Genomic DNA, 70751 nt, shown 5'->3' on the forward strand with positions numbered 1-70751 from the left:
TCCAGTCATTAACCATCCCTGTGCAGAGAAGTGATCTTACACAAGCTGTTAATGCAGACACACAGTTTTCTTTGCATTTTCTCTATTATAATTATCAAGCCCATTTGCGTTTTCTGTTCCAAAATCTGATAAAGAAGAGACAAAGTTTGGCCATGGAATCATTTCTACACATCCATTGTTAATGTATAGATGGTGTTGGTTTAGGGAAAATGGGTTGCATTTTTATCCACCTGCTCAGCTCTACAGCTTCTCCCAGTGGTGCTGAACTTCCACAATGAACACATCAGAGAGTTTTAGTGTGTCCTGGTGTCTCCAGCTAGGTCATGGCTAAACACTCGTGCCTGCTGGATGTCACTGTGCTGACAATAGCAAATGGTGCTCCCAATGAAAGGGAGAGAGCCACAGACACAGGAGAGAGCTTGGCTGCTGCTTCTGAAGGAAAGAGTAAGAGCAGAATGAAGACCTATATTGAGGCAGTAAAGACCAGGGCACACATGGAAGGCCAGAGAAGTTGGTGAGGGGCTGGGAAGCTCCTGGTGGGCTGGACAGAGGAGCACTGTCCTTTAGGGACATTGTCCCCTTCTCCCAGCTACAGCTACAATCCCTATTTCTCCAGTTCTGCTGGCTGCAAGAGCAGGTCTGGTAGATGCAAAAGAGATGAAACTGAGATGATTTTGACATTTTTTCCCACTTGGTTTGACAAGATCCTTTTTGGCCTATGCTTGGAGGGAGTTCTGTGCACAGCCACTGGTGCTCACAGCAATGAAGGGGATACATAAACCTTGTGCCTCGAGCTGATGAGGACAAAATTAACTCTATCAACTGGCAGCCGTGCATGTTCTGCCAGCAAGCTACACAAAAATATATTTTTAATTAGCTTCTTCACTTATAAAGGCCATTTAAATGACATACGACTTTCAAAACAAGATATTCTATGGGGTCCTTATATCTCTCCCCACTCCTATGTTTGCTTTTCCTGCTTTAGCATTTGACATTAATGTCTGTCATTGAACATCTCAACCTTTGTATCTTTCTCATGGGAGACACAGATCAGAGTGTTCAAGCTTTGCAGTTTGACGTTGCTGACATTTTTGTTCACCGCAAATGTTTCTGATGATCCTAATGACATTTCAGCAAGTTTTGGAGAAAAAAAAATCATTAAGAACAGAATAAAAAGAAAAATCCCTTGTGGATCTGAAGTGCTCTCTGAACGAGTTCTGCGAAGTTTAAATTCAGATATGGGATCCAACCTTTCCATTTGTACTAGAAGTGAGATTATTTGCAGTTAGTGTTTAAGAGAAACCCAGTGTTGAAATCTTTAGACAAAAGGTTTCAGGTTTGCTCTGCGGAGGGATGACTTGATCAAAAATACATTCTGTATGTTTCCAGTTTAGTGAGGCACACTCGTTTCCAAGACCAAAACTGCTGTCTTTTTATTTTTACAGTCTTTGTTTGAACTGAGATCCACATTCATTGTTACTGAGCTTTAATAATCTAAGGGTCACTTGAAGGGCTTTTGTTTGAGAGACCTTTCAAGCCAAGCCAAGGCAGCAGTTTAGAGAACGTTTCTTGTTTGTAGACAAAAATATATTAAAACAACCAAGGGAGCTATTACTCTTCCACATAATTATTTTTAATGTCTCATTGGACATGTATGAAATGCCTTTCAGTTCCTGTGGGAGAATTACTTTTTTGCCTTTTGCAGCGTAGCTTTTGTTAAATTTCTGCGCTGCTTTTCCATTGAGCAATGTTCACCCCAGAAGACTTTATAAACACGAATGGTATCTCCAGGAATATGCTTCCAACATAATCCACAGAAGTACTCAGAGATTTGTCAGCGGTCGTGGGCCTGATACCTTGCATACCTTGTGCCATCTATTTTGTTTCTGGCCACAGTCAGGAGAGAACATGACCCCAGTTCACAGGGGGAGAAGTCAGAGAACAGCCAAAAGTCCTGCAGGAGGTGAGGCAGAGCCATGTGCTGCAGCAGCCCACGGTGAGGGCAGGAGGGCTGAGACTCTTCACCCCCTTTTTTCCTGGTAAATATATGCCAGGGAATTGCCACCTTGTGTCTTTGGATAAAAAATGATTGGTAAATGTTCTGTGCTGTGTAGCTCCTTTCAGCTACCTGGGAAAAATGGGAATGATGTGCATCCTTCTTTTTTATGACAGGAATGCGTTCACTGGGAGGAGAACAAGCACAGAAGCTGAGGAAAGAAGGAAGGAGCAGCTTTATGGAAAGACAGAAACCATCCTGCAAAAATGCAATTCTGGTAAAAATATATGGACTTGTCTTGGAAAGTGCACATTTTGTGCCATTTTTGCTCCACAGAGGTCCAAGCTTAGCAGGTAGATGTCTCCTCCAGTTGGGTATTCATGATCCTTTAAATCTGCCAGTTGCCCTTTTCATTTTGAAAGATGCCCAGAGGTTTCTTGCTCAGATGTTGGGAGCTCCCACAGATCACATTGTAGCTGTCTTATTTGTTATTGTCTTATTTATGGTGAAACTTTCAGTGATCCCAAATGGACCTTACACAAACACACCCCACTATCCATGTCTCATCATAAAGCTCATAAATGGGTTTCTAGATAATTGTACTTGCTAACTGGATGTAAACCCAATTCCAAATATATAGTGCTCCCAGATTTCAAAGAGGTAAATTACTGTATTTGTCTTCAGATGACTAAACTTGAAGTCTTTCAAACTAAGCTTATAAAATTGTAAGTTATGTAGATGAAGTATGATTTGAAAAATGCTCTGGTTTGTGGAAGGACCTTGCCTTGTTTATGGATAAAATCCACATTCTAGCAGTTTCTAGGAGGAGGAGACTGTGGAAGCTGATCTTTGAGCAGGATATGATGATGGAGCAAATTATTGTAACTCTGTAACACAGAGATGTTCTAACAGTCTGAAGCTGGAGTTGCTCAACAGTAGGTGATTTAATTGAGCAAAAAGTTGCCTTTACGTGAACTGCAGTATGCATCTTGGAACAATAATTATGTTGTAGCTCAAAATATATTGTAAAACTGTAAGGGTAATATGCACTTACCGGTATCTGCCTGATGTCACAGTGGCAGAACACTTCTAAAATATTTTGTACATAAAAATCACTGCAGATATGTACCTAACAACATATTCCTTGAGACAAGGACCATAAAGCAAACTTGGGCTTATGTTTTAATATATCATTACTTGAGGGCTTCCTGTGAAGTTGATCTTTCAGTGTCATCCAAAGTTCTCTGTCCCGATTTGACAATTTTATGGCTTTGAACTCTCAGTTGTTCAAGGTGATTTAATCATTGGTTTGCATGTCTCTACATTTAGAGACTGCCAAATATAATTGTTTTTAGAATATCTGTTCAATTTGGAGTGTTTGTACTCAGCAGAGGTGCTGTTAGAAGCACAACAGGAAAAATGGCGAGGACTAAATACGTGCAGCCTGAATAAGGGGTAAGAAAAGCTTGGAAGGAAGAATATGGTGGTCTATATGTAACTGAAACATGGAAGCATGAGAGAGAGACAGAAGAATTATGTGGAGTTTGGCAGGAGGATGTAATGAGTAATAGATGGAATGATGAAAGGGAAATAAAATCAGCTGGATGAAGAAAAGCTTCCTGACCGCGAGATCTTGTTTGATTACTGAGGTTTCCCAGGAGACTTCTGTGATTTGGGAAAAGTTGTACAAGACTGTTCAGAGCCTCTCAATGCACAGCTCTTAGTCACCTAATAATGTGGCATCAAGGAGTGGACAGTCATTCCCTCTTTTAAGTGTGTTTGAGGTTCCTTGGATTCCTTGGATTTGCTGGGGAGCCCAGAGCATCTCTCGAGTGCTGGCTGGCCCCTGGCTTCTCTTTAGGCTTGCTAAACAATATTACAGATCTTGAAGAAAATCTGCCTCCTCTAAACTTGTGTATGTGAGTCTACCTCCTCTGAGGATGTGGGGTTGATCCTGATTATTCAATGCAGGAGACTGCAAGGTTGGATAGAGCTGTCCAAAGTGGCAGGATCTCTGAAGATGCATTAGGTGGCAATTGCAAATGCCTTTGTGTATCCTCAGAACTCTGAGCCCAACCCTTTACAATATCTGGATTGATATTACTGATACACTGTGTTGGAGTGGAGCATGTTGCAAGTGTTAAATACTCTGAAATCTATATTTGGCCAACTGATTCAAGAACTTTCATTCCATGATAAAGCAGATGTAGGTATTACGGGGTGTTCATATTACCCAATCACAGAATTATTTTGTTATAGATGTGGTGTCTGGCTAAAGCTGATTCCAGTAGTTCCTCTGAGAGAAGTTTATCGGATGAAAAATTAAGTGTGTTTTTAGCTGATATCCAACCAATTTGCTGAACTTATTTTGACTTCTGCCCAGAGGTTCTGAGAGTAAGTTTATAACTGAGACTCCATTTGGGTTTGAGCATTTAGGAAAGAAGCATTCAAAAACCCAGAGGCAGTGAAGACTACATGGCTTCTATAAAATGTGGAGCTCAGATCATGAAGTCAGAAAAATGGGTTGACAGGCTGCTTTCCTGGTGGGTCTCCTCTGCTTGGCCTTTCAGTACATTCCTTGTTTTCAATAGGATCCATTTCCTCAAAAGCACATGGAAACTGCAAAGGCTTCTGCTGCTTAGGGTGAAACTGAGATAAACTGGGATCAGCAGTGTTCAAGATCTCTGTCAGTGACATGGACAGTGGGATGGAGAGCACCCTCAGCAAGTTTGCCAACACCAGGCTCTGAGTGCAGCCTCTGGAGGGCAGGGATGCCATCCACAGGGACACTGACAGCCTGGACAGGCTCAGGAGAACCTCATGGAGGTCAGCAGGGCCAAGAGCCAGGTCCTGAGCTGGGCTGGGGCAGTGCCCAGCACAAACACAGCCTGGGCTGAGAATGGATTGGGAACAGCCCTGAGGAGAAGGGCTTGGGGTCGTTGGTTGTCAGGAAGCTCAACAGGAGCCAGCAAGGTGCACTCACAGCCCAGAAAGCCAAATGTGCCCTGGGCTGCATCCAGAGCACCGTGGGCAGCAGGGCAAGGGAGGGGATACTGCCCCTCTGCTCTGCTCAGATCCCAGATCCTCAGATCTGACTCTGGGGACCCCAACAAAAAAAACTGCTGGATTGAGTGCAGAGGAGGCCACAAAGATGCTCAGAGGGATGGAGCACCTCTCCTGTAAAGACAGGAAAAAAAAACCAACTGAGAATTGGGGTCATTCAGCTTGGAGAAGAGAAGGCTCTGGGGGAACCTTCCAGCAGCTTTCCAGTGCCTAAAGGGGCTGCAAGGGGGCTGGAGAGGGGCTTTTCACAAGGGCATGGAGAAGCAGGACATGAGGGAATGGCCTCACACTGACAGAGGGCAGGGTTAGATTGGTAATTAGAAAGAAATTGTTCCCTGTGAAGGTGCTGAGGCCCTGGCACTGTTGCCCAGAGAAGCTGTGGCTGCCCCATTCCAGGAAGAGTTCAAGGCCAGGGGCTTGGAGCAACCTCATGGACTGGAAGATGTCGTTGCCCATGCCTGGAGATTTGGAATGAGATGATCTTTGTGGCCATTTCCAACCCAAAGCACTCTATGATTATAAATATTGCTAAGAACTCAGTTTTGAAACTGCGTCCCATCCAACGTCTGCTTTGCTCCTGAGAACTTTCACAGTTTTGAACTGTGGAAGCCCTGAGTTTTGAAACAAATCACACAGAAATGTGAGATTTTTCATGCAAGTTCATCCACAAACAAATTTTTAAAAAAACCAAATTTTGTGAAGATAGTCCTTCTTTGAAATATCTGCTTATTTGAATTTATTATTTATTATCTCATGGGTGCATGATTAACTCCGTATCAGTAGGTACATAACTTGTACATTCTGAGATCTATCTAATGTCTACCAAAGGAAAAAAAGTAAATCATTTAGATCTGGAACAGTGATCACAATGGAAGTTTCATTTGCAAAGGATTTATGGGGACTTGAAGTGAGTATTATGTTTTGAATAAATGCACCATTGACCAGTATCAGATTTCCATAGGCTTTATCTTGTTTTTCCTAAGCAACTGCTCATAAACTTTTTTAATATCTTGACTAGCATGATGGTGCTACTTGCAAATCTGTTCATAGAGCTATTAATCTATGATACTGCAATCTAGAGAAAGGAATCACACTTACTTGCTCATTCCTTTCACTATTTCATTTAAAAAACATAAATAACAAGTTGACAGGGTTCCTTTGTGCTTCTTTCTTTCTGACTAATATGTGATAAATACATCAGGAAAGGTTTGTCAAGACATCACAAAGTAGGTCTTAGTTCCAATCTGAACTTTATTGAACTCTGCTTTCATGTAATAGGAAGAAAAACAAGCGGTAGATTTGATCAGTCTGCGCCCATGACTCAACAGCTATGGCAAACCTTCGGCGCTTTTAATTCCTGTGTCATAGCAGCACTCAGATGAATTTAGTGCAATCAAACAGACATAAAATCTGAAGGGAAAGGAATGTCCTGCGTCTCATGAAGAAGAAATGTGACTTCTAAGGCAAGTTCAGCATGTGGGTTCCCTCCCTCGTCTCCTTTCTTCCCCCACCTCACCCCGCAGCTTCCTCTCCAGCTTTCCCTGCTCAGCATGAGCTTTGTGGGACAGTGGCAGTGGGGGCAGCAGGAGCTGCAGCTGGACAGTGATGGTCACAAATCTGAAAGCAGTGACAGCTGCAGCCCATCTGAATCTGATACTGTGGCTTCTGTCCCTGCTTGCAGCAGATCTCTCTGGGGTTGATGTCCTGAAACCATGGACTTTTCAGATGGCCTTTCACACTCACGTCCACACCAGATGTCCCACACCCACACAAGGGAGAGTTTGCCTGCAAAGCTTTGGGTTTGACCAAAAGCCACACTGAGTGGGAAACCTCAGACCTAAGAACTGGGACACCTCTGGTTTCAGCTGGGGCTACATTTTTGCTGCCTGTTGCTTCCAGCCATCCAGATGGGTAAAATGAGCTTCTCTACCTCACGTGTACTGCTGCAATCCACACGTATCGCTACCTGCAGTCCAGAGAGAGGAGACGCACACGCCTTCGTGTAGCTGTGGTTACGAAGGACTGGGTTTGCTCGGTTTCTAAGGAAGCCAAAGGGCTGTGCTGGGAGGCTGGGGGCAGTGGAATGTCTGCCCAGGCTGTGAAGGAGCCGTGGGTGTTGGCTGTGCTGTGCTGCTGGGGCTGGGAGGAGGGACTCGGTGAGTTGCAACAGCTCTCCAGCCCTGCCACCCCCTCACGGGTCACATCACTGACACATCACACAAAGCTGCGCTGCAAAATGCAACCATCTGCTTTTCTTTGCTTACCCTAGGCCTCCAAGCACCCACAAATACTGCTGGAGTCCCCCATGGTTCTGGCAAAACTGCTGTTACCTCTTCCATTTCTCTAGGGTGTGCAGAAGGTATTGAACAGAACCCGGGAGCTTTTGGTTCTCTTCTGCTTTAGGCATCAGGCACATTGTCCCCACTGCTTGTCTTCTACACTCACCAAACATCCTCAGGCAGAGGAAATGCTTGGCCTTCCCCATTGTGTGGTACAAATCCTGGTGGGCTGACATCCTCAGGCACTGATTTCAGTGAGAACACTTGCCTTACAGCACTTTTAGTCAGGGGCTTGCATGGACAAATTCCTCTGAGTTGTGTACAACGAATAAAACCCAGTGAAAAAGGGTTTAGACCCTCAGCTAAGACAGACCAGCTGCTGGAGCCCTCTTGTTTCCCACTGAGGACAACTGGTGAAGAGGATATTTTTGCACAGGGCTGCCAAAGGGTTTTGCAGGAACAAAGGGAGATTTGGACTTTGCTTTGCATTGTTAAAGTGTGTTTGTTAAAGAGTTAAGTTGATAGATAAAAGCTATGGATGGTTGGTTCATAGCCAGTCTGTGGAGAAACTGGTAAAGGACAATTCATCTTCTGTCCCTGTCCTGTAATACCCCACAGTTAGTGAGACCTGAGGCTGTGGGTGCTTTTCCTTCCCCTGAGGTACCGAGGGTACTGCAGCATTTGTCCACTGCAGCTGGAGCCTTTCTAATTCTTTTGAATGTATAAAAATTTGGTTTACATTTCCAGTATGTACCCATATCCAAAGATGGTGTCCTAGGTGGCTCAAAGAATTCTTTGAATTGCTGTCCATGCCAGGTATTGTTACTGATGTGTTTACACATTATTACATTTAGAGTTCAGTGTGCCTTTACAGTGGGATCTGCATGCTGTGACCTGGGAGTAATTAATACCTTAAGTCTCAGTTACCAGACACCCATTTATAATGCACTAAATTTTAGCATATTTTTATTTTTCTCCTGCCGAAATAATAATTTTATTACTTTCAAGGCCATTACCGGCAATGCCAAGAACTGAGCATATTACCTAAGAGCTTTTTCCCCCAAAATTTCTTTTGCATGTAAGTACAAAATACCTATAAAAATTCTATGTAATACTTTTAGCCGCTCCATAAGTATACCCCATTGTATATCTAAGACTCTAAAAACGTCACATACTCCAGATCTGAAAGATGTTACTGATACCCAGCCTTCCATGAACTCCTATTCACCAGAACCCCGCCGAGGGCGGGATACACGGGGATGCTTTATGGCCCTATACAGCTGGGTGATTTATACCGAGCCTCGTCCTAGCAGCACGCTAATAAATTTCCTGGAGCCCGAGTGGTACCTCTGCGCTGCAGCGGGCACCGCCCGGGCCGGGTGCGGGTGCGGGGCGGCCTCGGGGCCCCGCAGGTGCGGGAGGCGGAGCGGGGCCGCCCCCGGGTTGAACGCGGGGTCAGGGCCGCCGTCCCTTCGGGGCTGGGCCGGGCCGGGCCCATCAATTTCCCGTGCTCGGTGCCTGCGTCCCGGCGCGGCACTAATGCGGAACAAATTGAGACATATCCTCTCCGTAATTAGTTCCAGGGTTTCCAAGATTTACGGTACAATAATGGCCCAAGCCCCGCCGGCCTGGCCCGGCCCGCTGCATGGCGGGCTCGGCTCTGGGGAGGGGGAAGAGCCGGGGCCAAGGGAGATGTTCCGGACCCCGCGGGGGCTTCTTCATCATCCCCGCACCGGCTCGGAGGGGTCCCCGGCAGCTGCGGGGAGAACCACGCATCTTTTCTCCTCTGTGCATAAGACAAACCTCTTTTGCCCTCAGGGGATACACAACATGTCCTCGAAAGCGTTCCAGTGCCCACGGCAGCCCGCACAGGGAAGGATGGTCCTGCCTTTCCGGCGGCAATGAGGGATTGGGCCCGCTGTGATGAGTTTCTGCCCCCTGCGCTCCTGGAGATGCTTCGCAGCTTTGTTTCTGCTTCTCTTAGCACTTAAATAATCAAACTCTGATCAGCTCCCTGAGTGAAAGGAGACAGATCCCCCTGCGTGCTGGGAGCGGCGTGAGCAGGAGGGGAAGGGCTGGGGATTTATCTCCGTTTCAGTCAGTCTCGCCCACCTCCGAACCGCGGGGGGATCGTTTAGGAGTTTAGTAAGAGTGACCGATCCCTGAATTTGTCAGCAGCATGGCAGAGAGAAATCGTCGGCTGGGGAGGTGCGGCGGCGATGCTCAGGTTGAAGCAGGTTCCCCACCCCGTTTTTCTCGGGATCGAGTGGGACTATCACTAGAATAGCTGGAGGAGTCCAGCTATTGTTTAGCCTTGCAGAATATGCCTTCAGCACAATCGAAGACTGAGCGTTATCAGGAATTACCAATGGAAGCGGGCAATGAAGCCTGGCAGAGTTCTGGATCGGGCTGTGTTTGGAGGGGACAGGGCAAAATGTTCCGGGCCGCCTGGCTCTGGAAGCCGACAAAGGAGATGCCGGCCCTGAACTGCCATCTCCTCGGCCACTGCTTTCAACTGGGCTCTTGGGCGAGACAGGGTGATTTACGCCGGAGTGTGATCGGAATCGGGGTCGGGATCTCGGAAAGAGGCGGGCAAATGCCTCCTGCAAAGAGGGAGCAGCTTCTCTCGGCATGCCGTGCGCCCCCGAGGGGAGCTGCTGCCAGCGCTCCCGGCCTGTGCAGCGGGACGGGAGATTTCCCTCTCTCCCTGGTGCTGGCTAGACGGGAACAGCTGAGGAAAGTGCCGCTGGCCGTTTCCCAAAAGTTCTCAGCCCATCCCGAGACAGAAGGGTCCGGGCTTTCCTCCCCGTGCTCGGGCTCCGCCGCTGAGGATTTCCCGGGACGCCTCCGGGCGCTGGTGTCGGGCGCGCTCCGTGCCCCGCACGGCTGAGGCGGCCCGGAGGGAGCAGGTGCCGGGGCTTGGCCCAACACAGGGCTGAGCTGAGCTGAGCTGAGCTGAGCTGAGCTGAGCTGAGCTGAGCTGAGCTGAGCTGGCAGCTCCGGAGTCCCCCCCCAGCCTGGCCAGGAGTCGCGGGGAGGAAGGATGCGCTAATGGCCAAGGTCTCGTTTCGCTGCTGGAAAGTGAGAGAGGAGAAGGTTTGGAAGGATTTCGGCAGTTCTTCCTTCCAGGTGGAGTAATGCAGAGCTAAGCGATCAAGAAAACATTTTTTTCCTTTTCAAGATGATTTATCAAGCTAGCTTATTTCAGGGAAAGAGAAAACCCCCATGCTAGCTCGAGAAACAGCCCACTACGGGAAAATCACTTTCTGTTTGCTCCTAGAGAGCTCTAGTTTTCATAGGAAATTAAACACCGGGCTCAGGCTGGCCAAAGGCTTCCATTCCTGTATGTACGGTGTCCATCGCAGAGCCGGAGATCATAGAACCAATCATGAAATCGTTTAGGTTGTGAAAGCCCTTTAAGGCACCGAGCTCAACCAACCTCTTGTGTCGGTCCGTCATAGAAACGAGCAAAGCCAGCATCAGCCGCTGTCCCGATCCCGCAGCTCCCCGCAGCTCTGGGGCAGGGGGTGCCCGCGGTGTGCGGGAGCCGCGCTGCGGCCGGAGCAGGAGGCAGAGCGGGAGGCAGAGCAGAGAGGTCAGCGCGGTTCCCCCGCACGGGCACGGGCTGCCTGCACAAGTGCCCTCCGGGGGTGCTCCAGTTTGCCGTGGATTTTGAAGCGGCGCGTCCTGTAAACTTAGGGGATATTTAATATCGGCAAAAATAATGAACAAATCTTTCGCACTTAAGTTACACGTGGATTTTTGTAATAAATAGATGTATGCGCCAAAAGAGATTTTAAAAGGGAATTATCTGAAATAGCTCGTGGAAAAAAAATAATTTCACTAATAACAAAACCCTACCGTTATGACTAATTAGTTTAAAGAGAAAATGAAATTATACTTGGCTACTCCAATAACGACCTATTTTAATTTCTTTTGTTGTCGCATTTACCCTTTGAATCTTAAAACATTTCTTCGAGGTTGGCGATGCTTGACCTTTGATGCCGCGAGGGAAAGGAAATCCCGAGTGTACCTTGTCACCGGGAAGACACGGGCTCGCAGTGTCCTGCGGCAGGTGAACCTTCACGGCGCCTCTGTCGCTGCTGTCGCTGCCAGGGAGGGTGAGGGTGCGGGCGGTGGCCCCGGCGGTGTTTGCGGTGCCACGGTTCCAACAGCGGCCGGTGACAACGCGCAAGGGACAGGGCGGCGAGGCCGGCGCGACCCCGCGTACCCCTCGAGTACCCTGAGCCGGCAGCTGCCCCCCGCCCGCTCGTAGAAGCATCACCTCCCACCCCCTGGTGATCATTCGCTCGTAGTTGTGCAGGAGAGCGGCAGGATCTCCTTTGGAGAGAGCGTGTCCTGCCCGCAGCAGGTACCGCCAAGTCCCGCGGGGCTGTGCCCGGCCCGGAGCTTCCTGGCCGGGCACTCGGTCCAGGTGGGCTCCGGCACCGCCAGGATCACGGCACCCCTCGCTGCCGGGGCCCACCCGGACCCTGCCGTGTCTCCTGGGAGGAAGAACGGTCCGGGGATAAATTGTGAGGTGCCCTCGGGGGCCCTCCGGCCGCCGGCCCCGGGATGGACGCTAAGGACCCGCTGTCCAGGAGGCTGGAGAGGAAAGAGAGACTCCCGGCCTTCCCGGGAGCAGTGCCAGGTGAATCTCTCCGAAGCAGGTTACTCACAGCGCTGCCGTCCTCCCCCGCCCGCCCAGCTGCTTCCTTCCCCTCACGCACAGGCAGGCTGGAAGGACAGGGCTCACACCGGCCCCGGGCTCCTCGCAAGGGGCACCCACCCCTCCTCTTGCCCCCGGAGCCCTGGGCAGCCCGGCCCGGCCAGCCCTGGCTGCGCCTCCGGGGACAGAGAGCGCCCGGGGTGCCCCGGGGAGGCAGCTCGCTCCCCGCAGGAGCTCAGGGAGATTCAGGTTCCTCCCGTAGAGGGAGAGGCACCTGGAAAGACACTTTCCCCTCTCAGGAAGGGGGTCCGCCCGCCCCGGGTCGTGTCACTTCCCCTGGTTCCTGCAAGGGCGGAGGCTTCTCGGCGCGATCCCCAGGGCCTGCGACCTCGCCGCCCTCGGGAATCCCCACGGACATGCACGGAGTTGGCGGGGGAAGTCGGCCAGCACGTACTTACTGGCCACCTGTATCCCTCTAAGAGTCCTGCAAGTCTCTCCTAAAGCGGAGGAACGTTACGGCGAGATTTAGTGGCGCTTGCACCAGAAGAAGGGTGGGAGTGATGTGTAGGGGAGATATATTCTCCCACAGTCACCTCTCCCCCTCCATCCCCGGCTCTCCTGTGTCTCCCCTCCCCCCCGCGCGTCTGGTCCGGCTGGGTTCAGCAGAGCGGGCTGTGGGCAGCCCCTCGGCGGAGGTTGTGTGAATGGAGGATCGGCGTGGCTGACTCCTCCTCCCCTGCAAGCGCCTCTATTTGAGCTTTGCAAAGTTGAGGGTGAGCAGGCATCCGAGGTGAGGCGTGCGCGGCGGCCGTGCCCCCCTAGCTCGGACAGGCGGACGTTCGTACAGACAGACACACGCACACTCGCGGACACACAGACACGCACACGGCACCCTGCCCTGCGCTGCGAGCGGGTGCAAGCCCGGAGGCGATCCTGGAGAACAACCTTTCCCTGTCGCTGCTGCCGGCTCCCGCAGGGCTGGACCCGGGGAGCTGCGTCGCGGAGCAAACCTCCCCCAAAGGGCTGAGCTCGCCGGCCTGGTGCCTGCAGCCGGAGCCGGCCTCCGGCTTGCCGGGCAGGGGCCAGGTGTCCTGGAACAAGTGCGGCCCGGGGGGAGACTGGCTGCCCGGCGGCAGGCAGAAGGTCTGCGAGCAGATGGGCTCCGACGTCCGAGACCTGAACGCGCTGCTGCCCTCCGTGCCCTCCCTGCCGGGCAACAGCAACTGCACCATGCCCGTGAGCAGCGCGGCGCAGTGGGCGCCCGTCCTGGACTTTCCCCCGGGGGCCTCCTACGGCTCGCTGGGGCCGCACTCCTTCATCAAGCAGGAGCCGAGCTGGAACGGATCGGACCCGCACGAGGAGCAATACCTGAGCGCCTTCACCGTCCACTTCTCCGGCCAGTTCACGGGCACGGCCGGGGCTTGCCGCTACGGGCCCTTCGGCGCCCCGCCGCCCAGCCAGCCGCCCTCGGGCCAGGCTCGGATGTTCCCCAACGGGCCCTACCTGCCCAACTGCTTGGAGAGCCAGCAAGCCATCCGCAACCAGGGTAAGGGCCGCGCTGCCGGGCTCCCCGGGCTCGGGGGGCGGCCCCCGGAGGCGCCCGCTCAGCCCCGCAGGGCCGAGCCTGATGTAAACACCAAGCCCAGTGTTTTCTCCGCGGCAGCCGAGCCGGGTTAGGCGAGCCAGCCCTCCCGTGCCTCCCTTCCCTCCCTGTGCGGCAGCCACGTCGCTCCCGGGAGCTTTAGGAGCCACGAGTTGCTCGGCCCCCACCCCTCCCGTGGGGCAGCGGATGCAGCGGGAGGCTCTGTCAGGCGGGCTGGAGCCCCCCGGCCCCCTCCCCGGCTTGGAGCAGCCTCTCGCCTTCGCAAAGGTTTGTTCGGGCCGGAGACGGCACAAGTCCTGGAATGGAGCTGGGGCCCGTGGCCCGAGACAATTCCCCCTTCGTATCTCGGGGGTGGTGGCGGGGGTGAACCTCCAAACTTCTTCCTGAATCCGAAAAGCGCTGTCCGCACACTAGTGTTTTCAAGCCCCTTATCGAATAAACCTCGGGAGGGCTGAAATCCCCGGGCTGGAATGCACAAGCAGGGGAGATTCGTCGTTTCTTGTCTGTATCTCCGTGGCCAGGACCGGCTCCCTGCGGTCCTCGGTGTTCGCACCGCCCTGAGAAGCTGCCGAGGGTTGAACGGCCGGGCAATGGGTCACCAGCGTGTGGCATCGGGGGCAGCATCTAATCCTTTTTCTTCCAGTGCCTGCAGTATAAACATCTGCTGGTGCAAACCCGAGGAAGAAAGGAGAAGGGGCCAGAGTGCGGAGAACTCGTATGAGATCTTTCGGGTCTCGTTCCCCTTCCTTCAGCTGGCCCGGGAGCGGTGATGTGCCACGGTTTGCCCCGCATGGGAATTGGACCGAGGGGAGTCGGGCAGCCAAGGCACCGCGGTTCGGGGGACCGGGATCGGCAGGGTGTGCGTGGTCCTGCCGGAGAGGGATGAGTCGGGCCTGGGTCTCTCTGCTTTCAGCATGGGGCTCCCCGCGGGGGAATGGCGTACCCACAGAGGGGCTGGCACCGACCGTCCCGGGAGGGCGATTCGGGCCGCAGGGCGAGCGGCAGAGCAGAGGCCGAGGCCGGCGGATGCGCTCGGTGCTGGCCGCTGAGAGGTGGCCCGAGGCCCGGGCGATGTTTGCAGCGAGGGGCAGGGGCTGCTCAGCACGGGCCCCCCCGGGCAGTGCCGGGTCGCCCTTCCGGTGCCACCGCGCTGCTGCCTTCGACCCCCGGCCCCTGCCCCAGGGCTTCTCCAGGCAGCGGGCTCCGAAGGAGGAATCCGCAGAGCGGGGCTTCTGGGCCGTGCTGCCGATCCCGGCTGGGAAAACGAGCAGCATCCCTGGAGCTGGGGAGAGCTCGGCCGCGCCAAGGCCCCGGAACCGCTGCGTGCCCCGCGGGGTCCCGGCTCCAGCTGCGGGACGGGAGGGGAGCGGCCCAGAGCCCGCCGGGACAGGGACTCTGACGGGACCTTTCGAAAGACATCTGAAAGGATTTTAGACATCGGTGGGGATTTATGATCGCTGGGCAGAAATAGCGGCGAGAAAGCGGAGAGAAGGGCGATGGAGATAAATTCGAGTTAGCGAGGGACAAAATAGCTGCGACCCAGCGCCATCCTCACGTTCGGCTTTACCCACCCCGAGGAGAAACGGAGCCTTTAACACACGGAGCCCACGCTGGCTCGGCCTGCGGAGCCCCCAGCACCGCACAGACCCCGCACACACCCGCACCTGTGCGGGCCGAGAGCCGGGACCAGCGCTCTGAGCCCTCCGCATAGCCCCGAGCATCCAAGCCCGGCAGGAGCCTGGGGACGGAGCCGTGGCGAGGAGCAGGGGCCGTGTCCCGGTTCCCTCCCTTGCTCCGCCAGGCCGGGCTGCACAGAGGGGCCGCGGAGTCCCTTCGGCTCGGGGCTGCCTTCTGCACATGCAGCCCTGGGGTTTATCCACAGCTGCTTTTGGTGACTGGCAGAGAGAGAGCTCCTTTGGAAAGAGAAATTCGGCAAAGGGTGTTCGCTTTTTTATTTTTTAATTTTTTTTTTTTTGGTGGATGGATAAAATGTTCTTGCTTTGGCTCTCCTCAAGGTTGAAGTCCTTTTTTGCTTTTTTTTTAGACGGTTCCTCCGACCGTGGGAAAGACGCTACCTTGGCTCTGCGATGACATTTCTGCCAAGTCTGGGATGGGGTGGGGGGGTAGGAAACTAAGGCTTTGAAATCTCTGCCCAATTTTCCTCTTTTCGTTTGCCTCTTTCATCCAGCTGGGCTCCTCCAACAACTGGATGCCTCCAGCGGGCCCCGTTCTCCAGCAGATGTACAACTTTCAATTATTTTCAGCACATTTTAATCAGGCCTAGTTCTGATAACGCCCTAATTAAAGAGACCTCACTATCGGCAACTCGGTTCAGAACTCAACTTTCTTATCACATTCCTGAAGCTTTGGGTCAGGCAACACCGGAAAATGCGGCCAAAACCTCGTCCTGCTCCGAGCTGAGTTTTGAAGGTCACCGAAACTCTGCGTCGGGCCAAAAGTAACGTAGAAAGTGTCAGTGTTTTCTGAAAGTTAAAAAAGAGACAGAGGAAAACGGGGAAAAGGGAGTTGAAGGTTGAGCCTCTACCCTGAGGGCTGAGGGAGGAGATAAGGAGTGAGAAACAGCTGTGGGATGGGAGCGCTGAGGTACCGGCCTGTCAGCGCTGCCCGCATCGCCGCTAAAGGAGCTCTGCTCGTAGGGTCAGGGGGATGCGAGGGACATTTGGCCAGGATCAAGTCAGTCCCACTCTTATCCCAGCCCCGCAGTTTCAGGGCCGACTTAAAATCACCGCGAAGGTGAAGGTTTTAAAGTGTTCTAGAATATTTTCATTCCTCCAGTGGCTCCCTCCGTTTCTCCCGCTCAGCAGCTCAGGTTAATGAAGTACTGTAATGTCTCTGGACCCAGCCTGTCAGCAGAGAGAATAAAAAGGAGAAGCAACATTCGAATCCCTTTGCTGCCTCTCCATTTTATTCTCTCTGAAACCCGCTGTGATTGCGGATGGTTGGTGAAGCAGAGACCTGCCCGAGCAGCCGGCACCGAAAGGGAACTGAGACAGGGGTTGAAAACAGCCCCGAGTGCTCCCTCTCGACTGACAAAATCCCTCTCCAGCCACACACCCCATCCAGTCGGGTCCGTGAGGGATGCCCGTGCTGGAATAAACGGATTTAGGGAGACGAGCGTGAGGGAGAAAGCGCTCGTAGTCCCTTTGGTTTCTTTCCCCCGCCCGCGACGGACTTTTTGTTTTGTTTTCTTGGGGTTTTTGTTTTGGTTGGGGTTTTTTTTGTTTTGATTTTGTTTTGTTTTTTTTTTAAGAGTGACTCTCGGAGGAGCTTGGTTCTCGGGGTAAATGCTGATGAGCCGAGAAGCCTCTGAGATAATATTACTTTGTAATTACTTTTTTAGCTGAAGTTGTTTAGCCAGCTCCAAGTCATTAATGAAAGTTGGTGTCCAAGCACCTGATTTACGATTCTGTGCCGGCCCGGGGTCAGCAGAGGTGGTCTCTTTCCATCTGAATCTGCTCGGTGTAGGAAACAAAATAGGCTGTTTATTATTTTGGAGAGCAATTTTCGCTGAAAGGAGGAGTTTTATTTTTGCACGTAACATTCCGCCTCTTTATTGCAGACTCTTCAGAAAGCCGCTCTTAATAAAATAAAAAAAGCGCAAGATTAAAGGGTGACTTCTAAATTGGAAGCGCCAGATGAATACACCGAGCAGATGGAAATCTTCCTCTTTTAATACGAGCAACAATTAATGAAAACATCCTTTTTATTACCGAAGCCGATCTGTTCTCTTTAAACACGAACGAGACTTCCGACTTTCCGCTCCTCGGAAAGCGCAGCTCCGCGGGCTGGGCGAGGCTCACAGAGGATGTGCGAGCGCCGAGGGCCGGTGGCAGAGGGCACCGAGGGGCTCGGGGAGCCTGGCCCTGTCCTTGCCCTTGTCCTCAGCCCCGAGGGGGGATCGGCCGCGAAGCCTTTGGGCTCCTCTCGCTCAACCCCGCTAACCCCGCTGTGCTCTCTCCGCCAGGTTACAGCACCGTGGCCTTTGACGGGACCCCCAGCTACGGCCACACGCCGTCCCACCCCGCCGCTCAGTTCACCAACCACTCCTTCAAACACGAGGATCCCATCAGCCAGCAGCCCTCCCTAGGTAATTTCTACCTCCGTGGGGGCTCTGTCGGGCACCGCAGGACCGGCACAGAGCCGGAGCTGCCCGGTGCTGGAGGACGGGGCCCTGGAGCCCCCTGCTCAGAGCAGGACTGAGATAACTCCGTGCTGCTCTCTCCGCAGGGGACCAGCAGTACTCGGTGCCTCCCCCGGTGTACGGCTGTCACACACCGACCGACAGCTGCACAGGCAGCCAGGCGCTGCTCCTTCGGACGCCCTACAACAGGTACCTCTGCCGGCTGGGAGCTTTGCCTGCCCTCCTTGTGCTCGGGTTGTGCCTCTCTCTCCCCCGCATGCCGTTCAAACGGCTTCTCCTTTATGCGAGGAAAGTGATTTTTTTTTCCCCTTCTCCAAAAAAAAAACCCAAAAAAACCCAAAAACAAACAAAAAAAGAAAAACAAAACCAAAAACAAACAAAAAAAAACCCACCCAAAAAACCGAATCCCCAAAAAGGAGATTCACACCTAAAAGCCAAACCGTACTGAGGCAAAACTACCTCGCCCCCAAACACACAAGCAAAAAGCCAACAAAAACAAAGAAACCAACAACAACAAATACAAAAACAAACAAACAAACAAACAACCCAAAAAACCAAAAACCAAACAAACAAAACGACATCGTAAACGAAAAAAAGATGCCGCGCCTTCCGCCGCGGGTCCCGCTGTGCTTCGGAGGTTTCTGGGGCCGGCTCGCCCTCCCGAGCCGGGGTTGGAGGGGGTGGCCGAGCCTCTGGGCTCTGGCAGAGCATCCCGGAGGGGCCGGGGAGAGCCGAGCTCCGGCAGCAGGTGTGGCCGGCTCTGGGAAATGGGAGCCGGGCTGCCCGCACTCTTTGAGCCTGTCCCGCCGCTGCAATGAATTTGGGGTTCGCCCTTAACCCCAGCGAGGGGAAGCGCTTGGGGCAGCCCGGCTGAGCCCCAGGCTGCAGGACCCCGCTCCTCCTCTCCGGTCCCGGCTCTAGGAGTCCCCGCAGCCCCGGAGCTCTTCCCGAGGCCGGGAAGGTGTGGGAGTGTTGGCTGGTGAGCCGCAGCCATGGGCAGAGCATGGCACAGGCAATTAAAACTCAGCTCCGTCCCAGGGCTTCGTCTTGCAGGCCAAGAGCCGCTCCGATGGCTCCCAGGAGTGATGGGAACGGGCCTGCAGGGAGGTTATTTATTGAAATCGGGGCAATAAACCTATCGGATTTCCTTGCTGGGATAAAGGTGCGTCTGGAGCTTTGCTGCAAGCAGGGAAATCTCTTTGCCAACAGACGGGCCCGTGGCAAGAGCGGCTTCCCGTTTTGGTTTTTTTTTTTTTTCACAGTCTGACATGGGGGCTGGGCGTTGGAGTTTTACAACGTGTTTAGTGAGTTAAAGAAGTTCCCCAAAATTTATTCCTCAACTTTTTGTGAACTTGGAGCCAGTCCCGTATCTTGGAGTTGCTAAGTAACTCTCGCACACAAAACAATGTGCCTCTGCGAAGGAAGCCGCGAGCGGCTCCTCTTGTAGGCAGGTTATATCATCTCAGATTAATAGACACTGGACGTGAGACAACAATATTCTGTCACTTCCAGAAGCCACTTCTCTAATGAACGTGAGTTGACGTCAAGGGAAGGAGGGAATGAGGTAATGAAGGAAGGAAAGAAGCCTATCCAGCGAGATTAGCTCGCAGAATAATTGGCGGGGCGAACTCCTGCTAAAGTGGCAGAGACCGCTCGTCGCGCAGGGAAATCTATAAATATGGCTTGGAGGAGGTTTGGGGAGGGCAGCTCCGAGCGGCCGCCGGCAGCCGCCGCCTTCCCCAGTCCCCTCCCGGGCCCCGGGGCTCGCCCTCGCCCCGCTCCTGGAAGCGGCAGCACCTGGAGGTGTGACTCCGATAGGAGAGCGCTGATAGTGCCGAGAGCTCTTGCTGGGCCTCACCGAGGCAGCCTGGGCCAGGGGTGAGCACAGATGTCGCCTCCCTAACGCTGTCACCTCCCGCCCAGTGCTTGGGGACCCGCACCCGGGGCGAGCGGGCAGCGCTGCGCCACGGGGGCCGATTTCCTCCCGACCTCAGCCTCGATCCTGCCCTGCTCCCTGGGAGGTTTACGGCTTACTCCTCTAAGATAAGGATTTAATCCTTTAAGGCTCACAGGAGCCAATAGTGATGTGTGGGGGTGTAAGCGAGGCAGAGCTTGTTCCACGGCGAGGGCAGCCCCAGCTGTACAAAGCCTTGCTCCCGCAGCGGGGCCCGCACAGGTGGCTGAGCTCGGTGCGACCTCTCCTTGTCCCCTCCCGAGCACGTTCCAAACCTACTGGAAAGTGTGGTCAGGAAAGCGGATGAGTCGTTGCGGCACAGAAACGGGAGGGACTCATTTGCCACATCGCCAAAGCCCTGAAAACGACCGCCCTGTCCTTATCCATGTTTATCTTGATTTGGAAAAATCGTGGGGTATTTTTCGTGGTTTTTTGGTTTTTTTTTTCCCCAAGACCGTATTTATTCCGCACCTCCTTCTCGAAGAGTTCTTCTGCGTCTCGCAGTTCAGGTCAAGTTCGACAGGTCTCCTTTGTCAAGTGATTGCTCGGTCACCGCACCCCAGTGCCGGGGCTGCCGACCATGCCCAAGCCCGCTGCGCACACGGCGCTCAGAGAGCGCTCAGGGAAGGATGCTCAGCCCCGGAATATGGGGTTTGTCGTTCCTCGCACTGGCTGGGGACAGCAGGCGCTCCCGTTCGCCTTTAGCAGTGAGAGGGAGGATGTGGCGGGCGAGGTCGGGAACGGGAGGTGGTGTTTCTGTGTCCCCGGTGGGATGCGGCCGCCGGTGTTGGTGTTTCTCTGGACCGCCTCCTCTCTGCGTGTCCCGGGACGCCCGAGGAGGGCTCGTTTGTGGTCCCTCTCCCACTCACCCCAGCCGAGGCTCCGTCACCCCCGTCCCGGATTCACCGCACCCGAGAGGTGATGCTTCGGATTTGGAGCGAGAGGGCAGAGGGAGAGGATGCAGAGGGAGTCACCTCCACCTGATGCTCTCGCTTCCCCCTCATCTCCATCTCTCCAGCTGGGTGCGGGGGACCCTTGCGGCTCCCTTGGGAAAATCTGGGCCGGGTCGCGAGTGGGAGTGGGCAGGAGAATCCAGCCCGTCTGCAGTGCGAAGGCACCCGGGGCTCAAGAGCCTCGCCTTCTCTCCCGTACCTCGGCAAAATCGAGAAGAAAGAAATGGTTGAAAGATTCTTAGGCTGGACACAAAGCTATCTCTGTAATTTCTCTCCCCGGCCACTACTCGCTCCCTGTTTATGGCCCTGCCAAGGAGCCTCGCGGCTGTGCTGGGTAGCTGGGCACGGATGGCAAACCCGCTCAGATCGCCAGCGAGAGTTTGTAGGACCATTAAAAATGGTGATGTGAACTTTTCTACCTAGCGCTGTTTAGTGTAGTAAACATGCTCGATGTTGAAAATTTACTGTGAGTCACACTTGCAAAGACTTTAAAAGTGGAGGAGTCTCGGTTCAGATTATAGCTCTTTCTGTGCAGAGGTCAAGAACTCGGTAATACTGCAGTGCAGGCCAAAACAAACTCTATATGATCTACTACTGGTTTCCTTTTAAGTTCCCTTTTTGCTCAGCGTTGACTTCCTTTTATTCCACTCCAACTTACATTAATCCCTGTTGTAGAAATGTTTTCCCCCCCTTCCTCTCGTTTCTCTTTAAAAGCATCTTTGTAATGAAAATAAGTTATTTTTAGTGTCTTCTTTGTGGCCGCTCGAAGGGCCAAGGATTCAGATTGGAATCAGAGCAGGCATATCCCTGGAGACCTCGCTTTCCTCCTCCTCATTCAAACCCCATCCAAAGCCGAGATTTTGAGAGGAGCTGTTGGTTCCATGAGATCATCTCACGGTACCGTCAATAATAAACCATGGCGAGGCGTAAATGGCGTTAGGGACGTCCTGTTCTCTGTCACCTGTCAGATGTGAGATGTTTAATCCGAGCCACCGCCCGGTGGCCCCCGGGCAACTGGCCACCGGAGGGCTCTTTCTTATCACCGGGTTTAAGGGGCGCAAAGCCCGGCGGTGCCCACCTGCCTCCCTCCTAGGGCGGGTTTAGCCAAAGCTCCGGCAATTCCGTTTTTTTCGACATGAGAACCTCGCACCTCCGTGGCTCAGCACAGAAATTTCTCCGCTTGGCCGCTGCCGGCCGCAGAGATGGCGCAGACCCACCTGCAGCCCGTGGGACGGGGCGTGCAGAGAGTCCGAACGCGGCCCGGCTCGGCTCCGGTGCCGGGCGGGGGCCTGGGCTGGTGTGGAGTCCGGGCCGGGCTGGTGTGGGATCCGGACCGGGCTGATATGGGGTCTGGGCTGGTGTGAGGTCCGGACCGGGCTGATGTGGGGTCCGGCTTGGGCTGGTGTGGGATCCGGGCCGGGCTGATATGGGGTCTGGGCTGGTGTGAGGTCCGGGCCAGGCTGATGTGGGGTCTGGGCCGGGCTGATGTGAGGTCCGGGCCGGGCTGATATGGGGTCTGGGCTGGTGTGAGGTCCGGGCCAGGCTGATGTGGGGTCTGGGCTGGTGTGAGGTCCGGGCCAGGCTGATATGGGGTCCGGGCTGATGTGGGGTCCAGCCTGGGCTGATGTGGGGTCCGGGCCGGGTACCTGCTCCCCCCGCGCTCATTCCCAGGCTCCAGGCCCCCGCAGTAGGAGGACAAGGAGGGGCTCGGGTCTCTCCTGGGGCGCTGCGCTCGGGAGACGCCAAACGGGGCAGAGCGGGGTTTAGCTCAAACAGCGGAATTCTGCTCCCATCCCTCTCCCAGTGCTTTCCACGACGCCCAGCCTGCCCCAAAGCCGCTCGGGGCTCCTTTCGGAGGCTGAAGCCAGCTCGGGTTCCTCCGGGGAGCCGCGGCCGGAGCTGCAGAGCCGGGATCGGGTGCGGCCGGAGAGCGGGGAGCGCTTTTGGCCGGGAGGGAGCCCCGGGAGCTGCGGCGGCTCCGGGGAGCGGGCACCGCTCTGCTCTCGGGAGCCTTGTCTTGGACACTGTCACCCAAGGGCGGCACGGAATACGGTGGCTGAGAGCTGTGACAAGATGAATAAGTGTATTGCTTTATGAAAAAGCAAAGGAGGGGAAAAAGTGGATATTGTGGGGGAGGTTCTTATAAATGAACTGTCAAGCGAAAGAAAGTTAAAGGGAAATCTCCTGCTGTAAATGCATCGGGCGGGCACTTCTAATAAAAATCAGGGTCCTGGAGGAATTAATTACAGCAGCATTACAGGAAGAATTCGTGGAATTGCAAAACGTAGTTGGCACAGACCAGCACGGACTGCTATTGCAAATGGGGAAACTGCAGGAGAGTTTAACAATTCCTGAGCTGATATGCAGGACATTGTAGTAGCATAATAGCACTTCAGACACACTAATGAATAATAGTGTCCAGTGATACTGACAAATGATATTACGCATACTTCGAGATTGAAGTCACTTAATTTGTTTTTATATGCGAAAGCTTCCCACTGGATTCTGGATTTTTTTAGGTCACTTCTACCTGCCACGATGTGAAAAAAAAAAAAAAAGAAAAAAAAAAGAAAAAAAATAGTTTTCTAATAACAAAATTATATAAATTCACCTCGCAAATCCAGCGAATTTAGGTGCAATTAATCAGCGGGGAGACTCGCGTTTATTGTGAGCGGCGGTTCCCCGGCATCAATCACAGCGCTCGGCTGCGGGGCCGGGGGCTCGCACCGCGCTCCCCCCGCGCCCTCCGGGAGAGCCCGGCCCGGGGAACCTGCGGCTCCTCCCCGGCCCCGTGGGGACCTGTCCTGTCGGGAGAGCTCTCCCGGGGCTCCCGCTGCTCCTGCCCACGTTTGCCGCTCCGAGAGGAGCCGGGGAAGCCTGGCCGAGCTGCCTGCGGTGTGTAGCGGGGGGGAAAGAGCCTACTCCAGCGGTGAGCTCCGTTTATCGCTCAGCCACTCCATTTTTCTACTGCTTGTCAAGCCCCTCTATGTAGCAACATCAATCACGAGTCACGATAGCTGTTTCACTCCATTACCCACGTGGTCTCTCACACTCCTGGTTAAAACAGTCAACAGATTTGACTTTTTAAAACAAATAATCCTTTGCGTTACCCCTCCGGGCTGCTTATATTCGTTTCGTTCATTTCAATGTGTCAATATCGGATATTATTTTTCGGGAAGGAAAAAGTTGTATGTTTCTATTTTCAGCTCTTTACCAATCGTCAGGCTTGCAGATTCAAAGTGTATTTTCGAGCTACAGATTTCCTTTTCTTTAGTTTCATTTTATTTTTGAAAATGCCTAATGTATCGATAAAAGGGATTATATAAAATAAATTCACTTCCTGCTGTTATATATTTAAAAGAAATAACAAAGAAATTGTTGATGTTTTGATTGTTATTTGATAGCTGCAATTTTAGCTCTAATTCTACATCCTTTCACGACAGTGACAATTTATACCAGATGACCTCACAGCTTGAATGCATGACATGGAATCAAATGAACTTGGGATCCACACTGAAAGGGTAAGGAGCTTTGTTCTCTTCTAACCTGTCGCCCTAGCGAAGCTGCATTACTGAGCTAACCTTATCTTGGATTTTATCATTTGAATCCCGTCACGGATTTCGTGCAAAAAAAAATCCTGTCCGGTGCTGAGAGCGGCTTATCACCTGGCTGTAGTTTGTAGTGTTTTTGATGATCCTCACTGCTGAGCTGGGGCTGCTGGCCGGCCGTGCCCAGGAGCCCAGGGCTGTGTCGGGGCTCCGGGCAGGTCAGGGCAGGGCTGTGCCCGCTCCCGGTGCCCGAGCCCCTTCCGGACGGAGCAGCCGCGGCAGCTTCGCACTCTCCTCCTTGAGCTGTCGCCCTTTCCTACCATCCCTCTTCCCTTTCCCTGCCTTTCGCCAGGCCCTGCGTCCTGTGTCCCGGCCCGGCCGCCTCCCGGTTTCCTTCCTCCCGGCCATTGTCGCCCTCCCACCTGCCGGGAAGAGGCTCCGGCCCGCCTCCCCCGCGGGTTTCCTGCGCCTGCCGGGCCAGGAAGGCTCCGAGGCGCCGCGGGGCCCCGCCGGGGTGGCGGCCGCTGCAGGGCGGGCAGCGCTCCCCTGCCGCTGGCTCCATCTCCACACGCACCGTGCCCCGTGTCTCCATCTCCACACGCACCGTGCCCCGTGTCTCCATCGCTCCTGCCGGGGCCCTGCATCCCCCAGAGCAGCCGGGAGAGGAGCGGGACCGCATCCTCACCTCGGTCCATGAGAGGCAGAGCCGCCTTTTGATCTTAGCCACAGATCGCCTGATCCGCTCCGAGCAGATAATTCACTGCTCTGAGGAGATAATTGGCTCTGAAAACTCCCCCACCGACGGCAGGTATTGCCAGCTTTGAGATGTTCTCAGTGTCCAAGCGTGTGCAGTCTCAAGGGAACAGCAGGGGAGGCTGATAAAAGCCTGCACACATCTGAGCTTTCACTCTAGTTGTCCATAGATGTTAAAATCTTGCTCAAGATGGACTTTGTGTACGCTGCTGTACTGCGATAAAGGAGAAAAATATTATGGGTCTCCTTGTAGCTTGTAAACCAATGGTGTTTGAAGGTTAGAGGGAGTGGTGTAGAAAACTATTGGTATTGAAGTGAACAAGGGAATTGACCTAAAGAAATCCATCAAGGAGGTTTCTTCTGGTTAGAGAAGATCCCAAAATCCTACGGTTGTGTACAGTTCACTGTCTTTGCTGCTGATCCCCTCTTTTTAAAGGCTATTTCCTACTTTTCTTTCTTAAGTCTTTTTGATTTCCTCTTGAAACTGGACCCTTTAAAGATCAGTCATTGCAATATTAGACACTGTTTTGTCTCTTCTGAAGAAAATATCCTGCGAAATGGAGAAACACATCAACCTTGACCGAGGTCCAAGTTATTAAAGCAAGGAAGAGGTTATTCTTTGGGGAGCTCAGTGAAAAAAAAAAGTCACAATAGAAATATTAAAGGAGTACTGAACAAAATAAATGGCTTCTTACTTGTCCAGGAGTCAGACTGTTAGCAGTGTAAAGTATGTGACCTAGGATGCATGAAAAGGGGGAAAGAATCAAGATGAATGATCTATGGTAAAACAAAGCTGAAAGTTTTGGTATAGGCCAAGATTGTAGAATCTGTGGAAAATCAGTGCTAGACATAGCCTCATCACTGGTAATATGAGCCAAAATAGTTATCTGTCTTTTCTGGCTGAGAGTTACAATACACAGTACCTCCAATCTCAGTTGCCATGAACATAAGGTATTCTTCCCAAGATTTACATCTTTAAAATATATGAACTGTTCATAAGTGATTCCCAGGCGTTTAGTGTTTCAGATGCTTTTCTCAATCTCGTAGTTGTAATTTAAGAATTTTGGAGTCAATCTTCCTGTTGAAATATGGAGCTTCTAGATTCTGTCCAATGATGACAGTCCCTGTTTAGCTCCTTGCCTTCAGCTCTCCCCAGCATTTCTTCCTGGCTTCAGGGAGACTTTTGCACATTTTAAGAAGGAGGAAAACGTTGCCAGTAAGTTCTGCAAATAGTTAGAGAACTCTACAGTTATATAAAACTTATGGGTCACACACTTCATACTTGACAGCAGACCAGGTCAGTAGCTTGCTTTTCTGGGTTCATGTTCAGCACGAGTTTAACACACTGAAATGAGGCTTTTGCAGTGCAATTTAGGTAGAATTAGCTGGCAGTTTCTGTGCTGAAGCTGTCTAGTAGTTTATCTGAGAGCATTCTGATTCTAGCTCTTTACAGTCTTGCCAGTATTTGAGTGGTCAGCTCCAGAATCTCCTCAATTCAGATTAAAAGTTTGAAGTTGGGCAAAGAATGCTGCCAGGTGACCAAAGCTGTGTCCTTTCCAGTCATTGTGAAAATCATTCCCGTTGAGTTGCAAGCTTGTGTGAACTTGTGTGGCAGCAGCAGCAGCAAGAGCCTGGCACCTAAACTCTTGAATGATTTCATCTCCTTCAGCCTGTGGCTTTAAGGCCATGGAAGACTGTTTTTCCTGAAATCTTTTTCCTTCATGGGTATTTTGATATTGGATATTGGAACTGAGAGCAAGAAGTTTCTACATGCCAGTGGAGTTTGGTCTTTCAGTAGGTGTAAGCATTGGGAATCTGTTGCAGGCATGGCCCAGGAGAAAGGTGGGCAGTAAAAGGTATGGAACAGAGATCCTTAACCATTGTTAAATAGTGGGGAGAGACATCTGAAGTGAACTGAGATGTTGTCTTCTGCTGCAGTACAGCGCTGTCATGGACTGGCAGGGCAAGGGGAGAGTGGTGTTAGCAGGAAGCAGAGGGAAAAACTGCACCCATGAGTTCCAGAGGTTTCTATTCGCTGGCAAACCCAAAGGATGTCTGATGGCCCAAGATGACTTTCCCTCTGCCAAGAGCTGTCCCTCGAGAAGAAGACAACCCACTACTGCTACCAGACAGTCCAAATGACTTGAATTTGCATTTTAGACCTTCCCTTGGGTTCTGAATTCCAAATTGACTGATTGATTGAGCTCAAGTTTTTCTTACAACTCACGTGAGGAAAGAGGAGTGCTGTGTGAGCTTGTGGGTGTTAATTGTGTTGCTTGTTTGTCCAGGCATCCCCCTGTCACCTTCTGAACTTTGGGTGGACAGGAGGGAGGGCTGGCTTGTCTGTGAGCTGTCTCACAAACTGGCAGCTTCTAGAATCTGAAAGGAAAACTTCATTGTTAAGTGAACCTCACTGTGGGACTGGATTTTATCTCCTCAGACTCTTTGTTGATGATTTGTTCCTCGTTTGTGGTATTTGGTTTGGAGCTGCTGGGATCACATTTATTCTGTTGCAGGAAAGTCTGTGGGTCCCAGACATCTCAAAATTCATGTTCCACATTGGTGGACACCTTTGCCATCAGATTCTGTCCTTCTTATTTTTGTGTTGCTTTTTCACCTTTCCAATATGAAAAACACCACTTCCTTCCACAGCGGTTCTAGAGGAACATCTCAGGGCTATAAAACCCTCCTTTATATTTTGATGAGTTAAGTGTAAAAGTGATGTGGAAATAACTGATACCAAGCAGGAAATGGTACAGCATGGCAGACAAAAAGTGTAGCTGCATTCCCAACAGCAAGACTCAATGTAATTGTCTCTTCAGCTGCTTGAGTAAAATGCTTTGATCCATTTTTCTAACAGTCATCTGAAATCGGGCATAGAACCAGGCAGCATTGTGGTTTTCCCCTTTTGGTTTTGCTTGGATGATAAACACCCAGCATGTTCCATGGAAATTGGTATTTATTGCTGTTTTCTCAGGCTCACTGTAAGGAATATTAGGTATGATCTCTGTAGAACACTATTAAAACCACATCTAAAACAAGGCAGTGAAAACCTTTCTTGTTTAGGAGTGGTTTGTAGAGGTTTTTCTGTTTGGCTTTGGTGGTATTATTAGTAAAATTTGTAAAATTAGTAAAATCTGCAATCAAGATGAGCTGGAAATGGGCAATAACCTCCAGCCTCTAATATGGAATTTATCCTTTCCCACCAATAGCTGACAGTCTTGTTCTGAAGGGAAGGGTTTGGTGAAATCCTGATTCCACTCAGGTCCATGGTAAAAAATCCCAAACCAAAGAAAGACTATTTAAGCCACAAACACAAAAGCCTCCTGAAAATTTAGGGCCTTCCTTTCATTAGCCAGCTGATTCTCCCATTGAGGATGGCAGAAGGGCTCAAATCTGTGAAACTACATTTTTTAATATTCCTTTGCCTCGGAAAGGGCAGATAAAAATGCTGCTTCATACTCCACCCTCTGTAAGAGTATTAGACAAAAACCAGGCAGAAACAGGATCTTCTATATAACTAATCAGGATCTTTTTCTGTCTCCATACATATTTTTCCCAGGGTGCTAGGATGGTAAATATTTTAGCAGAAGGAATTAACTCTACTTCTCTTCCTTTATGTTCTGTTATCTACGGGACTAGCCCACACCCTCACTTTGCCTCATTTTTGGCTCTGTTTCTAAACCCTAAAATTCCTGTTCCTGCAGTGAAACACAATTAAATTGAAGCTTAATGTGGTGCCTGTTTTATGTAATCTTGCTTTCTGGCTTTTTTTATTCTTCCAAGTCTGAATCTCATGAATCAATGTGTATTCACGTTTCATCTGAAAATTTCTAGCTCTCCTCAGCGTGCCCTAAAGCTTCCCTTTTTTGGTTTATGAAATAATAATAAAAAGCTTAACTCCTCAGATTAAGTTGTAGCTGCTTTATACATTAGACAGGCAATTTCAGTTTTACAAAGTAAAAATGGTGTGAGAGAGAAATTGCAGCTTGATTGTTTTTTTAAAATATTCAGATTAGAATGTCATCTTTTATGAGGTTTTTTTTTTTATAACCACTTAGATTGATACAACTCTAAAGCTGTTCTGTTTTTCATCACACATTCTCATCTGTAAACCCTTCATTTTTATTAATCTCTGTACAATCTGTACAACTCCGAGATTAATCATTTTAAAAGAGCTACTCTGCGAGTGTTAAGGATTTGCTGGGCTAATGGTAAATGCAAGTGCTTCTAAATACTCCACAGCACAGAGCTCTTCCTTTGTAAGTATCAGCCTTTGTTTCCCAGTTATCTAGAATTACATTTTATGGCTGTGTTTCCAGGTCTGGCTGTCTAGATCCAGAGAACAAAATACACTGAGTCCTTTTTTCACCAACTAACCCAAACTCTAAATATTTATAGTCCCTTTCTGCCTTTGAGCAGTTCTGATTGAAGGTAAAGGGAGTTGTATATTTACAAATAATGGCAGAGCTGGGCTGTGAGGCCAAATCCTTCGGTCCTTGCACAAACAAAAATTTGTGTTGGATCCTGGCAGGGCAGTTTGGCTGCATCTGGTCTTGCTTTTGTGTTCTTTTAGGACCTGTGGAGGGATCAGTCTAGTGTGTCTCCTAAGTGTGGCTCTGGGTCTTACTGAGGATTTTTTCTGGTTTTTTTTTATTCTTTGGTTAATTCAGCTGAGCTTGTAAGGCATTGTCTCTTTGCCTACTTAAACACAGAGTTCCTGACTAGAAAAAATTAGAATTAAGGACTGTCTTACCCTCTGGAGATTTCCATTTAATTAATGTACTGCAGGTATAAATTCACCAGTTACTTGTATTCCTTGTGTTCGTGGCATTGCATCCTCTCATCATCTCTTGCATGCAATAAAGCAGGTGTTTGGGTTTAATAATGGATTTAGATTTGTATCTGTTCTTCTATCCCTGCTTTTTATTGTAGTATATAAACTCCAGCCATATGAAACAAGCCAACTGTGCCAACTGTGATATGCACTTTGTGGCATAAATCTTGAGTAAAGCATGGAGTAAAGAGGCTGGGAGAGCAGGAGCTGTGTTTCCCCAGGAGGTTACTATGGATGCAGAGGGAAGGCTGAACTTGAAGAGAGCAGCAGTGTAAGGACAGCTTGTGAAAACTCCTAATTCAGTGTTCCAGTTTCCCACTGACTGGAAAGAGTATTCACCTGTTAATTTCTATCCCCCCAAAGGTCAGATTATTCCACAGTGCTCCATAATGAATAAATAGTGTTTTAACCAAGAAATCTCTCACGATGCATTTTGCTGTCATCGGCCATATGGGCCTGCTGAGTACCAGCCAATGCTGATGGAAATGTGCCCAATGCAAAATGGCAAATAGGGCTCCTGGTCATTAAAGCATCTCTCCTAGGGAGCTGGGTAAGGACTTAGTATATTATGGGTCAAGGGGCTCAGAAAACAGGTTTTAATCTTCATGGCTTTGCAGTTGTATGTGCAGTTTTAGTCAAGTATAACTAGAAATAAGGGGAGGAAATATGTAAAAGGCTGGCTGTTGGGGAAGGCTTCCCAACTGTGCAATAAAAACTGAGATGGAGATCATCTGGAGGACACCTCTCACTCATAGAGCCATTCCTTAGGGCACAGACAGGGTCTTTGTTCTGCCCCTTATTCCTGGGAGGAATTATTTCAGGACTGACTGGTCTTTACCAAAAAGGTTATCACTGAAAGATGAAAACCATGAGAATTTGGAGGGAAAGTGGGGACTGTGTTTTATGGTATAAGATTTTACTACATATTCCTGCTTCTCCTTCTAAAGTTTCTGTCCTGGGAATTCTTATCAGCCTTTGTGTCTGTTGTTTATTGTAGTGTTTAAGGTTGTCAGGACAGGCGTGAAGGGGAGGTTACACTCAGGGTGACCAGTGCTGAAGCTCACATTTACCCTTGATTTACTGCTGTGCTACAGGTCAGCAACAGCTTCTGCTGCAGAACCTCCTCCTTATCAATGGTGCTTCTCATTCCATTCCTGCTTCAAAATGCACTGTGTAATTTGTGATCAACGTGGGTATCACCATGGGTTGGGGGATTTCAGTATCCCTCTCTCCAGCTTTGTCTGGTTTTTTGTTCTTTTGTTGTTCTATTTTTATTTATTTATTTTTTTTTACATGTACAGACTTGCTGCCTTTAAACAAAGAGGAAAATTTGATGCTGGTGGGGAATCCATGCAGATCAAATAATGATAGCAAATAGTAATTTGTTACTTGAATTAGGCTGCAAAAGGCCACCTGTGGGCTCTGGGCAGAGAGGAGACCCTATTTATTTGGTCATGGTGCATATCTATAGCACAGTTTAATCCATTTAAATCATCTAATGGAATCTTCTTTATCTAGTATTACAGCTATTACTACAGAACAGAGATCCTTGCTTGACACCCCTCCACAACTGATTTCATCCTGATCACCTTAAAACTGAATGAAAATTGAAATAAGCAGAGCATACCTTCCCAAAAGATGTAGCCTTTGATTTGAACAGGCAGGTAGAGCCAGGATTTGACATCAGCAGTGCAGAGCTGACCTCAGAGGACACCTCTGGCAGGCAGCAGCAGGGGTGAACAGTGAGGAGTGCAGCCACCTCTGCAGGGAGAGCTGCTCTGACATCGCTCCCCTTTAGCCATGTCCCACATTCCAGCTCCACTGCCAGTTCTGCAAATCACTTAAGAGGTTTAAAACTTCCTTGTAATTCTACTCTGCACATGAACTTTGAGGGAAGGGAAAGGAAGGACCAGTGAAATGAGAGTCTGGACCTCAGGGACCCCTTCAAATTGCTATTGCAAGCATTTGGCAAAGGCTGGGATAACATCCTACATATCCATCTTTGTCCCTAGCTGTGTGCCCTGGGGTTTTGTTCTGGGCTTTCTAATTTCTGGTGTTGTGTAAAACATGTACACTTACCACTGCCAATGTACACTTCTGCAAGTGATAATGTAATGTACTCATTCAAAAATTAAACTTAAGATCTATTTGCAGGATTTTGTGCAGCCATGTTCCAACATTCAAGACAGGAGAACTTAAAATTTTGATTTAATTAGACAAAACATATGGCTGTGGCAACCCCAAACCACACCAAATTTACAAATTCTTAAAATTATTGCAAAAGCTTACACCTAGAAGGGGTAGGCTGTTTTTTTTTAAATTTTATTTTTATAAAGGGTTAATTTGTAGTGCATCCTGCAATCTGATAGGTGGGATAAATAGTTTAGACACTGATTTGTAATCTCTGTTTATGAGTACATGACTGCTATTCTTATAAATGTCATCACTTGCTTGGTAGTATCAGGTAATATCTGAGTCATGAGGTGCTGACAAAAATCCACTGCACTTAATGTGAAACTTGAGGCATTTTGCTCATTCCAAAAGATATTAGCAATAGGCAGCCCCACGTTTGACTGATAAATAATGTGAACATGTGCACATGACACCGTTGTGCTGCTATGTGAATTTTTTCCTCTTACCTAAAATCTTTGTGGAAATACATCAGAGTTCAAATCATGGCAATTTCTTTCTTTTTCCCTTTTTCCCCTGGATGCCTTAATGGATACTAATATTTGTGTGCATGGAGTCAGTGCACTGTGTCAGTGGGAGCAGATCCCTGTGAATAAAGGAAGAACAGGTTTCCTTTGGTGAATTTTGCTTGAACTTGGATATCACGGCTGTAAAAGAGAACTCTGCATATGTTACCATGGACTTAAGAAAAGAAACCTCTCACATGGAGCTGAAAAATATTTCATTTTTTCGTTATTCCCCTCTTACAGACACACAGCAGGATATGAAAACGAGAACCACAGCGCTCCCATGTTGTACAGCTGTGGGGCCCAGTACAGAATACACACCCATGGAGTCTTTAGAGGCATACAAGTGAGTATTGTGGGGCATTCTTCATAGGGAAGTAAAACTGCTGCCTGTTTATAGTGGTCATTCATTAGTTCACTGAGGTTTGTACACCCATCCTTGATTTGTGGCTTCCTCATGTTGTTGAGAAATGTTTGTAAGTGTCCTGACTCCACTGAAGCCACTGAACCCTAACATAGGGTTTCATTCACACACAGCCATTTAAAATTTCTCATGTTGTCTTCTGAAATAGATCTGCAAGGCAATATTCCCTTCCAGCTTCTCAGGGTGGTCTAAAAGAGGTGATTCAGTTTCCAGCTTCTAGCTCCAGTCATTCTGGCCACGTGAATCCCCTGTGGTTATGATGGACTATATCTAATAACTACATATATGAAAGTGTTAGATGACATTTTGCTTTGATGTGTTTCTGAAACTTCACTAATTCAAATGTATTTCCTTAAGACGAAATATGTGATTGTTTCCTAATAACTAAGTAATTAGTGAATATTTGGGAGGAACTTACAATCCATGGGAGCTCATTTCCTCCCTTTCTGAGATGGTCATATCATTATTAAACACCCCTGTAAAAAAAAGTCATTACAGAGTATCTGTCTCTTCTGTGTTGCTCTGTGTTGTCAACATACGTCTGTGTTCTCAGATAGCATCTTTTCTCCTTTTCCTTTTCTGTGTAGTTTAGCAAGTCATTATTCAGTGGCAAGCTCTCAGAAACAGGCTCCTGAGCCAGCTTTTGTTGAGTGAATAAAAGTAAATGGTTGACATTGTTCAAGGATGTTAATTATCCCAGAAGGAGGAGATCATCTTTGGTGGAACATTGTGACAGTGGCCAAAATGCATTAAGGCTGAACTATTCACCAGCTCCACCTAGACAGTTGTTTTTGTTTTGTTGTTAATCAGTTTGTGTTAACCCAAGACATCCATTTCCTTGTCCTTTAACTTCATATGAGTATTTAAAATAGAAAGGACAATACTCCTCCGACTCATGCTCTTACCTTTCACCCTGGTGTAAGCTTAAAACTATTTTATGTGGCAAGGAGAGTTGTGCCAGGGTTGTGTGGTTATAGATGAGGTCAGAGTGTGGCCCATTCAATCTCACATACAAGCACTGGTGAGAGAATTCACTGTCCTTCACCTTCTGACAATTCTAACGCTCTGCAAAGAACCGATGAAGGCACGCTAAAGTTGTTGATGTAGAATAAAACAAAATTCCCTATTTTCAGTATGATCTACCTAAGTATCTCTTTGTCCTGGGGAGGTGTTGAGTGTGTGAAGTCAAAGCTGAGAGCACACAGGTGGCCTTAGCAGGTCTCTGTCATTGCAGGATGTGCGGCGAGTGCCCGGAGTGGCTCCCACCATCGTGCGGTCGGCGAGCGAGACGAACGAGAAGCGTCCCTTCATGTGTGCCTACCCTGGCTGCAACAAGAGATACTTCAAGCTGTCCCACTTGCAGATGCACAGCAGAAAGCACACTGGTGGGTACAAATCACGGCAGAGTGGGCAGGGGGGGTTTTGAGGCAGCACAAGGGGCAAGAAATGCTCTGCCAGGTTAGAAAGTGCGAGAATCCATCAGATGAGTGTCTCTGTCAGCTGGACAACCCTTCTTTGTCAACTGGACAACCCTTCTTTGTCAACTGGACAACCCTTCTTTGTCAACTGGACAACCCCTCTTTGTCAGCTGGACAACCCCTCTTTGTCAACTGGACGACCTCTCTTTTGGAGCTGAAGGCTCTCTGGATCCAGCTGAGAAAAACACACAGCAAGCAGATCGCCTCCCTCCCTCTCTTACTATTACAGGGCTGTGAGTTGTTTCCTCTCTTAATTTTTTTTTTCTTCTTTCCCCCTCTCATTTGGGATCACTGAATCTCACTCCAAATCTCATCTAATGTTAATTATTAAGAAGTTTCCTCTTAGAAGATGGATCTAGACATTCAGCATCCTCTGGTTCTCCTGTGTAAACCTTTTCTGGTTGGGGGTGTGGGCAGATATTGGTGAATAGATTCCCTGCTATGGGATCTATCCATGAAGAACTGAGCCTGAAGCCAGTCATTTGTAGGCTGATATCTGGATTCTCTCTGAGTTCAGGAAATAAGACCTCAGAATGTGGAAATCAAATGCTCTGCTGCACCTTTCCAAAGAGTAAACAGAGTTATTTTCCCTACTGGGAGATTTATGGTGTTAGACATGTCAAATTATGATACATCTTTAGATGTGTTCCTTATGGGTTCTTGATTTTTTTTTTTTATTGCCTGTCATATTTTTATTTAGAAAGTTCTTTCTGTGCTTACCTAGAAGTTTGTGGATGTAATCTGTAAATATGGATGTTCAGTTTATCATTGAAATGATGGAAGATCAAAGGGATGAAAGAGAGGAGGAAGGCAGCCCATGCTGGGTGACCTAGCAGATTGTCTAACATTTCATAAAAGATAGTTGTAATCTCCTTTTGGAGACCATTCAGTCAGTTAATTGTGTAAAATATGAGGAATGCACACAAAGGACTTTAAATTAATGAATGGGCAAGTCAAAAATAGAGACAGCTGTCTTCAGAGCTGCTGAAATTAAAAAAATAAGATATTTTAGACTTTAGTAAGTACAAGTTCATATTTAGAAAGGAAAGTCTACAGAAAGGCTGTTCTACTTTCTATAAATAAATTGGAGCCAAGAACATTTGGAAATCTTTTGAAGGCCATTAAATTCAGTATTTTTCTCCATTATGCCTAAACAGTTCTGAATTTTTCTCATAATCCCTATTTCCTTCATTCCTAAATTGATTTACACTGTGTTTAGCAGTCATTATTTGTTTGCTCTTTATTTTATTTCATTTAGTTGATTTGTTTTCTCAATACAATTTCTGAAACAATTACAAGGACTTCAACTTACACATGTTCTGTTTTTTCCTTAGCTGGAGAAGATTTTTAATATTTTATCATATATATTGTAGGCTTGCAGAGTCAGAAAACCCCCAAAAGCCATAGGGGATAGGCCTATGTCTGTCTAACCCCCCAAAAAACTTCTCCCATTGTCCTTGGGGCCATACATGTCTCTCCTCTGGCTCCTGCTGCAGTGGAACTGGGTAGAGGAAAAAACATTTCTTCCCCCTCAAACACCTTTTCTGTTCAGGTAGGCACAGATCCTTATGCACACATTTTGATGTGTTGACAGCAAAAATTATTTATTTCTCAAATCTTTGCAAGTTTCTTTCCATCAGAGGCCAGCTTGCTTCCCAAAGCTCGTGTTTGCTGACACCAGCATTGCTGTGTAAGATTTTGAGGCTGGCTGCAGCTGAGCAGAGGAAGCAAGGGATGGTTCACTGCTGGAATGAAAATTGCTTGGGTAGCTTGCCTGGCTGTGCATTCAGATTTAGGATCAGGAGGGAGTTTTCTCCCTTTATCAGGTGTCAGGGTTTTGCCCTCAGCCTGTTGAATGGGTTCTAGACATTTCCTATTATGATCTGGGACTTCTGCTTACCAAATTCCCAGCTGCTGTAGAGGCTTAGAATATGATGCTCTTCATTTCCTGTCTCCTCCTGTGGTCTGTCCTGGATTTTGGGAATGTTTGGTGAACTGTGGAGCATTTGGAGGGGATAACTTCCCAATTATCATAGTTTCCTGCTTGATGTGTGGATGATCTGGACTTAGTGGCCATGAAGGTTTTCCACTGCCATGCTCTTCAGGAGTCCTGGGAAGTCAAACCCACTGCTGTGATGAAGATCCATTTCCTTTGCAACTTCTTGTGTTTGTCCAACCCTGACTTGTTTCTCCTGCATGTCAAAAACAATCTTTGGAACCAGTTTTCTCCAAAAGTTACGTGGTTGTGTTTGTCACAACACTCCTAATCAACCCAAAAGTTTATTAATCTACCTGAAAGGTGATTCTGGACTCACCCACAGGTTTGAAGCTCTTCCACCTTATGCTTAGTGTAGTGTTAGGTCAATGATTTGGGCCATTTTTAAAAGGATGAACATGTGATTTGAAAACAAGCTGTTACACATATATGATATTAAACCAACAGATTGTATCTTTGCAGGACATTGCTAGCTCTAGATTGTATTTTTTATTTCTAGAATAGATACATACAAAGGACTGGCTCATCAGATCTTCCATCCTTCTTCCCCTGTTGCAGTATTGCAAAACCAAGCAAGGCCCTGAAATAGAAAGCTGGATTCTGTAATCAGTTTTTACCAATGTTTCAAACAGCCTTCATTGAAAATATGTTAACACTTTGTACCCTCTGAGGCTGCTTATCTGTTCTTAACAATGCCTTTATTGAAACATGTACAGCCAAAAGAGCTTTTTTCTTATCTTGGTGTATTTTGCTGAAGCAGATAGGCCTCTGAAAGGAAATGCAGAAATACATCTAACTTTCCAACTTTGCAGCAAATAATGTGAGTTGGCATTCTTTGGCAGGCTTCAGGCACTTCCTTGCAGAAACAAATTGATGTCTAGACCTCCATAAATTTCACTTCTGGTGGAAGCATCAGCATTCTTGCCAGAGACCTTTTGGGTTCAGTGTCAGTTGTTGGGAAAACTGGATTTATCCTAACACAGAGAGAAAATCCTCTGCCTGTTTGCCAGGGATGTTCTTTAGCCTAAATAGGCTCAGCTGCAGGTATGATCTGCAATGGGGAATGAGAATCTGTAGATCAGGAAGGTTGTCCTTTATGGCAGAGTGCCAAGCTGTATCCTTTCATGCTGATATTTCTACAGCATAAAATAAAAATAGAAGATTAATTTCAGAATAGTAATATGTCACAGCTGAGCTATGGTGTGATGATGACAGAAAATGTTAACTATAAAGGCTCCCTAGTAAATAAATAATCATGTATTTTGTGTGAGTTTGCTAAAGAAAATCATATTAAATAAAAATGTAGAATTAGCAAGGCAAAGTTGTGATCATGGGACTTGTTTGATTAAGTGGACACACTTACTTAAGGAAAGTGGTTTAAATTGGTGAAGGATGTATAGACCAGCCTTCAGATTCTCATTCACACTTGCAGCCTGGTTTCAAAATCAGCCTCCTTTTCTCATGTGCTCTTGTTAGCAACAGGCTCTTACTCCTGCAGAACTCCTTGATTAAAAGCAATGACTGTGAATATTTTGTGCAACTGCTACAGCAGTAGAATTTTCTGTTTTCCCATGTCCCTGAACAAATGAATTTTCTCCAGAGAAAACAGGCACACTTCCCTTAGTTTAACTACTTTTGACAAAATCAGTTTGTTTTATTAGAAACATTTATTGCAACATGTGCAAAGGCAGATTCACTCTTGTTTTACAATTCTTGACCTTTTAAAAAAAAGTATCTTCCTAAATATTGAAGACATGCCATTCCCTCTACCCTGTCTCATCTTTTTTTATTCCATTATGTGCTAAGTTCAGCCTTTCTTTTGTGTTCCCTCTTTCAGTAGTGTAAGTAATGATGTCTCAGGTAGAAGGGCTGGTGAAGCTCCATCTGCATCTCCTCTTTTGTTTTGGGGCTCTGTGTGTTCACATAAGGAGGTGACAGCATTACTGGGTATTTTCATACATAAAGAGATTTCAGCTTTTTACTGGAGAGGCTTTGGCAGGCCTGGGGAAATGAGATGCTCTCACTGTGGGAATTTAATGGGGTACTAAAACAGACTTTTATTAATCTGGGATGTTTCTGTCGTCCTGTTCTGAGGAAATTTGTGGGAGCTCACAGGCACGTGACAGTCAGCTTTGGCAGCTGACATGGAAGATGTCAAAGGAAAAGGAAATTAGGGTTTCTGTATATATGTTGTGCCTCTTTTTGTTTATTTTCTCTTTGTTTTCTTCCCAGTATCATCACACCCCTATGTAAACATTTCAGATTGATTCCTTTAATACCTGCATGGGTTAAATCTGACTTCAATTTAATCAAGATTATTTCCCAAAGTGTTTCAAGAAATACTTTTATGTGCATGCCATCAGACCCTCTACGCTGTTTTATTCCAGTACCTCCTTAAACATCTTCTAAGTTTATATTGCAATTAGCAGACAATCATCCTGTCACTGCATTCTGCTCTGCTGACATTCCCCCTCTTAAATCTGCCAAAGGGCTGAATTCCTTGGAAGTAAGTGGTTTCTGAAAGGCAGGCACCCCCAGGGAGTCCTTGTGGTCAAAGTGTATGGAACTATTTCAAACACCTGTGGCAACTTTAATCTCTTATGCTAATAAATTAAGCACAGCAGACATAGAAATTGTCCACACCTAGGTTTGAGAATCAGTAAACTCCTTTGGGGTGACTGTCACAGGAAGTTAGCTTGTTCTTGCAGATTTAGTTGCTTTTGTAAAGTTTTTAATTTTAGCTACAGTGGGATGAATTTGGAATGCTCTCTTTAATATTGCTGCTTATTCTCTGTCACCTGGATCAAAAGGCATCTGCTTTAAACTAAACTGGTTCGTTCTGGTGTCTGCATCCCAGTGCCACCAGAATACATTTCCTCATGATGGTAGAATCAGACATGCAGACACCTGCAGCGAAGTTTTATCAAAGGGATAGGTTTTCAAAATGAAACAGGGAGAACTCAAACCCACTGCCAGCTCTAGGTGTTGTTTTCCTGTAGCTCCTTCCCACAGGAGCTTTGGTTTACATCTCAGCTTCCCACAGCAGGCAGAGCAGGTCCCAGCTGCTCCCGAGTGTCCCTCCCAGATAAAGGCCAGGATCCTCCCAGCTTTGCAGTGAGAGATGTTTCACTCCTGCTCCTGTTGAGGCTCTGGGCTGTGGCACTGGAGCCAGACTTTATCTGGGCATAAATGTAATTATAGCTGATATATTCATATAATTATATGAATTCAGCAGGATTCCAGGACTCCAGGGACCTCAGCTGAGAAGTAAGCCAGACCTGGAAGATCACTGAGCTCCTCCTGTAACATCATAAGGATTGTTTTGGCTTAACTTGGCCAAATTTCACCACCTCTGTGCTCTGTTACCCGCTGGCAGTATTTCCCCTCTTCCCTCAGACTCCTCAGTTGCTGCATTTCTCTTTGCAGTTTTATGTGTTTTTGTATTGAAATCCATGTTCATTTGAGATGCTGCCTTGTAGGGATTTCTTTTTCTAAAACACTCAGGATCCTTTCACCCCAGCAAAATCCCACCCTGAGGGTCTCTGCTGAACTGCATGGGAGGATGGGAAGAGTTTATATTTACATGAGGCTTTGCAATAATTCATGGCTTTGTCTGTGGGAGCTGTGCAGCTTTGTGAGAAATTCTGTTTAATGGTACTTTGTGGAAGAAACCTAATTTATGATTTGGGGAAGAATATGTCTTTTTCTGAGGTTGAATTTTCTGCTCAGTTTTTTCTAATTAATGTGGTTAAAGTTGTCACCTATGTGGATGGAACATATTTAGTTTTTGCTTTAAACCCAATTTAGTTCAAACTGTGAGTTGTTACTCTGTATGAATTATTTGCTACTGAAACAGGTGGAAAGGGTTTAATGGGATTTTTAAAGAAATATAAACCAAGACATTCCTGTTCTTTTCCAACAGAAAAAAAATAAAAATTCACTCAACTGGAAATTGTTTGCAACTTTAACCTAAGAAACTGTTTTCTTAGAGTGAGCAGATTCAGCATCAATTTCAGTGCAGTAGAATTATGCCAGCCTTTCCAACAGAGTTGTATGGCTTTATGAGAAATCAGTCCTGCTGTGCCACTGGACTGCTTAGAGAAGTCTTTCAGAGCCACACATTTTATCTTCTGACTCAGCTTGAAGTGTTGTCTCATTTAGCCACATGTTCTGACAAACTCTTTTTCCTCTCCAGGTGAAAAACCTTACCAGTGTGATTTTAAAGACTGTGAACGAAGATTTTCTCGTTCAGACCAGCTCAAAAGACACCAAAGACGACACACAGGTTTGTGGACAAGGCTTGCCTTAATCAGAGCTCATCTGTAAATGGGAATTGTGATCCTGAAGTTATACTCCTGAACTTCTATCTATTTTTCTGATGTCTGCTCATAACACCAAATTCTTGAAGCTAATTTTAGGAGAAGGCCATGGCTGGGTTTTTTAACTGGCCTTTTAGCACTACTGTGGTTGTTTAGGTGACTTTTACATCCTGTCACCATCTTTTGAAACAGCTTTCATAATGAAACTGTTTGCTCTATATTCTGTGTCCAATATAGAGAATATATTGTGTTTAAAACTAAGCAGTTCTGCAAGGAAAATTTGCCAAGGTGTAAAATTTGCCCAAGGCCTATGTGTCATGTTTAAAGCAGTAGTGTGAAGTGAGTTAAACCTATTGGGAGCACACAAAAATAGATTTCTGCACCTTGATTTTCCTTATGTGGCTCCTTCAGGACACTCACTGTGCCAAACCACAGGGTCAGGATGAGCAATATTTGCAGATCTTCCCTGGTGCAATGGTTTCAGGGGGGATTTGTTTATGATGGAGCTGTTCAGATGCTTCAGGCCCAGGCACTGGAAGAGGAGTTACAAGGGGTGGTGGCCTCATTAATGAGTAACTTTCTGTAATGTGTAGGCACAGGGCTGGGAAGAGCAGTTACAGTAACTAGAACAAAAAACTCACCCCTCACCCCCCTAAAAAAAAAAACCCAGGCTTTTGAAACTTCAGAAATATCTGATTTCACTCCAAAAACATTGGGACATAAGAATAGATTTTTTTTTTTTTCTTTTTGTCTCTTAGGTGTGAAGCCCTTTCAGTGTAAAACCTGTCAGAGAAAGTTCTCCCGATCTGATCATCTGAAGACTCATACCAGGACTCATACAGGTAAAACAAGTGCGTAAACTTTTCTTCACATTTATATTTCTTTTTTTTTTTTTGTTAAATTTATTTTAAATTTTAAATCAATGTTGTTGTAAATTACATGATTAGGAAGTGTTTTAACCAGGATTCAAATATTCAAAACAGCAGAAAGAATTTCAGAGTCTGCTGATTTTTCAGTGTGGCTGTTTTCCCCAAGTGTGATAGTCACTTTTCACAAAAGGGATTTAGGTGATTTTAGAAACTATGCTTTCTTCCTTCGTGTTTAAAGAAATTTCAGCTTGGCAAAATAAATTTTGTCAGCTATTATGAAATGAGCATCATGGTCTCAGCCCAACAAATGTCAAGTTGATCTACTGCCTTTACTGAAAAAACCCTGCAAGACAGAAATTTTAATTCTAGCTTTAGCCAAAGGTCTGTAATCTAAAGTATTTGTGCCTACTCATGCTTCTCCCAAGTGTCAGTTGAGCCTAATGCAGGATAGCACAGCAAAGCTCTTGCTGTTGCTGCTTGTACTGTAATCTCTCCAGCAGATAAAAGCAGTGCCTTTTGCAAACTCACACTGACAGACACTAAAGTAAAAGCTTACTCAAATATTCAAGGACCTTTCTTTCTTTCTTTTTTTTTTTTTTTTGGTAGAAACTGTAGTATTTCATATAAATACAGGGGGAAAAAAAAGAGGCCATTTTAGCCTACTCTGCCCTCACATAAATGTAAACACCATTAAGGAGCAACTGCAGCAAGCTCTGTATTTTAGTTTTAAGTGTTAAAATTAAGCCTGTGTACTGACATTTGCTGTTCCTTCTGCTATGTATGCAGTGTTTTTACCAAGTAATTGTTTACCGAGCACTTTGGCATGTTGTTGGATGTCACGGTGTTTTCCATGCTGGTGTTAACCTTTTAAATTCAGTCTCTGTACAGATGGACAAGGAGCCTGAAAATCTTTTTCTCCCTGCTAAGAATTCTTTTTTCTCTTCTGGACCATAAAAACACACATTTCAGACTTCCAAAAATAAAAGAGAAATTTTAATAAAGGAAATGATTCACCTGAGAACAATGGCATTTTCTGTGGCTCTGGCCAAATAAATGCTTCACCCAATGGCCACAATCTGCAAATGACAAAGGCTGTGCTCCTGGGTTGTCCCCATGGTCCTGCTGAGCTGCAGGGCCTGGGTCTCTGTGCATTTGCATGAAGAAAGATGTTTTCTTAACCAGCAAGAGGTAATGTTCTGGGAGAGACAAAATGGCAAGTGGTTGTAACACGCTGGCAAGTTGGGATAAACGACATTCCCCATCACATTTCATTGCTAATTGATCTGCTAATTCAGGACTTGCATGACTCCAGTATTTTTTTTTAGCCCAGATTAGCTACAGTGAGGAATTTGCTGTCTTGTTTTCTCCCTGTCCCTGTGGCTCCCTGTGATCTGAGCCCCCCAGACCTTGCTGTGGGTTCGCCACTGGCACAGGGTCTGGTGCCATGGAGCCACTCCTGACAACACTTCAGGATGTGTCAGCTCCTGAGGGGGATGAGCACAAGTGGTGGCTGGGGATTTTTCATCTCCACCTTGTCCTGCAGCTTCATTCCTCTTTCTTTCTTTCTAGTAGCCCCTAAATTTTGTGACAAAGCACCTAAATCAAGTTAACTTGCTCCATGTTAAATCTTGAGGAAGCAAAGCACAGATTGCTTCCATGCAATTCTATCCTAATTTTCAGTCAACTGCCATTATTAACATTCAGGGATTTTTTTCTTCACAAGCAATTTCACTGTGACAGCAATCTTTGTTGTTGAAAGCAAAATAAAAATAAAACAATCAAAGGAAGTTTTCTCCATCCACAAACACGTTTAACAATGGAAATGAGATTCCTGATATCTGTACCATGGAGCTGTACAAAGCAGTTGATGCCCAGCACAGAACTAATAGAGCTTGCTTCCCCCTTGCTGGGAGAGGACAACCAGGATTGCTTGTGATAGTTCTGTGAGGAACTGGTCAGTTATAGATAACTCATCTGGGTTCTCAGGATGGTTTTGCTAATGCTGATGAAAAGAGACCAGTTTATACAACCTGTGGGTTTTGACCAGATCAATTTTTTCCCACACTGATCTATGCACTCATGGGAGATAGTTGATGCTTTTGCCAGCATCTATGCTAAGTGGATAAAGTAGATTTTAAGCATCTCCCTCCCACTTAAAATACCTCACATGGGAGTTTGCAAACAGAAATACACATTTATGCCAATCCCCTGTTTGTCTGAATTTGGATTTGGTTTGTGAAATGCCCCAAGTGTGAGGTAAATAAGAAGAGAGGATGCCTGGGTGAGGTTGTACCACCCCAGCGTGTCTGGAGTGTGTTAGAGAGGATGAGGTGTGCAGACAGCACTGAAGAGCCCTGCCCCAGAGCTGAACATACTTTAAAATATTACATTTATTTTGAGGGGAAAAAAAAAAAAAAAAGAAAATGGAAAGAAGAAGCATGAGTCACCGGGCACTGCTCTGAGCTAATGAAAGCATTCCATCAGCATTCCTGTGGCATCAGAAACACAGCCTGAAATTCCACTCAAACCTTGTAGCAAATCAAGAGGCCAGGTTAAACAGTTAAAAAGTGGTGGCATTTCTTGTTAAATTTGAATGTGCTTTGCTTGGAGTTATTTGTAGTGAATATCATGCTCATGGAAATGTTAGAAAAATGCTGTTTTGAGCATTTGACATCTCCCATGGATGTGAATCCACTTTACTTAGATAGTAGTGGAAAACTTTGAGTCTGGCTCAGCAGACTCCATGCTGAACTCTGTTGCTTCTACCACACTCGCTTACACTCACCAGTTTCAAAGAACTCCAGCCAAAACTCATTGAATTAGCTGGAAAAACCTCCCCTTGACTGGAGGTCAAGCTCTAAAAAGTCACTGACAGTTTCCAGAGTGACTAACAGAATGTCTGCACCACCACCCGAGGTGCGACTGAAGCTTGTGTGAATGCCAGAGTGACTTTGAAACTCGGCCATTTGAGAGCTAAGAGTAGCATAATGATGGCAACAAGGTGTTCAGCAAGGGCCTGTCCTCAGGAATGAAGCACTGCAGAGTGTTCTGTGTCACCTGAAAAAGGCTGTTGTTAAACATCAGCTGAGGCAGAGGTAGGAAAGCACCGAGCGCTGATGCCAGCGGGAGTTGGGGGCACTCCCACGCCCTCTCAGGACAGCCCAGGGTGCCTTTCCTCCTGCCAGGGGCTCCTCACAGCCCTGCAGAAAGAAAACACACAGCAGTGTCTCAGATGAGCTGTATGCTCAGCTAATAACAGGGTGTTTTGTTAACAGGTGAAAAGCCTTTCAGTTGCCGGTGGCCCAGCTGTCAAAAAAAATTTGCCAGGTCTGATGAATTAGTTCGTCATCACAACATGCACCAGAGGAACATGACTAAGCTGCAGTTGGCCCTTTAGACAGTTCAAACAAGTGAAAAAAACCAGATGGGACATTATAAGCTACTGCAAACTTTCTCAGCCATCCTCGATCACCTCTGTCAAAGAGCTGCAGCTGTCTTCGCATCCTATTTGACACAAGTTAACTAAACCGTAGGATTCTGCTCAGCCTTGCCTTCCATTTGGAGCTACACGAGTTCCTATTCAATAAGTTCAAGAGAGATATTTACTTGTGGTTTTGTACAAAAGTAGGCAAGATCGCCACAGTTTCAAGATTACAGTGCTTAGCTTTCATGTCTGTCTCCAGCTTTTTTTTTTGTGTTATTTTCACTTGAACTCTTCTAGGTACAAATGGCTGTACCTTTTTAATTCCTGCAGCGGGTGGGATGATTCCTCCCTGTTGAAGGGTAGCTCTGCACCTACATCAGCCCTGCATATGCTGAGGTTCCTGGATGCTAGTACAGCTTTCCTCACAAAACGAAGGAACAGTCACCTGAGATACTTCTGGTAACCTTTGTACTCGTACTGCCAAAGGGCAGACTTTTAGAGTTGGGAGCTCTGCTTTTGAATTTCACGAGTCAAACCTTTATTTTAAAGGTTGTCTTTCTAGAGCAGCTAAAGCCAGATGAACCAGAGCCTCTTTGTACAGAAAATAAGAATCTTACCATTAAGTTAACTTGGTTTTTAAAGAATTGTATAATTGAACCCTTAAAACTGTTTTGTCAATTAGCTCTCTCCTTTTCTCTCTCTCTCTTTTTTAATGTATTGGTTTAAATTTATTCTATCATGAGATGTGTAGATCTCCTTTACACAAAACTAATTCCAATCATTGTAGACATTTGGGATTTGTTTACAATGTAAAGCCACACTGGTTATGTGGCTAGCAAGCTGTATAAACTTAAAACTGAACTTCTAATGGGGCTGGTCCAGGATCTCCATTAACAGATTACTCTTAAGATAAGTAACTTAAAAAAGACTCTTTGTCAAGTATATGTGAAAAAGACATTATTAGTGTAAGGAAATATATTATTTCAGGGTTTTGGGAGGAGGGGTTTATTATTTACTTTTAATTGCTTGAAATTGTGTGTATATATATATATCTGATAATGTATTGCTCTTAGACATCTCCAATTAGAAAATGTATAAATATTAGAAGCATCACTGTTCTGATGTTGTTGCTGTTACAAACTATTGATAACACTAAGAATGTAACCTTCATTTTTCACTGAGCTTTCAATTAAAGCCCATTCAAAGAGAAACAAATGAGAGTCCAACAGATGTCTTGTTTCATGTCTGGTATTAAATTTCAAATGCCCTGTCCAATAGTATCCTTTTTTTTTTTTTTTTTTTTTTCTGTATATAAAGGTACCACCAGCACTGATGACCACTAGTTAACCTGTCCAGGTCTTGACCACAATTTATCCATCTCACTTGGGAATCATACTGGCAGCAGAAAACAGTGTCAAGTTTCATATTGTGCTATAAAGCAGTTGCTTCAATCGTTCGTCTTCTTCCCCAACCATTCCTTCTCTTTCGACCCGTGAGATTTGTGTAAGAACTTTATAGAACAAGTAAAATCCCATTTATAAATAGCAGAACTGGCCTTCTGTAGAACTGGGCTGAAACCATAAGCACAGATAACTTCTTAGATTAGGATGTCATAGACTGACTTTTAAGTAAAAGTTAATTTAGAGTTGGGGTGGCTTAAATCAGTTCAGCAGGTTGAAAAAGACAGTCTTTCATAGATGATGAAGTGTGAAAACGAAGATAAAGAAATATTACTGTTTCTTTGTCATACTGCCTACTTTTCTTTGGAAGTAAGTACAGCCTGCCTCAGTCCCCTTTGCCCTTGCAAAATATTTGTATCTCTTTAGCAAAAATCTTTAATGTATCTTGCCAAGCTTTTTTCTCTAATGTACACAATGGAGTTCTATGATGGGTTGAGCTTTCTCTCTTAAAGTGCAGCTGCATCGTCAAGAAAACTCAACAGTTAATTCTTCAAGTCCTCTTTTTCGCCTGGGTATTGCATCACTGTTAATTACTGTTGGGGTACTGTGACTCATTTGTATCAGTCAACTTTATCTTTTGCTGCCAAAAGACAGCATCTCTCTGGAGAAACTCATAACAAGTGTGGCAAACATCAAATATTTGGAGCGAATGGTGTACATAAAACTGCACAGAATTAAAAAATAAAGCAACTCCTCCTGCTTTCTTGAAAGAAAAGTTCAGCTGCAATAACAATGTCCTCTGATTTACCCAGCAGTTCTCAGCAACTACAAAACAATCTGTTTTTCAGTCTGCACCCAAAATAGAGAGCTGCCACGAGTGTTTATACTAAAAGCCAAAAAAAGAAAAATCAACCTCCAGTTTTGCCTGCATCAGTCAAACATAAATAAAACTATCTTTTCTGAAATACAACCAAAACTCCACTGCAGCACAGGCCAGACTTCCAGTGACCTGTAAATAGCTACAGCCATGGTTTGCTGCTTGGGGAATCACGTGCTGAATAACAATAATAGTAGATGGCTACAAGCGTGGGTTGATGAGTGACAGAGCATGTCCTTTTGCTTTTGCTGTCACCACTTTTTCAGTGAAAGACCTACTGCTACTCTGCTGTTTGATGATCATTACACCCCAAAACCTGCCAAGCGCAGAGAGGACAATGGTAAATGTTTACAGGATTTTTGAAATTTTTATTCCCAGTTATTTTACGGTGTTTGTTACAAGAGGCATTTCATGACTCTGCCTTTCATTTCCCTGTTTTCAGGATTCTGTCAGCAAGGTAACTCACCTTTATGGAAGTGCTTTAGTGCATGAATTTCTCAGAAGCAGCCCCCAGAAGCTGGTTCTTACAGCATGCAATTCCTCTTTTTGGGACACGCAGAGACTGATCAGCAGGCCGAGTTTCTGTGAGCTTGACCTCCACGTGAGAGATGAGGGGGCTGCACTCTATTACATCTCACAAATATCCTCAGCTCTCTGGAAAATTTTCAATCCCATGATTAATTGGGCAAATCTTTTATGCCTCTGCCTCCTGTTCTTAAACTGGAAATAGTGACTGATGCAGTTTTGGCTGATGGTTAATGTCTTAGTGGGATTGGCACACTCTGCTGTCCCATGGCTTCTATAGCCCCCCAAAATGCAGAATGTTAATTATATAGATAACACTTCTCCTTCTTCTTGCCACTTCACGAGGTACAATATGTTGAGCAGGGAAGGGAATGTGATCTCTGCCCTCTCTGATGGTGTCAACTGGAATTCAAGAGTTGACTTGAAGGAATATTTTTGAGGTAGGTGAGTCCAGCAAAGTGTCTGTCTGCTTTAGGAAAGCATGAGAGTTAACCTGCCTGGGTTGTAGCCACATGATCTGCTTCAGGTGGTGTCTCCATGGGTATGGACTGTGCTGACCAAACAGGATGGTGCTTCAGTTAGGCAACCCATCCTTCAGCCAGGTGATGATTCCTGCAAGGGAAGGGGGGGATGTGTAAAGAAGCAGCTCTCTCCTTCTCTTTCCGTGGTGGGTTAAGCAAGTTGTTCATTTCAGAAGCCACTCCAGCCAGGCCTATCTGCTCCAGGATGTCAGTAGGATCCATTTCACTGCTCCAACAACCCACCTTACAGAGCTGGGAACAGCTCCTGAAGATGCAGGTAGGTGCCTTAAACCAGTGTTTCTTCCTCCTTTCTGCTCTCCAGACAAAGCCTGTAGTGTGCAGCCTGTTTTTGTCATCCATGGGACCTGACAGCAAATCCAGCATGGTAAGCAAGATGCACTTTGTCTAAAAGCCCAAGAAGAAACTCTGGAGCAGGTTGAGAGGCTCCAGAAAGGTCCTGGGTCCTCCTCCTAACATGAGGTGGGCACCCAAAGGCCACCAGCAGGCACAGGTGGCACCAGAGGACGTGGAAAAGTTCTGCTGCTCAGTCCTGCTTGAGCCCTGTCTGTAACTTCCCCCTGGGACAAGTAGGGAAAATCATTGAGGTTTTCCTTGCTTGGGGAAGACCCTCACTCCCCTCCCTGCCCTCCAATTAACAAAAACATAATTAAAGGCAGTACATGCAGTTCAGAATGGCACTAATGGATAAGAAAGTCCAGCTGCAATATTTGGGAAGATCCCATAAAAGATTCATTAGGATTCTTTGAGTTATTGGAAGTGCTGATGACACAAGGGAGCCTAATGAAACAGAAGACCTGGTCACAAGAGGGATGAGTTAAAAAAAGCCCAAACCCAAACCCCAACCCCACTGACACCATTCTAAAAATTAGACAATTAAGAGTAAAACCAGGAATGTAGCCAGAACTATTCCACCTCAAATAATAAACACAAGGATAAGTTGCCAAGCGAGGTCAAAGAAGCAAATGGTAAAGTGAGTTTAAGAGACAGCTAGACACTTTTATGGGGAGAGAGGGGATTGAAGGATACAGTGACAAAACTGGGGGTAGAGTTGAGATAAACCCAGAGGACAGTGGTGGGCCAATAGCCTCAGAGAGTGCTCAGAGCCCCAGTTGTTCAGAAGAGATGTAGAGCAGCTTTTGGCATTTTGAAGGAGACTTACCAGGGCTCTGGCAGCGTCCTGTGAGGGGTGGAGGGAAACTGCCAGAGCCTGGCAGGCAGCAGTGGGTGTGCTCCCAATGGATGTGCTGATCCCAAGAGCTGCCCTTGGTTTCACTAGTCAGATTCCCTGAGAAACCTGCTGAAAAGCAGATTTTTTGAAGAAATCCTACCCAAACACCTTGTCTTGTTGCAAGTCAATGCAAAGCATTGTTTTGCCAATGCAAAGCACGGAAAGAGATGCCAAAAAAAAATAAAATCCCAGGAAGAAAACTTCCCTTTTCTTTTTGTTTTTCATGAAAGTCTACTTTTAACATAGGAAAGAAAAGGGTTGATTAGAATAAGATTCAAATGAGGCAAAGGCAAAATATACAGAGGTTATGTTCTCTAGGAATGGAGTAGCAGGAAGACTCTGCCCCAAAGAGGCTGCAGGCCACAGATAAGGCTTTAATCCACAAATGTTTAAAGGCATGGAAAATCTTGAATGAGAAAGTCTTGTTGCAGGCAGGACTTTTCTGTTCCTGATGGCTAAATAACTATTCCATAGGTATAAATATAATCAAATTGCATCACTGTTTGTTTTAATGATGAATAGACTTGTTATGTTCTGATGAGCTCTGGCAGAACCAAGATCCCAATCAGCAAAACAAGGCTGAGCAACAACAGAAAGACCTGGCTGATCACCCTGACTTGAATGGCTAGATAAATCTAATATAAACTAACTGTTCTTCCCCAGCATCAAAAAAAAGCTCTTTGAATGCAAAGGATTTGTAAGAAAACACAGGGCACTGAGACACCTTAGTATGGAAGTGGAGGGGGGAAATACAAAGTACAGCTGTATTTTTTCTCAGTCTGTTTCTTTCTATGGCTCATTCCCATCTGAGTCATGGCCCAGACCTCCCATTCATTTGAATGAAACACTGAAAAACATAACCACAAAATAATAAAAAAAAAAACAAACCAAAAAGAAGTAACCTCACTGCTTGGAAAAACCCTACCCCAGAATTTCTTGGGAAATGGCCTGTCCCTGTTCACATGCTCTGTTGGTTCAATAATCACATCTGCCTAATGTTTCCTCCCAGGAAAATCTCTGACATTTTTAACTCTATCAGAGAGGTTTTGAGGTTAGTTATGGTGTGGCTGCACAGCAAAGGTGCACTGTAAAGGCAAATAGAGGGGTTTTTATCAGCTCTATGGCCACAGCCCAGCAGAGCCCTGGCCAGAGCAGGAGGGTGCTTTGGTCCCAGCCACAAGACGCCCATCCCAGTGGGATTGCTGGCTCTTGGGACAGCTGCCTTCCCAGAAATGTGGGGCCACCAAGCCCCCTCTGCTGCTGGAGGAGTTTCCAAACTTGCAACAGAAAGTTGCAGCCCTCACAAAGCAGCAGTCAGAGCTGGAGACTCTCATGTGATGCAACTCCAAATGTAGTTCAGAGCCCACGTGTGCTGCTGTGCTGCTGTTATAGTCACAGCTCCTACCCCCATGGCTCTGGGTAGCTACTGACAACTTAAAAATGTCAAAAATCTGCTGGCCTAGGGTGTTCTTCAAGCTTTGAGGTTACCTAGGGTGGTGCTTCACTCTCTGAAGGGTGTGTGCTCTAAACCACTCGCTGCTCCTCACCTCAAAGCCGTGGGGATGAGCGCTTCTGTTATTAGAAGGAAAAATTAGTGAGAATCAGGGAAAGGTGAGAAGGTGCTGGTGTGGCTGTGGAGTGCATGAAGCCCTGAGAGAGCTGCTCCCTCCCCAGCCCTGAGCTGCAGGACTGCAGCGTGCCCTGCTCCAGGCTCCCCTCCTGTGAATCCAGCCTGGGAAGGGCAAGCTGAGGTTTGCAACACTGAAGGTCATGGCACGGGACAAACAACCTAACAACAGTCCAATATTTCTGAGCTGTATAAATTCCTGGTGTCTGCTGCAGGCAGAATCCAAACACTTGTGTCAATTCTGTACCATGCCCCAGACTGCCAAAAAACATTAATATAAGCATATTTATCTGGGCTGCAGTGTGTTACAAGAATTCATTAGGACAATATGTGATATGGTGCTGAAACAGAAGGCTGGGTTTCTCTGGCCAGAGATGAGGAAGTCTAGTCCCTGCTGAACTTTTACCACTGATAAAGACAATGTCTGCTGGCAGCATTCATTTTTTACTAGGCCATCTGCATCTAGTCAAGGATAACTTGACTTTCTGAAAAAGTCATTCATCAGAATCAACCCCGTACAACTTTCTCTTGATGAGTAAAGCAACACAAAGAAAGACCAAGATGGTTAATAAACTTCTTTGGGAGCAAAAGGTCAATGCTGCTGTAAACAAAGCAGTGTCATAGTACTATACAGAAGCATTGAAGTTCCTTGCCTGTTTATATGGCTGATGCCCCATTTATTTTTTATCTGTGTTTGTTATCATTTATTTTGCTCTGCTTTAGCTGATCTATAAATCTTTATAACAGTGTTCTTTATTTTCTTAATTTTTTCATCTCCCTTATCGCCTTTTATCACCTGTTTGTGTCCAGTGTGTTTGCTACTCTCTGCTGCTTGATGGCTGCTTTTTAACCCTTTAGTTCTCATCTACCCCACACAGGTGTGACACACAAATCTTTCAGAACTTACCCGTTTTTCCTAAAGCTGAATCAAACACTGAATAAATTTCCACTGTCTCTTTAACAAACCATTAACTATTAAAGGCAAAAAATGAATGAGTGCACTGATCCTGCCCCAAGTGAGCATTCTTTTAGCTACACAGCACAGAAAATAGGCAGTAGCCAGGTACTTTTCACTCCAGGTATGGTACTTCAGATCCATGTTGGAGAGTCCTAGAAATTGAGGTAAGAAATTGCTTTTCCTGCCCTCCCAGTCTTTGTCTTTTGTTCTTTGTGCCTGCATGCAGAGAATACGGAGAATTCACATGTGGAGAATGCAGCCACTAGGAGCTGAAACATCATCCCAGGCTCCCTTCACATCAACCACTGGTCCTCCAGCCAAATATTTTATCATGAACTTGGCCTAAATGAAAGGCAGTCTGCTAAAAGGAGAAGATTCCAGATCCACAATGACAAACACTGAGTGGCTGATACTTTGGCAATGTTATTCAGCTATTCAGTGATGATTGCTGTAGAGCCATAACATTTAAAACCTCACAGGTGAATTTTGCCTAGGGAACAAATATTTTCTTGTACACTTCAGAGAGAACTAAAACTTAGCATCAAATAATCTCAAAGAAATAAAGAAAGTGAAGTTTTCTTAGTGAAGAGCCTCTAGGCTTCACCTTCCTTCCTTTGATGTGCCATTTTGTTCTGATTGATTAGACTATGAAAAGTTTTGTATGGACTAGATACCCAAAATCATACAAAAAAATTGTGTGACTGAAACCAGTTTTTGAGGGATAGCCTCAGTCAAACATATCCTGTTCTTTTTAAGGGTTTACATCTTGAAATGTTTTACTTAATAGACACTTGTGCAATGTAATTACTAATAGCACTGGAGTATTTATTGAAACTGGGTCCTATATGGAACAAAAAACATGCAAAGACCCTGAATTAGCCATGAATTTTGAGATCAGCCAGTTAAAACATTAATGTCCCTTGTTAATAAATGTAATTTAATGTGATGCACTTCTAATAGTATGAGCTCTGCTGAAATTGCAACCTTAAACTCCTACTTAGAAATGCCCCATATTCATGAAGTTAATATACATAAGACTTTTACCTGAGGAAAAAAATTGCTGGGTTAGATTCAAAACTCAATGGTTATTCCAAATTTAATGTCCTGGTTATTCCACATGAGTAGACTGCTAGTGGATGTTCTGTCACATGGACAGCAAGACTATAGGAAGGTGTGTGTACTGGGATTATATTCTGTATATTTTATAGTTCAGCTGCATTCCAGTACCTCTGGTATGTGCCTTTAACTTGGTAAGATTTGTAAATGATATATAAGTAGAATAAAATTTCAGGTGACAGAGAAAGCTAGAGCAGGTTTTTTGTTAATTTTTTGTTGGTTTGTTGGTTTTTTTAACCTCCCCTCTCTGCCTGGAAGGAGTATTAAATTTTAGAAGATAGGGGTGAGCTAATCTTCAGACCCAAACTGTCCCAAACCATGAAGTCACTTTAGAAGCAATGTAGTGAATAATCATGAAAAATATAAGATTGTTCTTAGTCAGGGGATATTTTGTCAATTTGTATTGTTTAACTTGGCCATTTGCTGGAAATAGTGCATTCCTGGCTCTTTTTGTGGAGATCCATCTTTAGATGCAGGGTTGTTGTTTTAGATGTTAAATATTTTTATTAAGACATATACAAAACTAAAAATAAACCCCAAAACTTAAGTAACTCAACTGTATTTTTCAAGTATATTTTTAAATCAAAGATGATTGTGATTGATTTTTTAAATCTTTTTTATATCAATTTATTTTTTTAATCAATGCTGACCTTTTCTGAAAATGTTAATAACTGGTGCAAACAATTTTGCCTTCTACTGGAGACTCTTTTGTACACTGCACAGATTGCTTGAGCTGACTGGCATAAAATTTAATTTGCATTAATTAGCCACAGGCAAGGGCAAAATAAAATGACTGTGATCCATAAGTGCAGGATTTTATAGAGTGAGATGGGCTGCAGAAATGCTGTGGGATGGCTGGGACCCTTGGGTTGATTTAGACATGAAGTTTCCCACCAAATCCCATTGCTAAAGCCACCTAATATTTACACTGCAGGTATAAATACCAGGTATAAATACCTGCCTGATTAAGCTGTTCATAGAGAACTTTTTCAACCACATTTGGTTTCATTTCTACACCTTACTTAGGGTCTGCACCAGTCATGAAATAACAAGTGGTGAATAAAGAGTGCTTTAAAGTCACAGAATGTAACTGTGCACTGACAAAATCATCAATTTTGTTATTTAACCTTTATTTCCAGCTCTGTGAATGCTTCACACAGCTAATTATTATGATGATTGATTTTTGCACGTGATACTGAATTTGGTGCTGCTCAGTGTAAATGTGTGAGGAAAAATATCACTATTCTATAAGTTTCTATAAGGAGGTACTAATTTCCTCCATAACATTAATTCCTCTTGGCTTCAGGTGTAGAATAAATGCATTGTTGTTGTATTGACATGGCTATGAACTCTGAAACATTGCAAATTTCTAGGTTAATTAGGGTTATGAATTAATTTTTTAGATGGGCCTTCAATCCTTTGTATCTGTCCCAAATTTCAAATTAATTGGGCCAAATTTATATTTAATCTTCTGGGGCCTTTTTAATTTTTTTAGAAATAAAAACGGTTATGTCAAGTTGAACAAAATGTTTCTCTCAAGCCCCAAACTGAATGTTTTGTTTCAGTATCTTGAGAAAAAAAAGCAAAAGGATTGAAGGGTACAGATCTGCTTAACAAAGAAGTCTTGTGTTCAGAATTCTTGTATGGAATGAGAACACTTGGGCTGCAGAAAATGCAAGTTCCATTTTCTCCTTTCTCTGGTGCAATTCCAGTGAATCATTTTCCTTAAAAAAAAAAAAAAAAAAAAAGTACAGCATGGAGATTTCCACCAGGCAAGCAAATCACATTTTTATCTACAGATACAGGAATGCTGGATTTTTTTTTTTTTTTTTTTTTATCATTACACCAGATAAATCAGAAAAACTGATACTGCTGGTGCTGGGAGAGTTTGGTCAATGGGCACCTACTACAGACCTAACAGGCACTGAATCTGTCAGGTAACAAGACTGCAGACACTCATGGTATCATGACTTAATCATACCTTAAATCACTTACTTCTGATTTACTGGTTGAGGTTTCAGTCAGCACAAAGATGAACAAAAACTGCTGGTCTTTGTAGGATGCCTGAAATGAGGCTTTTGGTTCTGCAAGTTGAGTTCTGGTTGACAGCACAATGAAAATTCTATAACTGAATCATAGAAGTCACTGGAATCTCAGCCCATGTATACCTGCAGTTAAGAATCTGCCTTGAAGTTAAAAAATAAAGTTAAAATTAAGTTAAAAATAAAAGCCATGTGAAAATAAAGCCATGGAACAGTCACATTTCATGTTTCCTACAGTAAACTTACAAAAATAGATCCTGGTAAAACATGGATACGTGATACAATGGGAGAAGTATCTACTACAGAAAACTTTGGGCAGGAGTCACTAACTTGAGGGAAGTGCTTATCTCCTTTATTTTTTTCCATTATGTAATGAGCAGTGCAAAACAGCACTCCAGTATCCCATTGTGCCTCAATTTTTTTCCATAATAAGGCTCAGAGATGTACATCTATGACAGTTCTCTGCAGCAAACAGATTTTTTTTTTTTATTTAGGAAATATATTGCTTAGTGTATCTCAACATTTTAATAGAAACTAGGGAATGATCTGAAAGGCTATTTCCCTTTACAATTAAAAAAAAAAAGTCATGGAAGCAAACAATTTTTGTAAATGACATCTCTCATTGCACTCTTCTCTGGTAATTCAAGGCTCACAGTCATTATTATTTCAAAAGATTAATTCTGTTTAAATAATCAATTAAGCAGAACAAGACGTTAGTGGGATAGTTGGCTATGTGTCACAATATACTAGATAAAGGATTATACCCCACTTAAGAATTAATAACATTTTAAACCTCTACATAAACTATTTTTTTTATCAATAAACATGTCTCTGACAGAGGGCCAGATGCACTCACAGGTCTTAATTGTTCAGTCCAGTGACTAATCCCCACTTGATCAAGATTTTACTGACTTAGCAGCTGTCTGGAGAGTGACAAATTTATGATTCAATTGCAATTTCATCTTAAACTTGAAACTGCATGATCATTTGTGGGAATTAGCTACCTGATAAGATAACGAGGGTGGAAGAAGTGCACGTAATTCTGTGCAGCAGAACCAGAGCGTTGCAGAACTCCTTAGGATGCGCTGGAAAGACACAAATGGCCATTAAGGGATTAGCCCATCACTGATTGAGTGGCTGCACAGAGTTGAGGTTTGTTAAATCACTGGAGTCCTAGGTCATTATCCTTGGATGCAGGAGACAGTTGAATCTGTGTCCAAACACACGAGCAGTAAATTGGAGTGAATGGATTGTGCCAAAAATGAAAAATAAAAAAAACACGCTGAACCCTTGTTCTTCGCGTGTTCAAATTTCCAGGTCATACCCCAAGTTTTTTTTCTTTCTTGGCATAAAAAATATTTTTTCACTGCCTTTAGTATCAGCATATTCTTGTCTCTGTAATCTCTTTTGAGTGTATTGCTTCCCCTCAATGCTATCAAATTTGTGCTTAGCTAACAAATGCTGAAACTTAGATAACATTTCAGAAACGGATTAGGAAAGCAACGTTAGGAGTTTCCCTCTCTGGTTTTGATGGCTTGTGCACAGTTACTACTAAATATGTAATTAAAATAAATGAGTTTCCCTCATTTGGGTTTTGTAATGATAACATTTTGGTAAGCCCCTCAATTGTTTTATGTGCCATTGACATGTGAATCAATAGCGCTGTAATAGCTCTGTTTATTTTCAAGATCATTACAAAAGTAAAGCTTTTGTTAAAAATAAATACAAATCCAAATTTTCTGAGGGAAGAAGTAATAAAATGTTGCAGGAATGGCACAACATTCCTGCCTTCCTCGAACATGTGTCAATGCAGCTGATGAGGAAAATCAACTGATGAGCAATTCCACTTCAGGGCTCTGTAACAGTATGCCTAAAGACTATTTGGCAATTCAAATTAATAGCTTAAATATGTCAAATTTTGGAATTTTTGCAGTGCTGGCTGTGGCCTTTGGCTAGCCTGAATAAGCCCAAGGTCCCTTGGGGCTATTTCTCTGTGAGTTGAACTTAGTGATCTCTATTCCCAAGGTATAGATGCATCTAATATTGTTCAACTTATCTCAGTCTAGAGGGACACATAAGTTTAGAGGGGCTCGTTTCCTGAAGCATTTCACTAGAAATTTGTGAGCTGGTAGGTTGGAAAACTCACCTTCACAGAAAAATGCTTAATTTTCATCATGCAATGGGCAATTTTCACTTCTTAACATGACAATAAAATATGCAATATGGAACAGAAATGGAGCTGGAGGCCAAACTTGAATATTAACAGAGAAAGAAGGTGAATGTGTCCAGCAATAAAAGTCTTGCTTACCTGAGCCCAAAAATGTTCTTTTTGACCCAATATTAATCAGGTGGGTAATGTTTTGTTAGTGTCCAGTTCTTTTGCCTTCTACCAGCCCCAGCTTAAATGTCAAAAAACTATTGAGGTGCCTGAGTTTTTGGGAATATGCTAATATCTTGAACAGAAATTAGGAGAATTCAGTCTAATTGACTTTAGTGGGAACAGGAACAAGATAAAACAGGGACTAAAATAAATTTGGAGAAAATAAATTAAAAGGAAAAATATGCAAAAAAAGAATCTCAGAGGAAGTTGCTGTTTTGTAAATTTGTACATCAGTCTAATGGAAAGCCTGAAGGTTTAAACTAGCTGAAAAGCTTTATTCATATTTTAAATGTTTAAATCCTTTGCCAGCACTGCTTTCTAAGATTGAACTGAATGACCAGAAAATTTAGATGGTTAGTAGGACTCAGAGAAGAAGCTAAAAGGAAGGAAAGTGCAAGAAGAAAATCAATCTGCCAAATTAGACAGAGCAAAGGAACAGGAAGAAAAACAGGAAATAACCTAATAAAATATAGTGGAAAATAAATAACTTCCAGTGCCCCAACAATTTCCTCTTACAAAAAGTATTGGCAGTATAAAGCAAATTACAGGCACATTTCTGTCTGGCTGTGGAAAGTCAGCTATTTAGGGACAACATATGGCATTTCCTCCCCATCCACCACCAAATGCAGATAACAGCTTCAAGCTCCAGCCTGGAAGTCCCTCAGGTGAAGATCAGAGCACAAATATGACCCAAGCAAAGCAAGTTGAAGAAAGAACCAGATGGCTCGTGAAGGTGAACTTTTGGAGGTGCAGCCACGGAAATCTCTACCCATTTTGATTAGTCCTGTCTCAGGAGATGATGTCACAGAAAATATAGGAAAACTGGGGGAATGAAGGCAACACCTCTGTGCCACAACATCCTAAACTTCTGGAGATCTCCTGGGCAGCTAGGAACAGGAGCTCTTTGGGACTAGAGCAGAAAAGGGGACATAAAAAATAGATTTATGAACTTACTAGGTACTGATCTCCACTCTGTTAGGTAGCAAAGAGGCCAAGGGCTCTCAAGGATAGCATTTATTTAGGAATGGTGCCACAGCACAGCTGCACAGTGCCACCAAGTTTTTGAAGCAGTTTTCCCAGCAGTGACGTATAAAGATACCTGACTGAGAAAAGCAGTCCTCCCCCAGCTGCAGGAAGCTTGGCAAATAAGTAACGAATCTGTTTTTAAGTGGAATCCTGGTTCTGCAGTGTTTACAGTTTTTGCACTCTAGAGAGTGTGATTTTAAAGAGGCTCAGTGTTTACTTCAAATTATTAAAGTAAACATTGTAGCATTAGTTTTTAGCCAAAACCAACAGAAGTGTAATTAAGTTGAGTAACTCCGTGCTGAGCAACAACATACATCATTTACTTATTTCCCTGTGTTGAAGTGATCCTCCATGGAAGCAGAAATCACATTGGAAGTGCAACTCAGTCTGGTGAAAGTTAAAGTGTGTCCTTTCAATTGCTGTGGATTCCACAGGTGAATGAAAACACAGTGGTAATGCTGTGGTTTATTTACAAATGTTTCATCCCATGCATAGATTCTAGGGGATACAGAAGAAAACAAAGTAATCACAAAGTGAATACAGGCTATGGAATGCACTTTATGAAATCAGAATCTTTAAAAATAGATGCGCATTTTCAGCTTTGAGTTTATCGTTAAGTGGAATAAAATTATTGTCTTTCACAATACTAAAAAAAAAAAAAAAAGAGAAAGAGCTGCTTTTTTATTTACATCATTTTTAGCTTTAGCATGACAAAATGAACCAGGGCGTACCATGCTACGATTTCACCCGTTGACACAGAGGAAAAGGATAGAACAGACATAATACATCTGGTTAACGACTTTTAATTGCCTTTGTGACCCAGTTCATACCAAATCCTCTCAAGGCAAAGTCTCTTTCTTTGTATGCATCATGGGGCTAAATCTCTATCTGAAATATGTTGCTTAAAAAAACATCGCCATGTTAAAAAGTAACAATATTTCTTGCTCACATAAATCTTTAGTGCTTGCAGGTGACCTGAGAAAGTGAGAAGTGGAGAGTTCAGTTGTCTGGTGAATGAGTATGTTAAACTTTCCAAATAAAAGCTACTCTTAAAGCACCAGATTCTTTCAGCAATTAATCACTATACTGTTGTTTATTAGGAAGACACGCCTGGAATTTTTTAGTAACTCAGGTAACCTTTCATGGTTTGATGGATACAAAAGATAATCGTGTCTGCAGTGATTTAATGAGCCTCTCTGATGTAATATAGTAGTCTGTGACTACTGAGTTGGTATCTCTGTCCTGGGAATAGGGAAGGGATATTGGAGGAGGGCATGTGTACAGAAACACACTGTTATAAAAACAATCTATTGCTAATCAGTTACAAGAAATATTTTCTGCCATGTAGCAAGCCAGAACAGACTGCTGAGGTTACAGCTCTGAACTTCACTAGCAGACTGAAAATCCTGTGGCAGTGTTGAGAAACTGAAGCAAAGAGATCTGGTTGAATCAAGAAATGAACAATGTGCTCAGTACAATATCCCATGGACACACACCACTCAGGCTTTCCTGAACTCTGACTAGTGGTGCTCCTTGAGGGGATGGCAGCATGGATCCTCCAAAGCTTTGCTGTAATCAGGAGGTGAATCACTGCATGTACTACAGAGTTGGCATCAGATGATGGTGATGGTAGGTATTTTTGTATAAATATACAGGCTTCTGAAATGTAAATATCATCCTCAATTGCAACCATCCTCTCTCTGAGCCAGGCACTAAATCTCTCCCTCACACACAGCAGAAATGGGATTTAACTCTGCTCTGTGTCCAGCAGTACTGGCTTCCTAACAACAGTGTCACTCCCTGCTGCTACTCAGCCTGTTAATAATGATAAAATACTGGAATTGTCTGCCTGGGGAGGTGGTGGAGTCACCATTCCTGGATGAGTTTAAAAGCAGATTGGATATGGCACTTGGTGCCATGGTTTAGTTGAGGTATTAGGGCATTGGTTGGACTCTATGATCTTGAAATCACCAACCTGGTGATTCTGTGGTTCTATTAGAACATCAAAAGTAATTTAGCAGAACCTTACTGTCTCCATGAAGCAGTCTCTTTAAGATTCCTTCTTAGCTCCCAGGTTTGTAAAGCCTCCTTTCAGGTAACTACTGTTCTTCACTCAACTTTTCAAGCCCTGTCTGACTTTCAAAATGGCAATGTAAAATCTCTTGTTCAAGGAACCTGTTCCTTCAGATGTATCTAGCAACTTTACTTTTAAACAATATCTTTCCTCTGGGGTTTTGGGTTTTTTTTGATTTTTTTGTGTGTGTGCTCCTCCTAACCCTGGGGAAGACTGGATGTAATTCTTTCTTTGCTGTGTGGCAGTAAGTATTTAGTAGGTTCCAGCTGTATGGTTGGTAAGAAAACATTCCCATTCACAAAATTGCTGAATAAATCTGTAGTCTACCCACGGTTTAGAATGATGGATTTGCTGAAGTGCATTGCTGAATTGGAAGCAGAGTGTTTGAAATGAAGGTGGTGAGCTCTTACAAATTACCTGAACAATTACTGTCTGCAATAATGTGAAAAGTGTGAAAAGTCTCTTCTTCAAACATGAAGATCCAAATGACCTTGGGAAGCTGTCAGTAGAGAAAGATCAGATTCTTATTTCCAAGCTGAGCATTTCTGGATGTGGGCTAAGAAGCAGGTAGCATAAGAATCCACAGTGGTTTTGGACATGCACAACTTATCAGTGGTAGCTAGAAACTTTAAATGCTGCCATTTTTAAGCAGCCAAGATACACACTGAAGATATATTGTTTTCTAAAAGAAAGTTATCTGAAACTATTCATCTGATCTCTGAAAAACCCCAACCCTCATTTCATGTTGTAGAACCAAAATCATGACCAGCATTAGGAACTTTGGCAACATCAACATCAATACACTTCATACTGTTTATGTGCTCTGAATTGCCTTCACTTTAACAATGGTTTCACCAGAAGTTTCTTCAGATAATCCAGTGTTCCCAAGTATTTAGTATGCATATTCAGCAACAAAAACTTAAACAGCCTGCAAAATCCCAAAGTTCACAGTGATGGTGATTCAAAGAAATGTGACACACATCAAAGCACTGATATTTTAGAGAAAGCAAGGAGTATTAGACCCATTTGGATTAAGGAATTCTGCAGATTCCTCAGCTTCTCAACCTTTGCAATACATCTGTGCCCACTTGCAAAGGCATTATCTGCCAGTGCTTTCTCAACTTTGTCATTTTAGAGCATTCCTAAAGCAAAAAAATACTAGTTTCAGTTCTCAGTAGGTTAAGAAGGAATCTAAATACTTTAGGGAGGATAAACATCTGAAAAAATAATATGGTTTGAGAGCAAAAATGACAAGAATATGTACCCCAAAGGAAAAAAACCAACCAACTAAACAATAACAACAACAACAAAAGAATAAAACTTTGGATACAGTATAAAATTAAATACATCCATTTAAACTTATGTCAGAGTAACAATTGCTGTCCACTGTGTTCTCTGGGAAATATGGGAGAATTTGAGGTAAATATTTGCAAAATTTGCAGGGAATCCTAGTATGATTTTACCATACTCCTACTCTGACAATTAATATAATTATATATTAAGCAAATAATCATTGCTATGTTTCCCTTTTCTTGTCTCATTTAGATATTAACTATAGATTTTCAGTGCTCAAGTAAGATTTTTATTTTGATTTAAAACAAATGTGAATTTATCCTGCAAGATGCTGGACACCATCCATTTCCATTCACCAATTTTTGCTGCTTTCTTGTGGGAATAATGTCTTTGCAGGCCTGAAGGTGATTTTGGGATCTATTGTTGGTCTTTCGCATAGCAGCAATACATATTGATGGTGTAAAGGTATTTTCCAGAAGTGCTCCTTACTTTGTAGTTACAACCTTGTTCTAACTCTTTGCTCTATGCCAGGATTTTATTTGCTGATATTAAGGGAGCATCCCTCATCCTGTGGATAAGGAAAATGACAGTCAGTCATCCTCACACTCCTGTAAGCTATGCATTGTAATTTCTGTTTTGCACAGGAATGTTAACCTAAGTTAACAGTGTGAGCAAAGGAAACTTCTGTTTCCATGTGAACTGTGCAAGTGTTACAGTAGTTGGGAACTTGGCACCAGTGGATGAGCTATTTGTACACAGGTCACCTTCCATGTCTTCTCCAGCATACTGTTATGTGACAAAGTGGTTTATATCTTAATGCAAGAAATTTATTTTTTACTGTAAAACAAATGATAATGAGTAGCTCTTTAAACTAATGTTTTATTTCCAGTGAGTTAAAGTTTTGGCATTAGTTTCATGGAAAAAGCATTAATCTTCACCATTGAAATAGAGAGCTGGTTGACTAAATATGACCTGACAAAATTAATTTTGAAAATCGTTTACAGATCTTTCTCATCAAATTTTAAATGCTTCTTATTTGTTATTGACTTTTAAAGACTAATAATTATTATTTTTTTCTGTTCATTTTCTCTTCAGTTTCAGTTGCCATTCTTTGAAACATTGGCTTCGAGAAGAAGAAAGACATGTTTAAGTATCTGCTGAGATGTTTGTATATGTGTAAGGAACTGTCGGATGTAATAGGAACAAACATTTGTTACTTACATTTAACCTTTGGTTAACTAATAATGCTGTGAGTTGTAGTTCACAGGAGGAAGAAATGTTTGTTCCCAGCTGTGTAATACAGACAAGCCTTGAGGGCTGTTGGGAAGTTCTTTGAATTATTTTTTCTCCTCTGTCCTGCTGGGAAATGTACAGAAATTGATAGAAGACCTCGCTATCATTCATGTGGCAGCAGACTTGGAATGACTGCTAGAATGTCCGGGACATGCTTTATGTTTAGTGCTGACAAACTAAGCAAGACAAATATGATTTATGGGACAATAGTTCAGATGGGGAATGAATGGAGATGTCTTGGTGAAAATATCAGCGTAAGTAGGCTATGAGAAGGAAGTGGTTTTAAGGAAGGATCTAAAGGAGATTTGGCATGTGGCAGATGGGAAGTTATTCAAACTATAAGAGGCAGCATGGAAAAAGAAGTGAAGCTGAGAGTGGGAATAAAATATGAAAGGAACAGTAGGATAGAAGGGCACTGGAAAACTCTGCTGTTCCTTTCCACATAAAACTAATAAAAATACATCTTCATGACCTGCAAAGGTGACTAATGAACTTCTGGCAAATTCTGGTGTATCCCCTTAGACATTGTTATAATTAATATTTTCAAATATCATCAAATCTTTCAAACCTGGATATTCCTCCTTAATTAACCAAGAATTTACTGAAATGCAAAAAAGATCTCAGGAATCAGTATTTTTACTACTGTAGTACTTTAATGCATGGGCCTGTTCTTGTTTGGAAGAGTTTATTGTCAGCTTGGACAAAGAGTGGGTGAAGGGTAATATTACCAACAGATTTCTATTACAGAAGAAGAAAGAGACCTGCTAGAATCAGGTGATTTGCCCAAGGACATGAAGGAATCTGAAATGATGATGAAACTCAGACTTGGCATGCAAACCTGCCATGCTTCCATCAGGTTACAATTGCAGTGCCAGCTTCCTAACAGCTAAAAATCATTCATATCCATTCCTGGTTTGATAACAAACTCCAGATACTCACACTCTACACATTAGGAGTGTCCTTGATCACTTTGGAAGTGTGCTTGCAGATAGGTCTACAGGAAACTTAAAGTAATTTTTCTAATTTCTTAGCAGGCTTTTAATTCTATCTTAACTTCCTTTTTCTTGGCTTAAAAATCATGTGCAGTTTTGCCTTTACCTTCCTAAATAATTTTTCCCTGCCTTGTCATGAGCCTTGGAAATCCATTTGTTTTCTGCTTCTTCAGTAAATTTTAATTTTTCAGGGTGTGCCATGCTTAACAGACAGTGAGGAATCCTTTCTCTGAGCTGAGCCCTGTTGTCCATCACCTCTCCCTTCCCAAGCTCTCCTTCTCCCATGCATTAACTAATGTATTAACTAGGCCAAAATGTACATGGGTAAAAATTATGTATATGTAATGAAAAAAAAGAAGGAAAGTTAACATGACTAAAATTCAAGAGGTTATAGAGTTGCCATCTTCTCTGTGGTTATTGTCTCTTCTTGAGGGAGAGCTAAAACCAGAATGCCTGAGGTAAACAACATAAAGAAATGAATAAATGTAATTTCCATGTACATAACATCAGACAGACATATAAAGAATATTAAAAAAGTTAATTCTCCCAGAGCTCCAGAATAAAGACTGCCAGAATTCCCAGTGGTGTAAGTGTGGCAGGACTTACACCCCACAGCAGCACACATTGTATACAGTAAGCACTGGGGCTCAGTTTACCCTGTTACTTAAATAACTTGGTAAGGAATCTTCTGGCTAGAGGGTAATGTAGCCATAAAATCTTTCTCTGCACTATTCTGAGAATGAACTTTATTCTATATCTTATCTTCTGCTTGAAAATGAACATCCTTTCTATTCTTATCATGTTTCTGCTTTTTTTTGAATTGTTGAGTGTCAGCCATATTCTGCTTGGCAGATATGTGAAGTTTTTCCTGCTCAGCTCTGTTGTGCTGAGTTACCTTTGAAATTCAGCCCTATTTTTATGACTACACTCCAAAAGCCCTTTTAATAACCTACCCAGGGCTAATAATACTTCCAAGAAAGCCAGTGTTACTCTGATACACCCACCACTTTCTCATTAGATGGTACAAATCCTTCAGTGTGATACAATAGAGTCCACAGAGAAGAAAACCCCAGGTAACTATGTACCACAGGTCTGCTTCGTGCTAAAACTAATCTTGGATAAGGTGACAGCATGGTATTCACCTTCATGCCATCTAATCTGGATAAAACAAGTGTCTTTTTCCCTCATGGGCACATCAGGGATGTCAGTGCTGGTGTGTGATTTGGAGTCACGGAGTGCTCAGTGTTGCGTTTCACGGACGGTTTGGAACGCGCTCATTTCATTTCTCTGTCATATTGATGATACACGTATTCACAACAAATGATCCTTAAAAATCCTAGGGCGGTGCCTCAGATTGCAGCATTTTCCCGAGGTAAGGAGGTCAAATGCAAGGCCTGAAGAGGCTGCCCCTTTCCTTAAAACACACACTCACGGGTCAGGACCTTTTCCCTACCCCCAGCCATTTCTCAGGCCTCCCTGGCAGCGGGGCCTGCGCTCCCCCTCCCGCCTCCGGCACCGGGCCCATACCCATGGGAGGCCATGGTATTTCTGAATAAAACCTTGGGTCTTCCTCACAAAAAATGCCATGAAACAAGCAGGGGTGACACGGGGAGCTCTGGCTGGCCTGGGCTGAATCCTGAGCGAGAACATGGCTGCCGGGCCCCCTGCCCTGGGTGAGGCCACCCTGGGCTCTCAGGAATCTCCCTGGCCTTGGGGAAAGGTGTGTGTTTGCCTTGGGCAGTGTGCACACAGAATCCTTAGAAGAGAAAATGAATTCCAAGGGAAATGTCTTTTATTTTTCTTAAAATACAAATAAAAAAATAAAAAAAAGCTGGATGGATTTCCTTGCTTACTGGTAGAAGCAGAGTTCTTGGCAAGCTGGGCCCTGTCAAGGCTTTACTTGGAACTTCCAACAGATACTTTGGTTAAAAACCCTTAAATCTTTCCTTTGGTTAACAACAGCATGCAGTAAGTAAAAAACAAAAAGGAGAATGTGAATTTAAATAATTCAACTTTTTCTTCCAGATGAAAATCTTCATGTAACCTACACACAAGTAAGAGTACAGCTTTTTTTTTCACTCTATTCTGAGGGAAGCCTGTAACTAATTGGCCTATCTGTAATGTTTTTGGAGTGATTCCACTATAAATACACTCTTTATAATTAAACTAACTGGCTGATTTATAGGACCTGCAGTTCAGATGCTGCTGCACTTAGGGGATTTTGTTGCATTTCTTTTAATAATGATCATGGTCTTTTCAGCTGGCGAAATTTCACTTCAGCAAATCTTTGGAGATAAAAATTGCTTGCAGGTGTTGTGGAGTAGAAGTTTTAAGGTTTAGCTGGGGCGATAATCCTTTCAATTTATGAAAAAGCTTACGCAAAACTGATTGCAAGAATTGAAAAGATGTGGCCTTTAAAAAAAAATTAGTATATCCTACTTTTAGTATTTTAATGGCTTTCAAAATGCCAATGGACAGATTGTGGTCTGTGGTGTAGTGAGCAACATGAAGTCAGTGAAGCTGTCATTGCTTCTGTGGAGGGAGTCACGCTGGCTTCTGTGGAATTTGGGTGGGGTTTTATGCTTGTGAATTTATTTTATAAAGTTATCTGAGAAGTGGAATAAGTACTTGTAGGAATAATTGCTGGGTGGAGGATTTTTCTCTCTGGTAATTTACAGTTTTCTTTCTCAGAGTTGTTATGGAGACTTAAATATTATAATAAGATAAATATGTTATGAAATATATGTGTTATATAAAAATAGCTATTGATTGAAGCTCTGGATTAGAAGTGAACTCTGCCTGCTTCTCTGCTTCTTATCTATTTTTCTTATCTATTTGCTTGCTTTGTTTTTGGTTTCTAAGGGTTTTTAATCAGTTTTCTTTAGGCACCTTGGTGTAAAAGACTACTTCTTTCACATTGATAATTACATTTCAAGCTCTTTTTTTGAAACAGCATTCAGCTGTAGTGGCGAAGATTGCTAATGGCAGACAGAAAGTGGTTTTATCTAACTTTTTGTTTTGCAAATATGAAACTAAAAGTTTTCAGAGTCCTTAAAGAGGAAACAATCCTGGATACTGGAGAAGGTGGTTTCCAGACAGCAAACACAGGAAGTGCTACAGCTGTGCTAATCTGGAAGAGCATCACAGCAAACTGTGGCAACGAACTGGGGTTGAGGATCTTCCAGATTTCTGCAGAAGGATCACTTTTGTCAGTAAAACAGCTAAGTTCACAAGACTTCTAAATTCCTCTCAGAGTATTTCAGTGTGCACTGCAACCTACTTGTTTCTTCAGAATGGAAGGAAATCTGTAAAAGAAAGCTGATGTTCAGTACTTAGAGCATTTGAAATGAATCAAAATTCAGGAGCACACAGAGACTTGTGTGATACCCTCTGATGTCTTGTAAATGAAATAACTATACAGAAGCCCTCTCATCCCCACAAACATTTGGACATTGCAATTGAGGGGGGAAATAGAAATCAGTCTGCAGCTGTCACTACTAATTTTGTTTTTAGCAAAGAGCTGCAAACCTCCTTTGGGACAGCTGGGTGAAAAATGGCCAGGGCTGTGCTCTGGAGGGTGAGTGTGGGGAGGGAGGCTTGGCTGAAGGGAGCTCTCATTTTTTTGGTGGGTGCTCGTTTCAGGGCACGCTGGGGGGCTCTGAGAAGCATCTGTCCCTGCAGCAGGCTGGGAATCTGTAAAACTCTCTGGAAGCTCTGCAAACGAGGGTCCCCAGCCTCGGTAGCGTTACCCGACTGCTCCCTCTTGTGCTGGCTGCCACCGCCCCGCTCTGGCCATGCTCCGGGGGATGCTGCCTTGTACCTGGTCCTGGTGCTAAGTACAATGATATATTTTGATACTAAATCAACTAAATAATTGTTTCACACAATATAAATGGTTATTTTATTCACAGGCTGGTTGCCATTTATAATTTTATGTCAAGTCAATGCACCTGATGTTCTCTGGAACAAAATGTTGTTCGCTGCACTTAGGTTCTGGATACTTCAGCTGCCGTGATTTTCTGAGACACAACACATATACATGAAATATATATATATTATTATGTATATTATATATACATATAAATATATGTATATATATGTATATATGTTATATAAATATACACATACATATGAACATACTTATTAAAATGAAAAGCATATTGGAAAAAACCCCATATTTTTAAAACCAGGATAAAATGCTCTGAAGGTGTGCATACCTGCCTTAGTGTCTTGTTCCTCAGTTAAATGTCCTCATGCACTCCCACACACCAGGAATAGTCTTGATCTGTCTTGAAAAGATGATAGTGAGATTATTCAGGCAAAAATGGCTAACAAGAAATTCCTCCTCTTGTTTCAGGGGTGTGTGCACAGGATAACTAATGGTTATAATACGCTTATTCTACTATTGTAAGCATTAGATGAGTCCTTTCTCTTTTTATAATATTTTATTGTAATATCTTTTAGAAGACTGGAAATGCCTTAATATTTCATAAAATATTACTTTTATTTTTTCTTTTACTACAGCTTATTGAGGTACACAAGAATTTTACAGCATATTTTACATACTTGGTGTAAAGTTGATTTGAGCTTGGGCCCTATTATATTTGAGCTGATAAAGATTTGCTAGGCTTAAGAAATACTTGTGAATATGAGAGACCATATCTGCAACTGTGTTGTCTTTTTAGACATTACTGGGTTTTTAAAATTTTTTACAGGAACAATTTCCTGGTTATCGTGTCATGGCTTTACTTTTACTGTTGATAGGACATGCGTATTATACCAAGATCCATACACTTAGTCTTTCAGTGCTTTCAGGACAATTAATAGGTTTTTATTTAAAGCAGCAGTATTTTAATTTATGCAAGTAGCTTTTAAATATCAATAGTTTTCAGCAGTGATTTCTGATTAAAATCATAAAATTTATTGCTTGTTCCTTCTCCCCAGATAATGTTAGTTATTTGGAGTGACCCTTATTCTTGAAATCAGGTGTGGTTACAGTACCTTCCAGAAAACAGAGATGAGGAGAGATATAAATGCAAAGAGACCTAAAAAACAGTGATGGTATCATAAAAAGGAACATGTTTTTGGGAGTGTAGGAAAAGTTTTGAAAGCTATACAGCATATCACACACTTGTCAATTAATCATGGCAATCAAGCCAAAATGAATTGATCTAATTGATATTCTCTCAATGTCCTTTGGTTAAGAATATCTCATTGTGTTCCTCTGGGCTGGAGGCAGGGCACTGCTGAATGTTTCAGGGCAGTAACAAAAGCAGTTAAAGCCACTAAGGAATAGTGCTGGGCAGAAGGAAGTGCACACAGGTGCAGGGGATCCTTTGTACAGCACTTTTTCACCAGCTAAAACAGGCACCCATTAATACAGCGTGTTCTGAAATCTGATGGTGTGTTGTTAACATTTTGCTTCCTCACAGCTCAAGTAATTTGGCAAGTGACAAATAGAATTCTTAAATGCTTTCAACAAATTCATGCACTGGGTTTCTTTCTTAAAAGGTAAAAGGGATACTGCATCCATTTGGTGTCTTTACTGCTGTAAAAATAATGATGTGCAGAAGTTTTTTTGTGTTACCTTGGTAAAAGATCCTCTGGAAGTCAAACACTATTAACTTTAACGAAGTAGCTTTGATGGCAGGGAAGAGACAGCTGATACTACACTTCCTTAACAATAAACCACAGTGACAGATAAAAACAAACATGTGCACGATAACATATAGCATTTCAGAGAATGGAGCCAGAAACTAATGCTGACTGAAGTGGTCTTTGCTTTCTTTTGAAGCCTGTTACTGCTTTTGAAACTATTCCTTTTGAAAAGAGTTAAAATTGAATTCTGCTTCTATGACAAATTTATATCATGCTATTGAAGTAAGCAAAAGCAAATAGATGTGCCTCATATTGTCTTGGGCTGCAATTTTTGAGATTTGTTTCATTGTGCTTAAAATTTTACACCATGACTGATAACTTAGTAGGAAGAAGCAGTCTGTTCTTTCATGTGTTTATTCCTTCCTCTCTATTTCCTGTCCTCTTTCCCTGAACTAGCTCACTTTTTGCCCTCAGCTCTGGATGTAATAGAACAGTGGCTCATTTTTTTTTACCTGAGCTAGAAAACCATTTAATTTCCAGTTATGTTTTTATACTGAGGACAAACAGACATAATTAACTTGCTAATGTAAATAATAAGGAGGAGAAAATACTAGATTTTGTTTCAGGTGATCAGAATCTGTGTGTGTGCAGTGGTGTGCTCTCCTAGGAGAGGTAGCAGATTCCTTCATCGTCCTGCTGTCTGCAGCCCAGAGGTTAGGGCATTTTTATGGAAGGTGGAAGATATTTTGAAGTCTTT

The 70751-nt window shown here is 44.6% G+C and overlaps 2 protein-coding genes across 6 annotated transcripts; one reads left to right on the forward strand and one right to left on the reverse strand.

The window, feature by feature from the left end:
- Positions 1–8295: 8295 nt before the first annotated feature.
- On the reverse strand, positions 8296–11644 carry LOC131574596 (uncharacterized). Its single transcript, XM_058829143.1, has 3 exons — positions 11372–11644; positions 10778–11032; positions 8296–10412 (listed from the first exon to the last, which is right to left on the reverse strand). Exons 1-3 carry the CDS (start codon positions 11642–11644, stop codon positions 10056–10058), a joined length of 885 nt encoding a protein of 294 aa, XP_058685126.1. The 3' UTR covers positions 8296–10055.
- Positions 11645–12783: 1139 nt separating this feature from the next.
- Positions 12784–46234, forward strand: WT1 (WT1 transcription factor). Of its 5 annotated transcripts, none has more exons than XM_058829138.1 (9): positions 12784–13553; positions 17596–17718; positions 17859–17961; positions 24123–24200; positions 32757–32859; positions 34172–34322; positions 40607–40696; positions 41489–41581; positions 44875–46234. In XM_058829138.1, exons 1-9 carry the CDS (start codon positions 13163–13165, stop codon positions 44994–44996), a joined length of 1254 nt encoding a protein of 417 aa, XP_058685121.1. In that variant the 5' UTR covers positions 12784–13162; the 3' UTR covers positions 44997–46234. The 5 variants fall into 5 exon arrangements, with proteins under 5 accessions (XP_058685121.1, XP_058685122.1, XP_058685123.1 ...); XM_058829139.1 differs by having other exon boundaries at positions 12785–13553; positions 41489–41572; XM_058829140.1 differs by having other exon boundaries at positions 13024–13553; positions 45354–46234.
- Positions 46235–70751: the final 24517 nt, after the last annotated feature.

This window comes from Poecile atricapillus, chromosome 1 (assembly GCF_030490865.1).
Source record: "Poecile atricapillus isolate bPoeAtr1 chromosome 1, bPoeAtr1.hap1, whole genome shotgun sequence".
Taxonomy (NCBI): Eukaryota; Metazoa; Chordata; class Aves; order Passeriformes; family Paridae; genus Poecile; species Poecile atricapillus.

What these genes read in the sequence shown, in the direction of transcription:
- WT1 (XM_058829138.1), top strand. Translation starts at nt 13,163, where the DNA reads ATGGGCTCCGACGTCCGAGACCTGAACGCGCTGCTGCCCTCCGTGCCC. An exon ending in GCAAGCCATCCGCAACCAGG is followed by an intron (nt 13,554 to 17,595) that starts GTAAGGGCCGCG and finishes TCTCTCCGCCAG; the next exon opens with GTTACAGCACCGTGGCCTTT. An exon ending in ACACCAAAGACGACACACAG is followed by an intron (nt 40,697 to 41,488) that starts GTTTGTGGACAA and finishes TTTGTCTCTTAG; the next exon opens with GTGTGAAGCCCTTTCAGTGT.
- LOC131574596 (XM_058829143.1), bottom strand. Translation starts at nt 11,644, where the DNA reads ATGATCACCAGGGGGTGGGAGGTGATGCTTCTACGAGCGGGCGGGGGG. An exon ending in CGTGTCTTCCCGGTGACAAG is followed by an intron (nt 11,033 to 11,371) that starts GTACACTCGGGA and finishes ATATCCCCTAAG; the next exon opens with TTTACAGGACGCGCCGCTTC. An exon ending in ATGACGGACCGACACAAGAG is followed by an intron (nt 10,413 to 10,777) that starts GTTGGTTGAGCT and finishes CTCACTTTCCAG; the next exon opens with CAGCGAAACGAGACCTTGGC.